General features: G+C 36.0%; 2 protein-coding genes across 4 annotated transcripts; one reads left to right on the top strand and one right to left on the bottom strand.

The window, feature by feature from the left end:
- Positions 1 to 23,531: 23,531 nt before the first annotated feature.
- Positions 23,532 to 35,140, top strand: LOC130716589 (TNF receptor-associated factor homolog 1a-like). 3 transcript variants are annotated; one of them, XM_057566564.1, is made up of 13 exons: positions 23,532 to 23,688; positions 24,372 to 24,586; positions 24,741 to 24,852; positions 26,050 to 26,138; positions 26,250 to 26,318; positions 26,404 to 26,536; positions 27,321 to 27,479; positions 28,188 to 28,536; positions 29,709 to 29,821; positions 30,593 to 30,743; positions 31,899 to 32,377; positions 32,488 to 32,689; positions 33,559 to 35,140. In XM_057566564.1, the coding sequence occupies exons 2-13, from the start codon at positions 24,409 to 24,411 to the stop codon at positions 34,966 to 34,968; spliced, it is 3,444 nt and encodes a 1,147-aa protein (XP_057422547.1). In that variant the 5' UTR covers positions 23,532 to 23,688; positions 24,372 to 24,408; the 3' UTR covers positions 34,969 to 35,140. The 3 variants fall into 3 exon arrangements, with proteins under 3 accessions (XP_057422547.1, XP_057422545.1, XP_057422546.1); XM_057566562.1 differs by having other exon boundaries at positions 30,593 to 30,749; XM_057566563.1 differs by having other exon boundaries at positions 23,555 to 23,688; positions 24,406 to 24,586; positions 30,593 to 30,749.
- A 22,108-nt stretch (positions 35,141 to 57,248) lies between these two features.
- Positions 57,249 to 59,528, bottom strand: LOC130721124 (protein LIGHT-DEPENDENT SHORT HYPOCOTYLS 4-like). The gene is made up of 2 exons (XM_057571858.1): positions 59,000 to 59,528; positions 57,249 to 58,352 (listed from the first exon to the last, which is right to left on the bottom strand). The coding sequence occupies exons 1-2, from the start codon at positions 59,248 to 59,250 to the stop codon at positions 57,968 to 57,970; spliced, it is 636 nt and encodes a 211-aa protein (XP_057427841.1). The 5' UTR covers positions 59,251 to 59,528; the 3' UTR covers positions 57,249 to 57,967.
- Positions 59,529 to 72,089: the final 12,561 nt, after the last annotated feature.

Genomic DNA, 72,089 nt, shown 5'->3' with positions numbered 1-72,089 from the left:
CAACAACATTTTCCATCACAAATTTAGCAAAACTTAACTCAATGTCAGAACCATCAAAACTTAAAAACTTTACCACTAAGTTTACTAAAAAAATTTGTCAATAAGTTTACTAAACTTTCAAAATATAATTGTGTTATGACGATATGTGATTACCTTAGTTATTGGTTGTATGAGCACTTAAGCACATGACATTTTAAGTTCTAAAATATAAGTTGTTTAAGGTTATACACAGGTATTAAGAACTCATCATTTGATAAATATTTTGACTGAAATACTCCATATTTAAATTTGAGTTATATTAGAGAGAGAAATATTTTGACCATAATAAACATGAAGTTTAATTATTATTTTTTATTTGGAGGTATTTAAAATATTTTATAAATATTTAGAATATTTACAAAATTATAGTACAATTATTATTTGGTTAGAGGATAATGTAATTTATTTATCATTTATATTTTAATTAATTTGAGTTAAAGGAATATTCCGTTAGCATCTTTTGGATGGTGTTAAAGGGGTGGGGTGGAGTGAAGATTTCAGAGAAGAATTGAGCTAAGTGTAATTATGAGATTATTATTGGGGTGGAGTGTATATTTTGGATAAGAATGGAGTTAAGTGTTATTCTCACAAACCTTAAGAGGGTGAGTGTATTTTACTCTATATATTTTGTTTATCTCTCTTTTATTCTTATAACTTAAGTTTGAGTGGAATTGGATTCTGAAAATATCTTTTCCTTTGTCAAGGATTGAGTGGACCTTTGCTTCTAGGCAATAGCTAGCAACCAGTCGTTGCTCCATACATTGTATTTTGTTTTCAATTAACTGCATGTTTCCTGTTAAACCTTTTCTTTCATCTCACTCTTATAATTCAATGTTATATCATCTTTCTAAATCTCAATATTCTAATGTTTGACTTATTGGGGAACAGAACAAATTCTTTCTCAAATTTGAAATTGATGCCCTCCAATCCTCCATCATGAGTGTCAAATTTCATACCACCGGATCAATGGAGGTTTAATTTACTGGGCTCACAGTAGTCAATTCCATATTCATAATTTCATATTCTTTACCTAGTTACTTGATGCATATGTCTTCTTGATCAGAATCACTAGCTTGTTGTCGAAGTTAATTAATAGGCTTAAATGCACTTTTGGACCCCAAGTTTACATTTTTTGCGATTGTTGACTCTTATCTTATTTTTCTACGAACCAAGACCCTCTCAGGCAAAAAGACCAGTCATCTGATTGCATGCAAATTGCTTGGAGAGGGTCTCGTTTCGTAGAAAAATAATATGATCTCCAATCGCAATTTTGGATTTTTATTATATATGTTTAAAACACAGTTATAAGATTCAATTAGTCAAAAACTTTGAATAATATTACAGGGACTTATGTATGTGGGGTTTTTTATATGCTTTTCACATTATTTTATTGTATTGTAAGGTTTCGTATTGTTTATGAGTACAACTAGAACTTATAGTACTAGTATGTTTACCCGTGTCGATGCACGGGGGCATATTTCCAAATATATAATAAATTGTTTTTAATATATGGAATTTTTTTTGTATAAATGAAAAATAAAAATAAAAATTATTTTTTATTTGATTAATTTGATAATGATATAACAATATAATAAATTGTAGGATTTTTTAATTTTTTTTCGTTTTTTCTATCTTCAAATAATTGTACACAATTTATAATATATAAAAGATGTGATATTTTTTGGTACATCGAACTGATAAATTGCATCATCCAGGAATTGATCTATGGACCTCTCCCACTCAACGAATGAAATTATAATAAAATTTTATCTTCTCTTATTTTTAATTAAAAATATTTTAATGTAAACGTTCTTCCCTTTCGAATTTATATTCACAATCAAATTGTAATGCTTCAATATTTAAAAAGTCTAGAAAATGTTTAACAATTATATTAAAACATTTTCTATTAGTTTCAACTTGAAGGTATTTTCATGCTAAATGTTCCTCATCGTATCAGCTTTTTACTATATAACCTCTCTCTCTCTCTCTCTCTCTCTCTCTCTCTCTCTCTCTCTCTCTCTCTCTCTCTCTCTCTCTCTCTCTCTCTCTCTCTCTCTCTCTCTCTCTCTCTCTCTAAGCTAGATATGTTCATTTAATTCCCCGTGAGAGCTTCATATTCACAATCAAATTAAAGTGCTTCTGTATATCTACTCTCATTATTAGAAATTGGGAGACATATACCCAACCACAAAAGCTAGGTCAAGAGTCAAGGTTTGCACTACCCTTTTAAAGGATATTTATGCTCTATCTCTTGCCAATGTGGGACTTCTAGAAAAAGTACTGAAATTATAGCAAAACATTTTCTATCAGTTTCAACTTAAAAGTATTTCATGCAAATTGTTTCTCCCCGTATGAGCTTTTTAGCATATGTAATGTAAACATAAATGAATATAAGCTATATATGTTCATTTATTCCAATTCCTTCAACATTTCTTATATATATATAAATACTTTTAAACATATAAAAAATTAAAAGATTATATTGAAATTTATTGTTTGTTATTTTCAACTTGAAAATATTGTAATATAAATGTTTTTCCCCGTGTAATCTATATTTTCACAATCAAATTAAAATGGTTTTGTATATCTTCTCTTAAAATTGTTTAAAAGTATGTAAAAAGTACTAAAATAATATTAGTTTCAACTTAATTTTAACATCAAAATTCTATTAGTTTAACTAAAAACAATTTTAGTACTTTTTATGGAAGAGAATATTAAATTATATTAAAAATTTTCTTTAATTTTTTTTAACTGTAAAATATTTTAATATAAATATTCTTCTTCGTGAGATCCCTATTTTCACAATAAAATTGTAAAAAATGCACTTTACATTCATTTAAAAATAAATACGGTCCAAGGATGAAAAGTCAAAAATATAACCTGTTTACTAAAATTTATTTAAACTTTCTGGTAACTATAGTGGAAAATCAAAAAATTAAAATATTGACAAATATACCAAAGTATATAAATTCTATATTTTTTATATATCTTTATAAATATTTTTTTTTTCGCTGGTTCGTTTTTTGGTTGGTTTTCGGTGGGGTTTTGCGGGTTCCTTTGCTTTTGTCCCTCCTTGCAGGGTTGTATTTTGCTTTCTTTATTCAATAAAATCTTTTGCTCTCAAAAAAATAAATATTTTTTATTCTATATAGCTATAATGTTTAAATTTTAGTTTCAGAAAAACAATTGTACATCGGAAACATAAATTGCACATTTGGGAATTGATTCCAGAACCTCCCACACCCAACCCACATGTCCCCTAGCTCTTACCACTTTAGCTATCATTTGAGGACAAAAAAAACTTTTTAATATATCCAACCACAATATAGCTGACATAAATGGTAAAATTTATAATTCAAAAACTAAACAAAAATTATAATAATCTTCCGATGTACTAAAAAAATTATAAGAAAATTTATTTTTTAATTTTTGATTTTTGATTCTATAATATTTTAAAGTTATGAATAAAAATACTTTAGTCCCCCATGGAAGTTTTCTAGTTTTACCTTCTAATACTTTTAATTAATTTCTTCATAAATAATAGACTATATTTGTTAATTTATTTCAATGCCACGTGAAAAAAATTATAAGTTTTAAAGTTAAGAAAAAAAATCTTTTAGTCCCCCGTGGAAGCTTTATAGTTTTACCATCTTATGATATTCTTAATTAATTTATTTATAAATAAATAGATTATATTTGTTAATTTATTCCGATCCGGCGTGAAAAAAATCTAAGTTTTAAAGTTATGAAAAAAAAAATCATTTAATCCCCTGTGGAAGCTTTCTAGTTTTACCTTCTAATTTATGATACTATTAATTAATTTCCTTCTAAAACTATTTTAATATTTTTGAAAATAGTTATCAAATAATGATAAAAATTCTTTACGATATAAGTTTTAACTTGAAAAAAGAAATTCCAATAAATCTAGTACATCCACATTCATGCTCCACTGTCATAATACTTTTCTACCACAAAACATATTTTTGAATATCAATCACCATATCACATTAGTAACATACAATGACAGTCATAACTCCCTCTAAACTTCAACTACAACACTATCCCCGTTGATATCTTTACATAATTTTTTTAATTCATCATCGTAGAACCTGTATCATCTATTAGACAGAAAATTAGTGCTACTTTGAAGGTACGGAGAAACTTCAGAAAAATAAGATGACCATAGAATTGAGACAAAAAAAGCACATTAAATCAAAATTTAACAAAACTGAAAGAAAACAAAAATTTAGGAATAAAAACATCAAAGAAATTGTCCAAGTCCTGCAAAACAATGAGATATATTGTCCCAAAAAATAAAATCATTGATAAGATTAGCCATTAATGGAAGCCATGGCCAGCATCATCAGCTGTTTTATCCCCTTTCTTTGCATCCCCAATTACACACTGTGAAATAAGAGCAAACACAATTCTTTGAAAATTCACAACAGATTCCACTAAAATGTTGTATAGCTTATTGTACATGCCAAGGAAAGGGGTGAAGGAGAGAGCCTGTGAACTTTGACCAATATCCAACATGAGACAAATCGGGCAATGATCTCGAAATATTGTTCTTTCAAAACTGATTGTCTGCACGAACACCTCATAATCTTATTACTCTTAGCAGGTTATTAATTCCAATTATGATTATTATGTATAAAACATATTCAACTAATTCACAAAAACAATAGAAAGGAAAGTATACCGTAGACAATTGAATTTAATTTAGAAGGGAAAGTGAAGTACATATATAACTCCACTAAGAACATTATAACATCAAGATCAATTTGAACCCCACATGAAACACAATTGTTATGCCAATTGTTTTAGGTTTCCAAAGATTTTGCTTCCCAAGAATTCAAGGTATGCTATATCAGGTAGAGCTAGCTACTCCACTTGCCATTTCCTTTCCCTCCCTCTGCAATTAGCTTCTCAAAAACCAGAAACCCCAACCTTTGAGAGGCGCAGAGACTGAAAACCTAGATCAAATTACCAATCACAACCGAATTTGAAACAAAACAGATAAAAAAAGAAAACAATACATAGAGGAAAATATCTTTCCTAGTTTCGTAAATGAAGAGCCTTAAAAAATTAAAAAGTAAATGGGATAGAAGCTTGAGAAGTGAGAAAATAAAGGAATTTGAAATATAAATCAATAGCTTGAAAAGAGAGTGAAACAATAGAATTGAAAACAATGGAGTAGTGAAGTCATATATATTGACATTAATTCTCAAGATATGATTGATGGGTTAATCAACAAAGGGTAGTAGCTGGATGTTGATCACTTCACATTTGATCCGGGTGAATGATTGTTAGCTTCATCATACAATTCTTTGGATCTGCTACTAAAGTTGATTCCATGGCATTACGCGGAATGAATTTATCATGGGATCAAACCACACATAGTAAGTAAATATGTTTGAACACATACTGATGGCACCATATATATCATGAAAATAGGGAGATTTCGTGCATTAGAACTGGTGCGAGTCAATATATATCATGAAAATAGGGAGAATGCCAGTAAAAATTCAAACTCACGATATACTTCAACAAACATCCCGGTGTGCAGAGATTTCAGATTTTGCTCCTCATTAGGGGATTTCCGCATTCATGCATGGTAACCTTTGCTGAGTACAAAATCTGATGCAAGGAGAAGCAAATAATTCATAACAACAACAAAAATTGTGAGAAAGATGAGACAAAAATATATAAAAATACAAAACTGAAAACACAGACTATTGGAGAAAGAAGGATTAATGTTTTGAACCCTAAAGATCATGGGTTATTTATAGGTGAACCCTCATGAATTGTATTAAAGTGGGTTGACAAAATATACCAATCAAAGTAATAGGCGATAGAATCTAAAAAATTTAACACATATTTTCAAATCATGTCTAGGGAATATGGACAATTAATATCATTGGATTTATTTCCAAGACCATTATTAGGCATGTGATTGTATAAAATAGATGAGATGTGCCATTCGCTATTTACTACTGGTCAGATTGGGAGACTCTATTTTCTATTTATTATTATAAACAATATGAAATTAGGAGATGGTGAGTTAGATAAGAGAAAGACACGTTTAAAATAAAAAGAAATCATAAAGGAAATAAAGAGGGTTTCAAATGGGAATTAATGATTCTTAAATCTGATTGGCCTTGAATGAGGTGGTTTTTATTATAGTTAAAATCATGGTTGAATTTATTTATCAGAAAAAATATGATTGGTCAATAACTTGGTAGTGCTTTTTATTATTGTGATCAGATTTTTTAAATGGTTTAAGTTGTTAAATATTGATTGGCTTAGAAGTAGGTAGTGGATAATTAATGTGAATAAATAATGAATGTTAGTCAAATGTAAGGTTAAAAATATTTCAAAAATAAAATAAATTGTAGGTGCTATTACATGGCTACCCTTAGATAAAAAAACAATTAGCAAAGATGCCACTCTCAACTTTCCAAAAGTGGAATTAACATTTTCTTTTTAATTTATTTTATTCTTGAAAAAATGCTTGAAACCTATCCTAATGTCTGCCAAGTGTCAATACTTTCCATCTTTTAGGTTCTCTTTTACATTGTATTTAGATTGCCCACAACAACTAAGTCAAGTTTGGAAAGAGAAGGGAAATCAGATTCCATCACTAGATTAAAAAATTTGGATATCATCAAAGCCTTAATAATTAGTATCTTGAGTTTAAATTCAGCATAAAAATTTCCCACAACCGACAGCCGTGAGACTAATATCTCACCTCACGGTTAGCGTACTAAGCGGTAGGGGCTGGACTAGGAGTTTTTGGCCAGCACCTTACCGCTTAGTGCACTGACCGTGGGGCGAGGGATTAGTCTCACGGCTTTCGGTTGTGGGATACCTTGGGCAAGACAAAAAAAAAACTCTTACCACTTACGCTATTCTTTGAGGACAAACTTAAAGCTTATTTTATGGTTACATCTGGAACATAAAACTTAAAGCTTATTTAATTTAAAAAAAAACTTTTTTCGGTACATGGGAAAGATAAATGACACCCTCCAAGGTTTGAACCCTGTACCTCTCCCTCCCAACTCATGTCATCAGCTCTTACCACTTGAGCTATCATTCAGGAAAAAAAAAACTATTTGAATGAAATGATTTTTTATCATTAAAAATTGTAATTTGAATTATTTTGATGCAAAAAAAAATTGCAATTTGAAAAGTAAAAACAGAAATAAAAAACATATTTTCACTGTTACTTTAGTTTTTTAAATTGAAATTAAAAAGTGTTTTTTTTTTGAAAGAAAAAGTGTTTTTGAAAATAGGTCATATCATGCACCACAAAATAAAGAAAATAGGTTGTATCAAAACAAATTTTTAAATTATTCTAAATTTTAAAAATAAAAAACTGTTTTCAAAAATTGTAATCAAACATGCTCTTAATTTTCTTTTTTCTAATACAAGTATCTCTATTTGATATAGTCAAGTTTTAACCATATGAACATGAACATCTATATGTGTTGGGTTTCTTCTCAATTAGGGGTTATCCTTATAAGTTCCACATCTAGTGTATGAATATTTGTAATCCAACTTCATTATAAAAAAAGGTTGAACTCCTCCTCATATATATACTAATCCAACTTCCTTAACAATTTTTCTCTTAGTTTTTAAAAATAAAATACTGAAACAGGTCAGAAACATTTTCTGGTTTTGATTTTAGTTTCTAAAATTACAGTTTTTTTTTTAATATTTGAAAAGATCACATTCAACCAGTTTTTCTTTTCTTTTGAAAAATAATTTCAAAAACAGCTCATTCTTTTGTCAATGGAGATAGTTTTAAATATAGAAAATTGATTTTAAATATAGATAACTAAAACTGCAACTAAAAGAAGCCCAAAACTTTTATCTTCTTTTTTGAGGCCCGATTTAGTTTGAATTATATGATGAAAGAAAAGGAAATTACTAGCCGAGATGATTAAAAAAGCACATAAAGCTAAAAGTGTTGGGGTTGATTGCAATGTAAGTCTGACATTGCTTATGAAGGAAAAAAGAGGTCAAAGAAAACTATTGGAGAAGTCTCACATTGCTTAGATTAGTGAGGGGTTGGGGAGTCCAAGACTATATATATGGATCTCAAATTCCTTGTTTCAATACACCAAAAACACCAAAACACTAGCACCTGAAAACACTTTAAGTTTATATTTGTGTTTTATTGTTTTAGAGTATTGTGAGATGTAGTTCAAATATTCACTTTGGAGGGTGTGGGTGTACAAGGGCATGTGGTGGTTGAGAGTGAAGTCTATGTTTTTTTTATAGGCAAATGTTAGTTGTTAATTGTTAGTAAATTAGTTCCTTCGCCAGGATTCGAACCCTGACCCTTCACCCTGCAAATTCCTTCATTCCCTTAGCTCACCAAGTGAGCTACCCTCCCCCACCCCCACCCCCCAGAGTGAAGTCTATGTGTTGTAAAAATTTTCACATAGTGTTCATTCTCTGGTTATCAGTATTGACAACGGCCGTGGCTTTTTCTCCGGTTTTGGAGTTTCCACGTTATATTCTTGTGTTGTTGATCGCACACCTGCTTATTTTACTTCTCCAGCTGTGTTATTTCCTAACAAAAATTTCCTTATGAGTCCCAAGAGTTTGAATTTAATTGGAAATGAGAAATACAAAGGAAGATAAAAAATGCAGTCCCTAAGGTTTCCTTATCCACCTAGTTGTAGGCTAGAACACCCCGGTTTCTCAACTGAGGAGTCACATTAGTAATCTAACAAAGTCTAAGGACTATTTCATAATCCTAAGAAAACACGATATTCTTTTTTTTTTTCCTTTTCAAAACAACTAAACACAGTTTAATACATAACATAGTCTTAATTAAACAACCCGTTCCTGACATATAATAATAATGTCTTACAATATCATAAGCAAGTTTCCAAAATAAGTACGCACACTTAAACAGTGGCGAAAACAGGGTTTTAGTAACAGAGTTTTCAGATAAGGAAGAAGACTCAAAGCATAAACCACTAAGAGGAAACTATACAGCTTCTTCCATCCTTGCTCCGCCGGTTACTATCCCTCCTCCATCTCAGCATGGCTAAGCATCGCCAGAAGGCTCTTCATCGCCTAATAGCGTTAAGCGCCCAAACAACAAGTAGCAAATAGAAAGGGTTAACTCCATACAACTACCACATATAAAAGAGAAAGCATGCTAACCAGAATTAATTGCATGTCATGATAGATAAACTAATAACTTAATTCATACCACAAATAGATAAGCTAACAATATAATCCAAGATAAATATCAATAGAAATTAGTAACATGAAATTAAATCAGACATAAACATAATCAACAACATATAATCAAATTATATATAAACAATATCCCATCAAATCAGATATCAACAACCTCGACAATATAACATCAAATCAGATAACAATAAACCAATAACTAAAATCCAACAACATAGGGTCAGGTGTTAGTCCCCTATAATGCAACTATATGCTGCTACCAAAATGGATCGATCGATAGTGTCTCACAAGACTGGACAGAGCGGGAAACGGACTCCCCTGAACTATCACCAAATATCGCCCATGAAAGACGGGACAGACGGAGAACGGAACCCCCTGAATGCCACTTAATAACGCCCATGAAAGACGGGACAGTCCTGTGAAAATATCCACTCCACTGCCACTTAATAACGCCCATGAAAGACGGGACAGTCATGTGGAAAGAAAACCACTACACTGTCACTTAAGTTTCAGCCCTATATGCCAAAATCAATCCACAACTCCCAAATTCAATAACCAAGTCAAGTATCAACAACAACCATGTCATATCCACTAGAAAGCAGTAATGACAGAAATCAGTAAACGGCCAAAGCCTCTCAGAAAACGGAGACACACGTCTCAATAAGTTTACTCGGCCGAAGCCTTCAGAAAACATTTGGCACAAGCCTCAGAAACAGTCAACATAAGCAAGCATACAACATTGCAAGCATAATAATCATAATCCAATGCCAATCAATATAAACATCTTCATCTCAAACGCAGGCAGTGCGATAAAAGCAGACAAGACTCAAAGACGCGCTAAAACTGAGTTACCCTTACCTTCGTGTGTAGTACATAGAAGTTGCGAATCTCGTGACCTTTCAGATCTCTGAAAAATTAATCGCTTTAGAAAATGCTAAGCTTAAAGATCCTAGCTTCCGCTCCGTAAGACTCAAGAATTTTTTTTACCAAAAACTAACTCACTTAAATAGCTAATGCTATATAATGTGGATATGGTGTGAGAATATAGTATTATGTGTGTTGCAATCCAACTTCCATTCACGTTAGACCATATTTATAGCCTCCATCTCAAAGCTTAATTGTGAAGGAAGGCAGGCTGCATGTGACACGTGCACCATGCATCAAGGAGGAGCTGGAATGTGATGAGGGATTATAGCATGCAGTCAAGTAGGATGTGGAGATTTTAGAATAAAAGTTTTCCTTGTCATGCTTACCAAGTTGATGATGACTCATGAAGCAAGTAGGAGGTGTGAAACATTTACAAGCATGACGTGGTGGAAGCAGAAAGTAATGGAAGGAACGAAGTGATGAAGTGACGAATAGAATTCATTTAAACATTCACAAAGGGTAGTGTAGAATTTAACTCATAGAGCAATAAAAAAATATTAGGAAGATGAATCATTATCCTAAAATTTATTAGGAACTCTATGATATAATTTAAGATCACTTTGAGAAAATTTAAGTGATCAAGTGTAATAGTATTAACATAGTGATCTCACTTACATATATTCATATAACATGCCTAACTTTCTTTCACTTTCTTCATCTGAACAATAAGTAAGTCACTTACGTGACTTTTATTCTTCCTTTCAAACTAAAATTTTTAAATTGTTTTCTTCTTTTTTCCTTTTTTTTCTTTTTAATGAAGAGAATAATAATGATTCTTATAAAACCACACAATGCAAAATAATCATCAACTTAAGCTTAATAGCGCTTATCGTCTTTAGGCCGATAAATAACTAGTTAATTAATCGTACAAATTATCTGGGTCTTACATTACTACCCCCAAAAAGAAAGTTTCGCCCTCGAAACTTAAGCCTCAACGAAGAGTTCTGGATATTGCTCTCTAATCTTTTCTTCTAGCTCCCAAGTGGCATCGCCTGTCACTTGATTCCAAATTACTTTCACCAAAGGGACCTGCTTGTTCCTTAGCTGCTTGATCCTACGTTCTTCAATCCTTATTGGTGTCACTTCAAAAGACAAGTTGTCTCTAAGTTGAATATCGTCTTCCTTGATAATATGAGAGGGATCAGGGATGTACTTCCTCAATTGTGACACGTGTAGCACATCATGAATCTTGGAAAGAAAAGGTGGCAACGCAATCCGATAGGCTACTTTACCGACTCGCTCGATAATCTGATACGGTCCAATAAACTTCGGTGTCAGCTTCCTCGACTTTATCGCCCTTCCCACTCCGGTAGTTGGTGTCACGCGAAGAAACACATGATCTCCCGCCTCAAACTCTAACTCTCTCCGTCGTGTGTCAGCATAACTCTTCTGCCGAGTCTGTGATGTCCTCATCTTCTCTTGTATTTGTTTCACCTTCTCAGTAGTTTGTTGCACTAATTCAGGTCCAACGAGAAGATGTTCGCCATCTTGGAACCAACATAGAGGAGTTCTACATCTCCTCCCATACAAAGCCTCATAAGGTGCCATTCCAAGACTAGCATTAAAACTGTTGTTATAAGTAAATTCGATCAACGGTAACAGCTCATCCCAGCTTTCTTGACTATCCAGAACACAAGCTCGCAGCAAGTCTTCCAATGACTGTATTGTTCTCTCGGTCTGTCCATCTGTCTGAGGGTGATAGGCAGAGCTCAACCTCAACTTCGTCCCAAGCGCCTCGTGCAAGGCCTTCCAGAAATGCGAAGTAAACTTCGGATCTCTGTCAGAAACAATACTCGAGGGTACTCCATGAAGTCGTACAATCTCAGCGACATATACTTTTGCAAGTGCCTCCACATTGAACGTGGTCTTCACCGGTATGAAATGTGCTGATTTCGTCAAACGGTCCACAATGACCCAGATGGAATCAAATCTCTTCCTTGTAGCTGGTAAAGCTACCACGAAATCCATAGAGATACTGTCCCACTTCCACTCCGGCACATCAAGTGACTGCAACATACCTGCAGGCTTTTGATGCTCTATCTTCGCCTTCTGACATGTCAGACATGCCGCCACAAACTCTGCTACATTCTTCTTCATTCCTGGCCACCAAAAAATCAACTTTAGATCTTGATACATCTTTGTCGATCCCGGATGAATACTCAATCTACTCTTGTGACCTTCGTCAAGAATCATCCTTCTCAACTCCATGTCCAATGGAACGCAGACACGTCCTTTGCAACGCAGAATGTTGTCGGTTCCTACCTCGAAATCCGGCGCTTTTCCCAAAATGATCAAGTTCCGTTTCTCGATCAGCTCCTCATCTAACAGTTGCTTCACCTTGATCTCGTTCAGAAAATCACTAGTGATCGTCACCATCCCAAAGCTCAATTTTCCAGGTGTCACTTGCATACCCAAACTGAGGTCGCGAAAAGTCTCGATAAGTTCCAATTCCTTAATCATCAGTGATGAAACATGAATTGTCTGGCGACTCAGTGCGTCTGCTACAACATTTGCTTTTCCTGGGTGGTACAGCAAAGTGAAATCATAATCCTTGATAAATTCCATCCAACGCCTTTGTCTCATATTCAGATCCTTCTGATCGAACAGGTACTTCAGGCTCTTATGATCACTGAACACAGTGAAAGTACTCCCATAAAGATAGTGCCTCCAAATCTTGAGCGCAAATACCACAACCGCTAACTCCAAATCATGCGTAGGATAGTTCCGCTCATGTATCTTCAACTGCCTTGAAGAATAAGCCACGGTCTTTCGGTGTTGCATCAACACACAACCCAAACCTTGGTACGAAGCATCGCAGTAAACCTCATAGGGTTCCTCCTCTTGTGGTAAAGTCAGAACTGGCGCGGTCGTCAAGCGCTCCTTCATATCCTGGAAACTCTGTTCACAATCCTCTGTCCAAGCGAAAGGTTGGTTCTTCCGAGTAAGCTTCGTTAATGGTCCTGCAATCTTAGCAAACCCTTCAATGAATCGTCGGTAATATCCAGCTAAACCGATGAAACTCTTTATATCTGTCACAGTCTTAGGACGCTCCCATGCAGTTACAGCTTCCACTTTACTGGGATCCACAGCAATGCCCTCCTTTGAGATGACATGTCCTAGAAACTTTACTTCTTCCAACCAAAATTCACACTTTGCCGCGTTAGCATACAATACCTTCTCCCGAAGAACTTGCAATACTTGACGTAGATGTTCCTCGTGTTCTTCACGATTCCTCGAGTAGATCAAGATGTCGTCGATGAACACCACTACGAAGCGATCCAAGAATGGACGAAAGATCCTATTCATGTAGTCCATGAATACAGCTGGTGCATTCGTAACTCCAAACAACATCACCAAGTACTCGTAGTGCCCATAGCGTGTCCTAAACGCAGTCTTTTGGATATCCTCGTCTTTGACTCTAATCTGGTGATATCCCGATCTCAGGTCAATCTTCGAGAAAATAGTAGCACCCTTCAATTGATCCATCAAATCGTCAATCCTCGGCAACGGATAACGGTTCTTTATCGTGATTTTGTTCAACTGTCGATAGTCCACGCTAAGTCGCGATCTTCCGTCTTTCTTCTTCACAAGCAGCACTGGCGCTCCCCACGGAGAAACGCTAGGTCGGATAAACCCCTTTTTGGTTAAATCCTCAAGTTGACTCTTCAGCTCCGTCAGTTCTGCCGGTGCCATACGATAAGGCGCGATCGATATAGGTCCAGTGCATGGGACTACATCAATGGTGAACTCCATATCTCTGACTGGAGGTATTCCAGGTACGTCTTCGGGGAACACATCCTCGAACTCTTGCACAACAGCTATTCCTTGTATTCCATTCTCCTTAGCTTCCATTACGGTTGTAGACATGAGAGAACTCAAAGCTCCTTTCCTTAAAGAGAGCTTCGAAAAGTACGAGTTCAGAAATTCGGCGAGTCCAGCATTGGGAAAGATAACTACCTTATTAGCGCAATCAAGAAGAACATGATGGTGGGACAACCAATCCATGCCTATGATCACATCCAATCCCTTGAGAGGTAAACAGATCAAGTTTGCTACAAACTTCTTGTCTGGGTACATCCAGGGACATTCCAAACATGCAGTGTTAGTTACTAGACTCTTAGATGCAGGGGTAGACACTGTCAAGTCAAACGGTAACTTTGACACTTCTAGCTTTAACCTTGTCGCACAAGCTATGTCTATAAATGAATGCGTAGCACCAGAATCAAATAGCGCGATAAGGGAATTACCCGCAATCTCGCAGGTACTGCGGATTAAACCATCGTCTTCATCAGCTTCAGTTCCAGTAATCGAGTAGACTCTTCCACCAGCAGTAGGCCTCCTCGCCCCAGCAACATTCACAGCAGCCTCAACTTTAGGAGCCTGGCAATCCCTAGAATGATGGCCTAACTTGTTGCAGTTCCAACACACCATCTCATTACAGTTGTTAGCATAATGCCCCTTCTTGTTGCACTTGAAGCAAGTCACACCCTCTAAACTCACTGCTAGAGGTCTTGGTGCAACAGCATTCCCACCCGTAGGATAAAAGGAACCAGAAGCTGTCCCTCTACCCTGGGGACGAACATACGGCTTCTTCTGAAAGTGCTTACCCTTGTCACCTCTTCCTTGGCTAGTCCTAGCCGGACCTCCACTTCCTTGGTAAGGCTTGTTCAGACCTTGGAACCTGCCCCTTGCATTATCAATGGCCTCAATCCCCTTTGTCTTCTCCACCAGCACTTGATAGCGATTCAGTCCTAGCGGTTGCACCGCCCTCTGCAGCTCATAACTCAGCCCATCAATGAAGCGCTCACACATATAGCCTTCATCTATCTGTCCTCTAAAGTAGCGAAAATGTTTCGCCAACGACTCCAATTTTGCAGCATACTCAGCAACGGTCATGCCCCCCTGACGGAGCCTCAGAAACTGTGCCTCCTTAGCAGCTCTGGCACTAGCAGGAAAGTACTTGTCCAGAAAAGCTCTACGAAAACACTCCCAAGTGATGGCTTGTTGGTCAGCCTCCAACATAGCTCTAGCCCCACGCCACCAATACTCAGCTTCACCCGTTAGCAGGTAGGTTGCATAATCAACTTTCATCTCTGCACTTGTACGCAAGAAGGTAAAGATCTTCTCCAACTCTTGGAGCCATAAGTCTGCCTCTTCCTGGTCGAAGCCCCCAGCGTACTTCGGTGGATCCTGACGCTTGAAATCATTCAGACCCCTGGTCTGAGCAGCAGCTAGTTCACGTTCCTCACGCTGAACACGGCGAGCATTCTCTTCAGCTTGGTTCTGGGCAGCCACCAAAACCGCAGTAGCAGCACGTTGAGCTTCAGCTTCCTCCCGTGCAGCAGTGTTAGTAACTTGTTGTGCCATAAGGGCAGTCAGATTAGCAATAGCTTGCTCCATCGGATTCATGCTGTCTGAACCTTGAGTCTCGTTCGGTTGTGGAAACTTCCTGTTCCTGTTTTCATGAACAGTCAAAGACCACAACAGAAACTCAGGTCAGAACAACACAAAGTTCTATAATAACTAACTATGTATATACTTATATCAAATGTATAATTAACAATAACTAGCATAAGGTTATCCATTTACGAACAACCTTCAAAAATAATCTACATAAGCAGTAATCAAGCACACTCTTCCTCCGATTGACACCCCATCAAATCGGTCTCAGAGTTCAAACATCTTAAGCAGACACTCTACCCAAAAGCTCTGGTTTTCTAGACCAAAGCTCTGTAAGATCAAAGTTTTGATCTAGTAGTACAACTCTATGTTTTGATGATTACAAGTTAACCTTTTGATATGAACAATTGTGGTACTCTAACGTGTTTTTCTGAGTGTGCTATTTACAGGCTCTGACCTCAACTCAATCTCACACAAATCAGAAGCACTGTGTATAAAGAGCTACCCAAGCAACGCTTTCGCATTCACCATGTTCAGTATGAACAGTGGAAAAGCTTCAGAAGTTCTGAAGTTATACAAACTCTGATGTGGACTCAGTCACTAGAAGCTCTGAAGATCCAGAAGTTCTGATAACCAAGAAACACTGAAGGTTCAGATGTTCTGATGGTGTAGAAGACTCTGAAGTTGCAGAAGCTGAATAGTGGAAACTCTGATGTCCAGAAGCAAGAAACTCTGAAGGCCATGTTCTTCCCTCTGAGTTCAGAATCAGAAGATACAATGGTCAGAGGATCTGTGCTTTCCCTCTGACTCTGATCAACCGGCTTCACAAGTTCCAATATGAAGCATTCCCCTGATCAGAAGTCTCCTAGGTTTAAAGGTCGCGTCGCTATCCAAGTACAAAAGCTACTGTACCTTCCTGACGACCTACCTAACGTTCTCAGCCACAGCAGAAGTTGGATTTTCCAGAACTGCCCTCCAACGGTAGCATTTCCCATGCATTGCTCAACCCTAATCCTTGGAGTATATAAAGAGGCTGAAGACTGAAAGAAACGGCTAGAAGAAGCATTCACACACGCGCAAGACATATTCAAAATCTTCTAAGTTTTCTTTCATCTGAAATTCATTGAGTTTACTATTAGCTTTTTAGAAGCAAATCTCTTGTAAACAATTCTTGATAAACAGTTTGTTTAGTTCCTTTAGGAGATCAAGGTTGATCGGATCCTAGAGAAGACTAAGAGAGTGAATCTTAGTGTGAGCTAAGTCAGTGTAATTGTTAGTCACTTGTAGGTTTCAAGTGCAGTTGTAACTCTTACCTGATTAGTGGATTGCCTTCATTCTAAGAAGGAAGAAATCACCTTAACGGGTGGACTGGAGTAGCTTGAGTGATTTATCAAGTGAACCAGGATAAAATCCTTGTGTGCTTTTCTATCTCTTATCTTTAGCATTTAAGTTCTCGAAAGATTTGTCAAAATCTTTAAGGTGGAAGTTTTATACTGAAAACGTTATTCAAACCCCCCCTTTCTACCGTTTTTCATACCTTCAAGCTCTGATACCACAATTAGAACAACCCGGTTTCTCAACTGAGGAGTCACATTAGTAACCTAACAAAGTCTAAGGACTATTTCATAATCCTAAGAAAACACGATATTCTTTTTTTTTTCCTTTTCAAAACAACTAAACACAGTTTAATACATAACATAGTCTTAATTAAACAACCCGTTCTCGACATATAATAATAATGTCTTACAATATCATAAGCAAGTTTCCAAAATAAGTACGCACACTTAAACAGTGGCGAAAACAGGGTTTTAGTAACAGAGATTTCAGATAAGGAAGAAGACTCAAAGCATAAACCACTAAGAGGAAACTATACAGCTTCTTCTATCCTTGCTCCGCCGGTTACTATCCCTCCTCCATCTCAGCATGGCTAAGCATCGCCAGAAGGCTCTTCATCGCCTAATAGCGTTAAGCGCCCAAACAACAAGTAACAAATAGAAAGGGTTAACTCCATACAACTACCACATATAAAAGAGAAAGCATGCTAATCAGAATTAATTGCATGTCATGATAGATAAACTAATAACTTAATTCATACCACAAATAGATAAGCTAACAATATAATCCAAGATAAATATCAATAGAAATTAGTAACATGAAATTAAATCAGACATAAACATAATCAACAACATATAATCAAATTATATATAAACAATATCCCATCAAATCAGATATCAACAACCTCGACAATATAACATCAAATCAGATAACAATAAACCAATAACTAAAATCCAACAACATAGGGTCAGGTGTTAGTCCCCTATAATGCAACTATATGCTGCTACCAAAATGGATCGATCGATAGTGTCTCACAAGACTGGACAGAGCGGGAAACGGACTCCCCTGAACTATCACCAAATATCGCCCATGAAAGACGGGACAGACGGAGAACGGACCCCCCTGAATGCCACTTAATAACGCCCATGAAAGACGGGACAGTCCTGTGAAAATATCCACTCCACTGCCACTTAATAACGCCTATGAAAAACGGGACAGTCATGTGGAAAGAAAACCAGTACACTGTCACTTAAGTTTCAGCCCTATATGCCAAAATCAATCCACAACTCCCAAATTCAATAACCAAGTCAAGTATCAACAACAACCATGTCATATCCACTAGAAAGCAGTAATGACAGAAATCAGTAAACGGCCAAAGCCTCTCAGAAAACGGAGACACACGTCTCAATAAGTTTACTCGGCCGAAGCCTTCAGAAAACATTTGGCACAAGCCTCAGAAACAGTCAACATAAGCAAGCATACAACATTGCAAGCATAATAATCATAATCCAATGCCAATCAATATAAACATCTTCATCTCAAACGCAGGCAGTGCGATAAAAGCAGACAAGACTCAAAGACGCGCTAAAACTGAGTTACCCTTACCTTCGTGTGTAGTGCATAGAAGTTGCGAATCTCGTGACCTTTCAGATCTCTGAAAAATTAATCGCTTTAGAAAATGCTAAGCTTAAAGATCCTAGCTTCCGCTCCACAAGACTCAAGAATTTTTTTTACCAAAAACTAACTCACTTAAATAGCTAATGCTATATAATGTGGATATGGTGTGAGAATATAGTATTATGTGTGTTGCAATCCAACTTCCATTCACGTTAGACCATATTTATAGCCTCCATCTCAAAGCTTAATTGTGAAGGAAGGCAGGCTGCATGTGACACGTGCACCATGCATCAAGGAGGAGCTGGAATGTGATGAGGGATTATAGCATGCAGTCAAGTAGGATGTGGAGATTTTAGAATAAAAGTTTTCCTTGTCATGCTTACCAAGTTGATGATGACTCATGAAGCAAGTAGGAGGTGTGAAACATTTACAAGCATGACGTGGTGGAAGCAGAAAGTAAAGGAAGGAACGAAGTGATGAAGTGACGAATAGAATTCATTTAAACATTCACAAAGGGTAGTGTAGAATTTAACTCATAGAGCAATAAAAAAATATTAGGAAGATAAATCATTATCCTAAAATTTATTAGGAACTCTATGATATAATTTAAGATCACTTTGAGAAAATTTAAGTGATCAAGTGTAATAGTATTAACATAGTGATCTCACTTACATATATTCATATAACATGCCTAACTTTCTTTCACTTTCTTCATCTGAACAATAAGTAAGTCACTTACGTGACTTTTATTCTTCCTTTCAAACTAAAATTTTTAAATTGTTTTCTTCTTTTTTCTTTTTTTTCTTTTTAATGAAGAGAATAATAATGATTCTTATAAAACCACGCAATGCAAAATAATCATCAACTTAAGCTTAATAGCGCTTATCGCCTTTAGGCTGATAAATAATTAGTTAATTAATCGTATAAATTATCCGGGTCTTACATAGGCACTCAAGTTTGTCACGATTATAATAAGATTGTCAAGATTAGGATCCTATTTACGATTGAGAGGAGGGCTAAAAGATCCTAAATCAGAAGATCGGGATCAGTACATTAGATTTACTAGAAATACAAATATGTACTTAATAAAATAAGCACATACAAAGATTCACATGGGTGATGAAAATAATTTGATTCACATGAACTAAAACTAAAAATACATGATATACTTGGATGCTACATTTGTGGTGGTGTTAGACCACCAGAAATAAGGGGATAAAAATACCAAAAAAATCATCAAGTTTATTTAAAAACTTTTAGAAGATCAAATTTATTGAAAGTTCTCAAAATTAAAACATATATATGTGACTGTTGAAGAAAAATGACTCAAATAGTCATGTGTGATGGTCGACGTTAGAGGTCGTGATGGAGCTTAATGGAGAAGATGATGGGAAGCGGTTGCAGACGTTCTGCGGCTCAAGCAAGTCTCTCTCTTGGTCCAAAACAGAAGTAGGGATGGGTCCGGGGCTTGGATCATGCCCCCAAAGATCAGGATCTTGGAAAGATCCTCCTCCTCCTCCAATCAGACCTACGTGGGATCAAGATCGTAAAGCCCCAATAGATTCGAAAAATCATAAGATTCTAAAATCCGAAACGCGATCTTGACAACATTAACTATAAAATGTGTGAATTTGCGATAACCATGAAAAATTCACCTACAAAGTTCAAATTGGAGTCATTATTAGAAGGATCTTCCATTGTGGAAATATCATTATCCCTTTCCGAAAATTCTCAGAATCAAAATTCGAGAAGAAGTCAAATTAGAAGGAATACTTCCACAATGAACATAGGACAAAGGCTCGGTATAATTGCAAAAGTAGAATACAAATTTTCTACTAAATGATTGAAATTATCGTGGAGAGGAGGATTAGGGGAAAATGTTCGAAAAGTTATTAATGTTATCATCTTCTTTTTTTTGGTTCATAATGTTATCATCTTCTATTTCTCTTTTTCCCAATAAAAGAATTTGAAAATAGAGAAAATACTTGAAGACTTACAGAAAATGAAGAAGAAAAAAAGGAATTATAACTTACAAACACTTGAAGTAACGGAGCAACACCTTGGTAAGTGAAACATTATTAAGAATAATACGTCTAATTCTTATTTTTGTTTAATTAGATCAGTAAATAAATGCCCCTTATATTCAAAAAGTTATTAATGTTATCGTCTTATTTTTCTCCTTCTCCCAATAAAAGAATTTGAAAATAAAGAAAATACTTGAAAGACTTCCAAAAAAAATAAGAAGAAAAAAGAAATCATAAGTTATAACTCACTAACACTCAAAGCATCGGAGCAACAAACCATAAGGGGTGGCACAAGTGGTGAATGTGCATTTTCTTAAGGGATTTCACCTAGGCTTCTGGCCCGGATTCGATCCCCTCTGAGGTCAAAAATAAAAACCTTTGTGGCCAGGGACATCACTACCGTATCCCGAGCCAGATTAGTCACGTGGGCCCCCTTTCCCCGTGGAGACTGGTGGCCAAAGGAGAAAAAAAAAAAGTATCGCAGCAACACCTTGGTAAGTAAAATATTACTCCTTGGTAAGTATGGGAGCAACACCTTGGTAAGTAAGATATTAAGAATAATATCTCTAATTCTTATTTTTATTTAATTAGATCAGTTAATAAATGCCCCTTACATCTCCTATTTTCTAAGCACTAAGGAACTATCTAAAGTTTAAAATGTGAATTGCGAACTACTCCACAAACACTCTATAGCCAAGTTTAAAATTTTTGCACACCCATCTCTACATAACTGGCAAATTGCATATGCTCAAAAAGCTGGAGGGAGGAGGTGTCTTGCCATTGTTGTCACAACAATCCATGTTCTTTTACATCCATACCCACATGATGATGCATCACACCACGTGTAACAAAATATGGGCTTGGATTCCCTCCTCCTTATGTCACACTATACTTTTTTACTTCTTTGTTCTGAGAACTTTGTTGCTTTGTTCTCTAGCCATTCCAAGGTATGGTGACAAGAATGAGATCAAATTCTTATATGATAGTAAAACTTATTCTTCATTTTAATGCCCTTACTTACTAGATAAGTCAATCGTTTACATCAGTAATATAATTGTACATTTGTACATGCCACAAAGTGAATTAAGTTCGAGCATCAGAAGGAAATTTGGTGCCAATTGGAGCTTTTTATTCTATTCTTCAGTCCTTGCTGACATTGTTTTTTTGTCCTTCAAGATGGGCCCTTAACACATCTTTGGAGGATGGTCATGAATTAAGTCTGCCTGGCCTTTGTAGCTGATGACAATGTGATGTGAGGACGTCATAGATCACTTGGGCCGCTTCAAATTTAAACCAATAAGAATCAAACCAATCAGGTGGACTATGAGCCATTTATTCATGGGGTGGGCTAGACCAACCCATGAGAAGATACCTTGATCAGATAATAGACAAAGATCTCATTTGGACCTGAAAAAAATATTGAAAAAAAAATAGTTTATAACGTTGTTGACCAATAAATAACATAAAATATCATTTAAAATTTTCAAAAGTATTCTTTTCTAATATATATATGTTAATGTTAATTAATAGCATAACCTAATTAAATTATTTTAATACTTAATTAATACATTTCTTGTATAAAAAATTATTACTTATTTTTATTTTATTAATTTTTATTTTATTTTATTAGTCCTACATATGACACACTCTCAGTCTCTCTATATACAATTTTTTCGAGATTTAAACTTGTGTGGTCCTTTTTACGGGATCTAATTTTCCTTAACCATAATAAATCCTTGTTTATTTATCACATGCTTAGCAACAAACATATTTATAGTTTATTTTATGGTGAACATCAAATTCACTAATCATAAGTTAAAGAGGGTACATCAGACACCAAAGCCGGAAACAATTCCGAATGATATTTCTCTAGCCACACACGACTGAGAGAGCTAAACGATTTCCTAGCAAGTAGATCCGTGACAACATTACATTGTCTTTTAACATGAACTAGCTTACAAGAATTAAAATTGGGTTCCAAACTCAAACAATCCTGCACAATAGACGATAAATAAGATGGGCTATCCAACCGTGGCTTCCAAGCTTGATAAATATGCAAGCAATCTGTTTCCAGTAGCACACTTCTGAAGCCTAGCTCGAGAGATAGTCCAATGACCCATCTACAACATAGTGTCTCCACCAACATGGGAGACGTCTCAACCCCACTAACGTCCGTAGTTGCTGCCAGAACTTGACCCCTGTGATTCGTCACCGCAAAGCCAAAACCAGTCCGTGCAAGTGCCTAACGGGGGCATTTAAATTAATTTTAATCGTCCCCCTCGATGGCAAGCTCCATCCCATTGTCCTGGTTCCATCCTGATCACTAACACCTGTGGCCGCAGGTAGCACCACCGCATCTGTCCCATCCATTCCAGTATCCTCCGTGTTCAACATCAAGTTTTGATATGCTTCCTCAACCGCTAATTGTGCTGGAATCAAAACATCCCTGATCACTTTCTTATTCCTTCTATTCCAAAGCGACCAAGTATTATTATTATTATTTATAAAAAATGTGACGGTGTAAATAAATTTTATATAATCACTTAATTAAAGTTCATCATTTTATCAATTTAAAATTAAATTAAGGGTAAAAATTAGGAAAGAGAAAATAAAAGATATGTTTACAACTATTTATAATATTAAATATAATATTTTATACAATTAATGTATTAATTAAATTCATATAAAAACCTAAACGCCGTCATGATTAATCTTTTGTGAGCTCAACATAGAACCGCCAACAACAATAATTAGTTTCTTTCGCCACGAATGTTCGTAGTAAGAAAGTAAACTATGATGATTAACTTTTGGTGAGGTTAAAGTATCACCGCCGACAATAGTAATTAGTTTCTTCGCAGCAAGTGCTCGTAGTAAGAAAGTAAACCGTGACGTATTAGGGAATCCGTTTGATTTAAATAAAAAAAGGTAAAATAAAATAAAAAAGCAAGACATATTAATTGAAACAAAAATAAAATAAATTCTTGTTTTGTTTTTGGTTATGCCTTTGCTCTGTGTTGCTGCTCAACCCCCTCTCTTCATTTCTCTCTTTCTCACTTCGTCTTTCTCTCTCTAAAATCTCAGGTTTCAGATTCTACCCTTTTCACAAACCTCTGTTCTTTGATTCCAGGTTCGCCTTCTTCCCTAATCGATCAACCCCAATCACCTTTTCCATTTCACTACTATTCCCCTCCAATCAGTTTTTCATTTCTTCGATTTTGATCATTTTTTTGTTGTTGTCGTTGCTTCTGGGAATTTTTTCCCAGGATCTTCATTTTTTTCCTGGCGTTGATTGTTTTGAAGAACTTTCGATTTCATTTGAATTGTAATTCGGCTTTATCGAGCTTGTTCCGCAATCTCATTGTTTTTAATTTGGGTTTGTTTCAATTTGTTTGTTATTGTTTTTTCTTGAATCTCTGTTTTTTAGGGCTAATTTTTATGGTTGGTTTTGTTCTCAATAATTTTGGGGATGAATTGAATTGAATTCATACTGGGAAGGTATCAATCCCCTGAGGTTAATTAGTATTGGTTTCAGAGGAAGGTTGGGTTTGTTTTCTTAGTTTTCCAATTGGCAGATTATCAATTTTGATATTTTAATTTGTTCTGTTACCTTCAATTTTCATTGAGAATGTACTTTTTTTTTTATTATGGTTATATTATGTTGCTGGATTTTTTATGTGCAGTTAGAAATGGATACTCTGAATGTGAATGCTTTGTTTTATTTTACTTTTGGAATTTTCTTATAAAGCTATGTGGGGCTTAAGGGTGGGTTTTGGCGTTCTTCGTGTGATGTTTATCCTGTGGGTATTACAGGTGGAGTATCTAGTAAAATACTTACTTTGATCAGGGAATGGCTGGGACTGTGAGTGAGGAGTCTGCAGTGGGAAAGTCTGTGGAGGGAATTTCAAATGGGCAGCGTTGTCAATCCGGGGAAGCATTGGCGGAGTGGCGGTCTTCTGAACAGGTTGAGAATGGAATCACATCAACTTCTCCCCCTTACTGGGACACTGATGATGAAGATGATGGTGGTAAGTTCTTCTTCTTCTCTCCCTTTTCCTATGTATAATTCATTTGAAAATTTTATTATTTTGTTGCATGTCTGTGGTTGTTTTTCTGGTTGAAAGAATATATATTTTTTTCCCATAAAGAATAGTTCAGAATCTTCTCCTTCTCTCTTTGCAGGACCAAAACCTTCTGAGTTATATGGGAGATATACATGGAAGATAGAAAAGTTTTCTCAGATTACCAAAAGGGAGCTCCGCAGCAATGCATTTGAGGTTGGCGGCTACAAATGGTATGGCGGTTCAGATAATCGTATTGGACTTACATGGCTTTTATTGTGATTTGGAGCTTGACTTACCTCGCTGTTTTCCTTCATTTTGATTTACATCTTTAGACCTATGTGTATGCAAGAGCTTGTTGTTATGCATGTAATATAGTTAGTCTATCACGATAATGGTTTTATCTTGAGTTTTGACAAAATGTTGGTGTACTGAAACTGTGTAGTTTATCTCTGACTTTTTCTGATTAAATCGTGTGATCATATATACGATGAACAAATAAATTCATTAGTCAAAGAAAAGTATGAGGAGTGTGGAGGATAGATATCCAGCATAGTGGCTGACCCCCACCAAATAGGAAAAAGGTTTTGGTTGTTGTTGTAGAGATCCTTCATAAGAAACAATGGGAAATAAAATAGCAAAGGAAAAAGAAACAATCGGCGAAGCAAATCTGCCCAGTCCCTCAACATCTGTTAAGGGAACCCTCTTGAAAAGATCATGTGCTTTGCACCATGTAGAAGTAAATCACTTCTGAGACGTAAATCATCCTTCAGAATACTAACATTATGCTCCAAATTCACTAAATAGTGGCACAGATTGCCACACAGACTTAAAATTTGGCCTTACCTTCTACCGAAAACCACTATCACTGTTGACCGAAAATTGGTCTAAGGACTTGGCACCCGAAACAGATGAACAAGAAATAGACATGTCATTAGACACAAGTGGCAGGGTAAAGAGCATCACACTGCACATATCTTAGGAAAGAGATATATGTAACCTGTGAACCTGCAGTATTAGTTTTACTAAGCACTGAAATTCAAATAAAAACTTGACCTTGGGGATTTATACTTCATAAGAGTTATATTGCAAGAATCTCCATTCTACAAATGAGTCAGAAATCAGAAAATGACTTACTCAAAATACCCTAGAAGGAACAGAGGTTTTGGCCAATAATCAGCTGTTTTCAGACATGTACAGGGAATTCGTGTCCATATTGTATTCTACAATTTGTCATACAAGTGAAATTTATTCCACTCAAGAAAGGTGGGTTCTGTGTAAGGCCTGTAGTAAGGTGTTAGTAGAATTCACGCCCTTCATTTAGTGTTGGTATATGCAGTCTAATAAATGCATCTGGTTCTGAATTAGTTCGAACGCTTTCATGAATGTGTGTTTATTTTTCAATAAACTCATTCTTTGGACATTGGCAGGTATATTTTGATTTACCCACAAGGTTGTGATGTTTCCAATCATCTCTCACTGTTTCTGTGTGTAGCCAATCATGACAAACTTCTTCCAGGTTCAATTATTTATCTTTTTCATCTTAGCATCAATAATTGTTAGTTTTACTTGCTACAGTTGGTTCTGTAGTATCTTGCTTAGTTTTTCTTTTCTTGTTGGTGTGATACAGGATGGAGTCATTTTGCACAATTTACAATTGCTGTAGTCAATAAAGACCCTAAGAAATCAAAATATTCTGGTATGTGGGCTAACAATTGGCTAATATACTGGAGACTACAAATTTCTATCAGCATTACTTATATACTTTTACTTGAGTTTGGCAGATACATTACATCGATTCTGGAAGAAAGAGCATGACTGGGGATGGAAAAAGTTTATGGAGCTGTCAAAGGTGTATGATGGATTTGTTGACTCTTCTGACAATCTGATAATAAAAGCTCAAGTTCAAGTCATCAGGTATTTTATAGTTATATTATGTTGTTTTAAATCTTTCAAAGATTTTCACGCCATCCCATGTACTGGTGTGTCTGTAGTTAAGGTTATTTTCCACAGTATTTGCAACTCCATTTTTTAACTTAACTAGAAAGAACATATGAATGTGTTATAATTGTTTGATGTGGTTGGTCCTTCTCCATATCTTTTATAGTAGATTGAACCAACAAATAATATTCTTATGATGCCAAACTAACGTTTTGGTATGGTTGGGTCTAAATATGTTCAGACCATGATAGCATTTATCACTGAGGTCATGAAGCTTGGGTTCCATTCATGTCACCCTATATCTGCTATTTTCTTTTTGCACAAAATATTATCTTATATTCTCTAGGCGTGTTCAGTGTTATTTTTCTTTCACCCTATATTTTAACCATATTTGGTCAAGTTCTGAGGTGTCCATTTTGAGTTTGTTTGCAATTTTAACATATCTCAGATACTAATAATGCATGCTATTCATGTTTCTGGATAGTTTGGATAGAGTGGTATTTATCATGGGCTGTGGAATGTTATCTCACTTGGACTTTTTTTTGCCATTCTTACATGCTTGATTGTCTTGTAAGAGTAGAAAAGTATTTCTGTAAAATTTCAGAATTAAACTTGTGAGTAGTATAAAGAAAGCACTGAAACTAATATGATGTTCTTTTGAGAATTGTATGGCTGTCAGATGCTAATTTTTTGCATTTTTCTGTGGAGCTTTTGATTCAGTAGTTTGATCTTTTTTTTTTTGCTTGTTTGTGTTTCATAGGGAGAAATCAGACAGGCCTTTTCGTTGCCTTGATTGTCAGTATAGGAGAGAACTTGTTAGGGTATATTTGACAAATGTAGAACAAATTTGTCGGCGTTTTGTGGAGGAGAGAAGAAGCAAGCTTGGGAAGTTGATAGACGATAAAGCTAGGTGGTCGAGGTACTCTGTTCTCTCCTTCAAAAGCTTAATTCTTCTGACATACATGATACATGTATAATCCATTTTATCACATGATAGAGTAAACCACTGGTCTTATTAGCCCCTGGTGGAGAACTAATGACACTGATAAAAGGGTGTAAATCAAGGTGCTTTATTCATGTTTCTTAGTGTAGTGACTGATATGAAAGTCTTGCTAAGGTTGGAGATGAAAATGGGATTATATTCTCACATGATTTTTGTTTTAATTCATATCTTGCTTCAAAATTTTCACCTAATCAAAGTACAGATCTCTAAATTACTTCTATTTCACACTCCTTGATCAATAATATATTTTGATACATGCACCAAAAAAACATAATGAGTTGACCTAATCCTCTAAAATTTGGAAAAGTGAAAATGTTAGTAATTATGGGAAGTAAAGATACAAAACAGGGGTGACTGCTGAAGCATAATCTAATTGTTGACCTATTAAAGCCAACTTCATGTAGTCTATACTCTATACACCTGCTTTATGGATACATGTGCATTTTGAAATTTACATCCTTTTTGAAATTTAATCTGATTTGATAGTAATTTTATATGAATGAAATTCTTTCCCTATTTAATATACTGTATTCTGTATTAGCATTAATTGCCACACTTATGTCTGACACATAAGTTGTGGTGTCTTATACTGGTTCATTAAATGCTAGTTTGCAACATGTGCAGCTTCTTCGCTTTCTGGCGGGATATTGACCAAGCATCTAGGCGCCGCATGTCTAGGGAGAAAACTGATGTAATTTTGAAAGTGGTTGTGAAACAGTTCTTTATTGAGAAAGAAGTCACTTCTACTTTGGTAATGGATTCCTTGTATAGTGGATTGAAGGCTCTTGAAGGCCAGGCTAAGTGCAAGAAAGGTTGTGTGAAGTTCTTGGATTCTGAAGAACAACCAGCACCAATTGTACGTGTTGAGAAAGATATGTTCGTACTGGTGGATGATGTTTTACTGCTACTTGAACGGGCTGCTATAGAACCACTACCTCCGAAAGATGAGAAGGGTCCTCAAAATCGTACAAAGGTAAGATGTAGAGCATAAGTAACTGGAGAATTATATGTTGACATCTGATAGCTGGTAATACGGTTGAGCACTGAGCGCATCGAAATGTGTTTGTATTAGTGCAAGAGTTTTTAGATGATGAAGTTTTCGGTAAAATAGAGTAAAACAAATCGTGTCTATTCAAATTCAGGGGAAAATAATATGGGAAACTCTGCTTCTGTATTCTGAATTTCAGTATGTTAATGTGTTTTACTCAATTTATGTTTAATCATCTGGCCACCTTCTTTAATAACCTGAAGAATTCTTCAGTTTATGATGGGGTTGTTTCTGCTTCTATTTCATATTTCTTGTGACTTTTATTTTTTTAATTTCTGAATAATAGTTTGAAGTTTCATAGTCTGAAGCATAACAGTTTTGAAATAACTGTTTTTGAAAGAAACTGTATCATATTCTGGGCATATTTTTTTCGTGAAACTGTTTTTGTTTAGTTATTGCTATGAAACATCACTTTTGTGTCAAATTACATGGACTGGTATAAAATTACTTTAATAAAAATTGTATCTAAAAATAAATGATAATATTTTTTCGTATTCTAAATTATTAGAGACATTTATGTTCATTACTCATAAAATCCATTTTGCCCAACTAAGGGAGTTATGCTGCCTATAGTTAAACCCATGAAATTTTGTGTTTCTGAAAATACAATTGCAGTCTGAAGATTATTCCCTATGTTTTTATGAAAAAATATTTTGGCAGCAGGAGCCTATTTTCTAGCCATGTAAATTTTAATGGAGGTCTAAATATGTTGTAGTTGGTTATTTAAAATTTTGCATATGCTGGATCATGTAGTTTCAAGTTCGTACAATTTGCTACACCATTGACTGCAATATTTCCTCTCCAATATGAATTTAGGTTGAGTTCCTAGTTTCATGCTGTTTTTTGTTCCATATTCCTGTAGATGTTATCTTACTGATATTAGTGATTGTATATACTTCAATATTTAAGATATAAACTTTAGAAAGAAACGGTCTAACTTACTGATAGTTGTGGATATATATTACACCTCTGGAATGATGTCTTCAGTAACCTGGGAGACTATAAGTGCAAAGAAGGGTATGGATATTGCACCTTTTGGCTTTATATTTTTGGAATCCTTTTGATTGCTAAAAAACCCATTTCACTTGTTTTTGCAGGATGGAAACTCTGGGGAGGATTTCAATAAAGATTCTGTAGAGCGTGATGAAAGGCGTCTCACAGAATTAGGTCGTAGGACTTTGGAAATATTTGTCCTTGCCCATATATTTAGGTAGCATACACAATTATTGTGCAATTAGTCTCATACTCTTCATGTTTCTCTGCTTAATTGCTTGTTTATGTACTTTTGATTTTTGTTTGTACTACCTCCTGGGTTATGTTTAGGAGTGCTCCTGAGTGTATGGAAGTTGTTTATTTGTAATAATGGTTTGGAAGGAAGTAGGCTTATTTTCATCAGTTGGTTTTGATGTTGTAGTTTTGGTGGTATCTAATATCTATAAGAGATTGTGAGTACTGAGTACATGACATTGCTCCTGAGTTATTTCAGGCATTATGCTACCATCCTTTTCAAATTGCAAGACTTTGTGTGTTGTCTCTTTCACAATCCCATGCATTTCTCCTTGTGAATCTTACTTGAAGTTTATCTTTTCTTATCATGTAAAGTACATTACCATCCATTGCTTTAAAGAAATAAGAGATTATGAGCTTTACCACAAAATCCTTGTTTCCAGTAGATGACATAACTTTCCAAAGCCTGAGTTTGTACCCATGCTTAAGTGCGGTACTGAATGTTGAATTTGTGACACACATAATGTTACACGGACATGGTATTTGATGTAATGTAATCACCATTTGAGACAAGAAGATGATATATGCCTCGCAGTAGCTTGATTGATGGCCAATTTTTTCAGATGATATATCACTATGTGTTTTGCTAGACTTCTACTACGCATTCTTTTTTATTTGTACTTTTTACATATATGTATTAAATATGCATGATTTAGATATCCTAATTCTTAATTATTTACTTTCATGGGTGCAGCAATAAAATTGAGGTTGCCTATCAAGAAGCTGTTGCTCTAAAGAGGCAAGAAGAACTCATCCGTGAAGAAGAGGCTGCTTGGCAAGCTGAAAGCCCTCAGAAAACAAAACGTGGGGTCAATGAGAGGGAAAAGAAGTCCAAGAAAAAACAGGTCCTGGTAAAAATTGAAACTTCACTTTCAAGGGATCTTTAGATGTCTAAATGTTTGATTAAACAGATGCTACTGCATTGTCTGCCTCTCTTGTTAACAAATGGATTTTTATTCCACTATTACGGATTGAAATTCAATTGTTTGACATCAGAAATTTTATGATTTTGCAAATCAATTAAGGGACAAGACAAAATCATTCTCCTAAATTTTAGTACAGAAAATAGTGAAAGAACAAATAAAGCTGTTTTAGATTAGATGACAATTATTTCGTGATAAGGAACAAATTATCAAGACTTGGTTTCTTAACAGGGTATAAATGAAGTCATATATATTTTGATGAATGATAGCTACCAGGGCTGTTGAGTTTGTATACATAGAACTCCAGGCTGCTTTGATGTGGGATTTTACATAGTTGGATTATTATTTTGTGATGAATACCATGATTGGATTTTGTTTATATCCTAGGAAAAAAGAACCACTGGAGATAAATAGTTGAGCAATTTAGGAGTTGAGGCGGAACATTGCAAATGTGGGTCTAGAACCCTAGAGACAGCTTTTGATCTTGAGTCTTGTTATTTAAAACGGATTAAAATATCTCCCAATGATGTTTTTAGAATTCTCTTTATGACCCTGGCATTCAAACCATCCGTTTCATAAACATTGTTCAAGCAAAACCATCCAAGTTCATTAATGCAAACAGTAGTGGTAGAACTTCAAATATTACTGAAGTCATAAACTAAGTACATATAATGAAATTGAAATGAGAAAAAACAAACTTCTGATTGCTTGACTTTATCCATTTGAGCTGAGAAGCCTTTTAATTCTGTAATATCTTTTTAATTGTTGATGAATATGATTTGAAATTTCTGACAATTTTCTAGCTAAAGTGCAATTGACCAAATTACAGGTTAATTTGTCCAGTTCTGGGTAGCCCATTCAGTATTTTTTGAATGTTGTTAATCGATAACCACTCTTCAAGCCTATTTTAGCTAGTAATTTGTGAATTGTAATTCTCCAAATATGTTTCTGATTCCCATTTTCTCATGAGAAGCCTGCTATTTTTGGTTTAAATGATTTCGTGTGCATGGGGGAATGGAAGGTTTTGGGTGATTTTCCTTTTAATTGCTGACAGTTTTTCCTTTCTTTTCACTACAGGCCAAACAAAAACGGAACAACAGGAAGGGAAAGGATAAAGGGAAGGAGGAGATGGCTACTACTATGGCTGTGCATGACAAGAGCCAAGAAGACACTGCTGTTGATGAGGAAATGGGTTCTAACATGGAGGAAGCTCAAACTCACTCTGATAAACTTGATGCAGCAGAAGATGTTTCTGATGTGTCTGACTCTGTGGATGGAGTTTCCGAAATCCTTCAGCCAGATTCAGAAGACAGAGATGCTAGTCCTGTTAATTGGGACACTGATACATCAGAAGTTCATCCTCCAACTGAGGCTAGTAACATTGGCATAGGTGTTGTTTCATCCAGACTAAATGGAATGCCTGATAAAAGGAGTAGTTCGGTGATAGATGATAGTTCTTCAACATGTTCTACTGATTCTTTGCCGTCAGTAGTCATGAATGACCTGTATAAGGGAAACACCTTTTCAAATTATAAAGTCCAAAAGTCACCTAGCAGGTAATATATAGCTTAGTGTATTTCTTTTTCTTTTCATGTTTTAGTGTGTGTGGATGGCTATTAATCATGGGTCACGTGTGTTAATTTCATACGGCACTTTATATGTGTAGAGGTAAGAACCGACGCAAACCATCATCTGATATGAGTAGTTGGACGAGTGAAATGGATAGTCAGCCTTCTGGTTCTGCGGCAGATGCTGGGGATCCTAACAATGAGTCTAGAAGTGGGAAGGTTGGAGAAACTGAGTCTGAGGGTGCTGGTATCTCCTTGCAGGATCGGTTAAAGTGGGCTGAGCCAAATGTTGTCAGAAAGGTTGCTTCCTTTGCACTCTTCTTGGAATACTTGCCAAATTATTATAACATGTTATTCTCCAATGCTTATCCATTAATGTCATGACTTCCTGTGATTATTAAATGTCTTTTTGTCTATTTTATTCCTCCTTAAATATTTAAGCGTTGCCTTTTTTAGATTTCTCCAATAAATTTTTCCTGTTTCTTTTTTCTCACCCTTTTGGAGGAGCAGGAGTAGTTCATTCATTAAGAAATTTTGAAGATATATAAATGATGGTATAAAAATGGAGAGATGACTAAACAGCCTGTTTTCCCTTTAATCATTTTCCATCTAGAAAAAAACCTGCTTCATCTTGTTTCCATATCACCTAGTGTGGAAGGATCAAGAATGGTTTTGTTCTTAAATTCTTCCACTCTTCTGTCAATTCAAGAATGGCTCGTTAATCATATTTCCCTCTCTACAATGCTTTTTATTTCTGACACTATCTACCCATGATTTTGGGCACAGCCTTAGTCAGGATTTATCCCCTTGATGTATGTGTTATGCTGTTTGTAACAGCTTAAAGCTTAGTAAGCTTAAGCTTGAGGGGAGGTTAGAATATTAGGGTTATTAGTCTTATGGTTTGGTGAAAGCTCATAATTGGTTTTATATCTAACAATCTTATTTATGAAGCAAAATGATTTTGATTTTATTTTTCATGAAGGTGATAGGAGATCAGATTTTGAATGCCAGTAAACTTCATTTTTTATTTGATGCTTGCTTTTAATGATTTCTTTTAGCTTATTTTTTCAAACTTGCTGTGTTCCTGTAATAATTGTTTTACATAATAAATTTTATGTTGAAGCCTTTGTGAGCTCAATGTCATAGGCATTTGCTTTTCTAATTGATAGGAAGAGGTTCTCTCACTTCAAAAGAAACCGAGCATCCAAGCCAAAGTTGAAATAGAAAGACTTGTTGACAATGAAAGCCTACAAAAAGAGAAGGTATCAGCTGTGCCATCATCCTCACCTATAAGTCCTCCTAGAAACTTATCCTCACCAGTTCAAATGAAATTAGAAAGCAAGACCAGTGCCACTGTAGATCATGTTCAAGCTTGGAAAACATCTTCAAGTGGGTCCCAGCAGACTGATAATTATTCATCTCCACCTTTTACTCCTGTGTCAAAAGTTACAACTGTGTCCAAAACTGAGGTCCAGAAGACACCAACGGTAAGATTAACTGAAAGATCTGGTGCACGAGGGCCTATGGTGTCAAGACCTTCAAGTGCTCCCATAGTTCCTGGTCCCAGGCCAACTGCTCCTGTTGTCTCTGTGGTTCAAACAGCTCCCCTGCTTGCGCGCTCAGTGAGTGCAGCTGGCCGGTTGGGTCTCGATCCCTCACCGGCAACTCACAGTTATGTTCCTCAATCCTACAGAAATGCCATGATGGGGGGGAACCCTGTGACCTCAAATGCTGCCAGTCTGACGCATTCGAGCTCCTCAAGTTCAGGAGTAAACTCATCCCCAGTCTATGCTCAAACATCTTCCTTTGCGTCGTCACCAATACTGTTATCCCAGAGCTCTGACAGAGTGGACACTAATGCTGGCCAGTCTGGTTATCAATTTGGCAAGATTACACAGGATGTTTTACAGAATGGTCACCAGTGGATTGAGAATTCTCCAAGGGAATCAAGCAGAAGCTTGCAGTATGATCAACCTTCTGGGGTTCGTGATGTGCAAAACCATGACTTTTACAGGCCATTACACAGTAGATCTATGGGTAACATGCCAACCGAGTTCTCAGCTTGCACATCGGGGCGTCAGAACCAAGCACTGGTGGATGAGTTCCCACACCTTGATATCATAAATGATCTGCTTGATGATGAACACTGTATCGGGAGGACGGCCAGGGCAAGTTCGTTATTTGAATCTCATAGTAATGGACCGCAATCGCTTAGTCGACAGTTCACTTTTTCTGGAGACTTGGGTGCAAATGATGATTCGGGATCCTCAACAAGTTCTTGCAGGTTCCAGCGATCACAAAGCTACCACAATGACCATGGATTTCAAGGAGGGTATAACTCATCTCACCAGCAATTTGATCCACTTAGGGATTATTTTCCACAAGCGAGTAGCATGCCCTATGTTAACGGGCACGTAGATGGATCGATTCCAAACCAGTGGCAGGTGGCTGGTTCCGATCTGTTGTATGCAGGCTTGGGAAACATGGATAATGATGGTTATGGATACTACCCAGATTACTCAAATGTGCCGCATGGTGTCAACGGTTACACCATGTTCAGACCGTCAAATGGTCCATAGAGGGAAAGTGTGCCCACAAATTAGTGGTCGCCAACATATGTAATAATGCATGAGGAAATTGTTGGGTCTTTTTTTAGATTGGAGTGAGGTTGTAATCTCTTGATAAGCAAAACATTTTATGATGGTGTCTTGAGCTATTTGCTTTCAGCTATTTTGATGCATTTTTGGATTATGGATGAATCGTGGTGCGGTTTGAACACCGTTTTTCACATTAACTTATCATGCATCCCCTCATTTTAGATGCAATTTGTACCCTAGGCTGCCACTCTGACACCCTCGCCAGCCATGGATATTAATAGGACATTTGCAAATGCTCAATAGTAGTTCTACTAAATATTATATGATAAAGGTTTTGCGTATTTGGTGACTACAGAGGTGGCCTTGTGATAGAATCAAGCAAGAATGAACAGAGAATTCTTATTGATTGACCCCGTTTTCCTCAACTGAAGAAGAACAGAGCTTGAACTGAGTACAAGAATATGTCTCTGGATATTTGAGAGATCCAGTACTCTCCCCAAACCAATCCCTAACCCCTGATTTATAACTGATATCAGTTAGTCATTTACACTAGCCCCTAACACCCCTAGGGATTATTATCCCCTATACGTTTCCTATGGTAGACCTTAGTAATAGCTGACCTGACCCAATCACCTTACAGTTTTTTTTTCCGACAAGATCAAATATAATGATTAAAATTAGAATATAGGGAAAATGCATTAAACCCCCCTAAACTTTAAACATTTTGCAAATCAGCACCATGGATTTTTATTTTATCCTAATTAATCCTTAAGCTTCTATATCATTGTTATAACAAATCATTTTGTTTATTTTTACCATGTTGCGCTGCCAAATTAAGAATAATGAGTAGTGGAATCACTATGAAGTAACAGAGCTATGGCGATTACCAACAAAAAGCTCTTATGTATTTTGTGTGGATTTTCCTAACCTTGCAGAAATCTAACACAATATTCTCAGACCTCAAGGATCTTATAATTTCATGCTTGAATTTGGGTTCGTTCTTAATAAACTGTTGCTCCTTGAATCGGGCTGCAAGCTCCTCTGAACTCAACTTGGTTGGATTTGAACACTTCATTCTCAAAAGCCATCCAAGTTATTGATCGGTGAAAATTTTAATTTTTAAAATTACAGATGACTTTAGTTGTGAGTAAATCCATCGGTAATTGACAACCGAAATTTTTTAAGTCGGCCAAGTTTTGAAATTCCCGACGACCTGAGCCGTTGGAATATTTTTTACAGAAAAAAGGCGTTGGTAACAGTGAGATTTAGCGATGGCTTTCCGTAAAACGTTGTTTTCTTGTAGTTGAAGCTTCAACCCCAAGTTTCTTCTCCTTTCTCCCCTCTGAAGATGCGTACACATTTTAGTTTCTCCACCTATAATGATGTTTTGACGCGACTTTACGCCTCCCCCAATGTTACACTTCTTCTAGCACCTTCCCCATAGCGCTTCTTCGATCAATCTCTGCAAATGGATTGCAACATTAGGGTTCACAAAAACCTCATTTATTTTCACGATGGCGACACTTAGTGTGGGAAAGGGGAAGATTATGTGCAAGTCATAAATTAAAAGTTAATCTTAATTAAAACAGCCCATGGTTAATCTATTTTGACTAAAGTATTGTATCCATCATCAACTAATTCCTATAGATTAGTAAGAATTCCGAATAGTTAGTATTAACATTCATTTTTTATATATTTAATTTGAATCATTATTTTTCAATCTTATTCTTATGAATCCCGGGTCACTTTCATATTACAACCTATATCTAAAACTTTCATATTCAATTATATCAGATTAATTAATCAATCTTTAGTTAATTGTCGATAAAGAACTTAATTTCCTGTACTTTTTGAATCAATACTTAAATTTCTTGGTATAGTGAATTCTCTTTTTTTTAATTGAAGAAAAGATTTCTTCAATTAATTATTTAAATATAATAAAATTTAGAAATAATAATTAATTCTTGAATATTTTCATTACAATTTTTTAAATTTATATAAATGTTTTTACAAATTAACAAGGTATAGTCACGAGTCTAATTCTTTATCCAACAATTAAAACATTAAGTGGAGGAGACTTGCTAATATATTTTTTTCATTCACGAGAATTTTTTTACTTTTACTAGTTTAATATAAATAGCTTCTCTAATTATTTAGAGAATAATGTGAATATGACAAATAAAAAGGACAGGAGAACAGGGATTAAGAGAGATAATAAAAGAAAGATGAATTGAAATCTTGACGGGAACTGAAACAGTTACATGTGTCTGTACGGGCTTTCCACTTTTCCTTATGGGGGTAGGGTCTCGGTGAACATGCCTTAAACTAGAGTAAACAGCCATTTTGGTCCCTGAATGTGTTCACTTATGACGGACTGGTCCTTATATTTTGGAAATGGTTATTTTTCATCCCTGAATGTGTTGCCGTCGGTCAAGTTCATCCTTGGTTGAGTTTTCCGTTAGTCCCTGAGACGGAAAAGTCCAAGTATCACAATTTTTGCCACTTTGGCTTGACAACTCAGATCTTGTTATGTCACTTTAGTCAATTTAGTCCCCCTAAGAAAAAACAAAAACTCTGAGTTCATAAAAAATAAATATAAAAAAAGAAACTCAACATGTCCATCATGTTCATCAATCTTCATCTTCTTCATCATCTTACCCAGAAAAAAGAAAACATATTCATATCCCAAACATCATCTTTTTCATGTTAATCTCTTTTCCAAACAAAACCCCAAATCTTAAAAAAACCCAATTGGTCAAGATACATGTGCAACAAACAAAGGTTTTAATTGCAGTGCTGACAACATGAGATCGAACCAGTAAACCCGCCTGCCCCATTTGATCACTACCAATTTCTAAGCAAATTGAGAAATGTAATAATGACTGAAAGAAAACAACATACTGAGATAAAACAACATGCTGAATTCAATTACAGTAGTAACGACACTTGTTGATCAAAGAGGATCCATTAGACCATAAGAACAATAGAGTAGTCACTAGTCAGTGCAAGTATCACTAGGTGGCAGATCAAAGTGAGGAGGTGGTATTCAAGCAATTCAAACAAATTAATATGAAAAACACAGGAAGAATAAGCACACAAGGTGAACAACACAGGAATGCAGAAATTAATTGAAACCGAAAAAGGACTCAAAAACCAAAGACCCATTTTGAAGTTAAAATTATGGAAATGAAGAATAAGAAACGATAGAGCAAGAAATGGAACAGAAAATTAGGGGAACAGAAAACCAGTACCTATGCACTTCCCAATCGATTTCCTCAACAAGCGTGGAATCAACAACAACCACCACCAAACACTCCTCAAAACCCCAATTTTCAACAACACATTCCTCAAAACCCCAATTTTCCATCACCCATTTCTCAAAACCCCAACTTCCAACGACCCAGTTCTCAAAACCCAACTTTCAGCCACCCCCGAGTCCCAATCGATGGAACAATCAAAACCAGTGGAACCCTCGGACTCAGGGGTCCCTAATCCGCAAAATGGAAACCCTAACCAAGCTCCGGCTCAAGTGCAAGCTCCTATTTGATTTGTATGGCCAAACGAAAGAAGAAAGAAGCATGGTGATAGTGGTGGTACTTCATAGAGGAAGAAAAAAGCATGGTGATGGTGTGGTGAAGATGATGAAGAGGAGGAAGATAAAGAAGATGAAGAAGAGGAAGAAGAAGCATAAGTGAGGGACGAGTTTGACCGTGTTTTTAGGAGGAAAAAAGAAAATGTGCCAAGTAGGATGCTAGCATGGAAAAAAATGTGCCAGTTGGACTTTTCCGTCTCAGGGACTAACGGAAAACTCAACCAAGGATGAACTTGACCGACGGCAACACATTCAGGGATGAAAAACAACCATTTCCAAAATATAAGGACCAGTCCGTCATAAGTGAACACATTCAAGGACCAAAATGGCTGTTTACTCAAAAAACTCCTTAAACTATGCCAAACGATTCTGGTTCATCACATTGATATGAAAAGACATTCTATCTTTTTTAGTTTGTCTGTATTTTAAGTTGCTTGTACCAAATATGGATTCGTAAGGTTAAATATCTAGTGGTTTTCCTTTTCCATAAATGGGGGAAATGCTTCTTATGCTGTCAACTCCAGTAATTATCTCTGTTTTGCATAGTGTTTGGAGATTTGGTACACTTTTCTGTTTAAAGAAGAAATTGTTTTGAAAGAAACTATTATTGGTGTGTTTGTTTGGAGTGTTGGTAGGCAAGAGATAACCTTAAATTCTTAATCAATGCCACTTTGTAATTTCTCTACATAAATAATTATGGAGAAGCTAACATTGGTTAATGGAGAAGTGACTTTATTTAATTTGTAAGAGAATTAAACTTTGAATTTTATCTATGGACAAAGAAAAAACTTATTTGCTAAAAATCTCTTCAGCCCAAATGATCACATGACCGACGATTGGCCCAAAAGATTACACAGTCAAGTGATTATCAAGATTGCCAGTCAAGACGATCAGTGTGCAGGGACGAATTCAAAAATTTAATGATGTAAAGGCAATATATACATATAAATTCATAAAGAAAAAGAATTAACATATACTATTAGAAGTGAGAGCATTTTTTACCAAAGGGGACACAACAAGTGAGGGCTTTTTTACTAAATGGACCATAAAAAATCACATACTTATACTATTCAAATGAGGACATTTAGCAATGCGGAACACAAGTGAGAGCATTTTTTTTTACCAAAAGGGCCATAAAAACCACATACTTTTAATAGTCAAATGATGACATTTAGCAATGTGGAACAAGTGAGAGAATTTTTTTTACCAAAAGGGGCATAAAAAACCACATACTTTTACTACTTAAATGAGGATAATTAGCAATGTGGAACACAACTGAGAGCATTTGTTTTTACCAAAACGGCCATAAAAAACCACATACTTTTACTTAGGACTGTCCATCGGTCGGTTTCGGTCGGACTCGGGCTAAAATAGTTGGTTTTATCGGGTGAAAAATATCTATACACTAGACCCGCCACCGACCGATTAGTGGCTACAAGTTGTTCGGTTTGCACGGGTCACCGTTTTGTTGGGGGAGTTCATATGGGTTGTTAATCCAGAAAAATATTCACAAAAAAAGAAGATGCACTACAAAGTTGGCTCCTCCTTGACGGTGCATGACGGTGACATAAAATGAAACTCAACTTGGATAAATCTCGCTCATTAGAATGAATGAACTCTTAGACACAACCTCATTAGCCTTTAAGGACTCATTCAAATTTATGACTGTTAAAAGAGAAGATAAAAATTTGAGGGAGGAGACATGTCAGACAACAAAGTTAGTAGTGAGGGTAATGTGAAGTTGTGAACCATTTAAATGGGTTTGAGGGAAGAGATATCAATCGGTCAGTTTTTGTCGGACTCGGGTTAAAATAGTCGGTTTTGTCGGGTGAAAAACATCAAAACACCAAGACCCGCCACCGACCGATTAGTGGCTACGAGTTGTTCGGGATCAGTTTCTCGGGCGACGATTTTGCCGGATGAACCGGGTTTCGTCTGGTAGTGATTTTTAGGACAACCCTACTTTTACAACTCAAAAAATTTTCTAATGATTTTTTTTTTCAAAATCAAGGGAGGGTTCTTATCAGCATCATTATCACCTGCCTTCACTCAACAACTTAAGCTTTGGGGATAGGTGGTTCTTGACATGGTATCGGAGTCTCTATGACTAGGTGTTTAAAGTTTGATACTTGTCACCGCCACTCTGCTAATTGATTTTCAGCGCAAGGTATGTGGTCCTGTGCATTGACCATGTTCCAAGCTCAAAAGGCTTTCACACGAGGAGGCATATTAGTACTATAATATAAAGCCATTCAATTTTTTTCATCCAACAAGTTAAGCTTTTGGGATAGTTGGTTCTCAACACATTTATTCACGGAAAAACTCATACATTAGAAAATTCAACTGAGATTCTTAAAGGAAAAGATACCTTGTCTTGATGGCTCTATCTTCTTCTCTCATTCATTTCTTCCTCACTCAACACTTTTAAATGTGGAAGAAGTTCTTTCAGCAGATATAGTGAGTGTTCAAGCTCAACCTTCTCATCTTCATTGGTTTTCTTTTATTCTTAAGGCGTTCATACACTTTCATAGTTATCTCCTCGTCAATACACCACTCATGTTAATGACATAATAGGCATGGAATTCATTATTTTAAATAATAATTTAAAAAAGGGTTGGTTAAATATTATGATGATAGAAAAAGCTTAAGCTTTTGTGATAGTTGGTTCTCGACACATTTATTCACAGAACAACATGTTCGAAAAATAGGCTTGATCGTGATGGAAATCACTTTCCTTAAAGTATTTCAAGCACTCTTTGAATTTCGTCTTAGAGTTTGGATGCAGGAATACCCAGGATAATCAGCCTTGGTTCGAGTTTGCACAAGACTAATGAAAACTCGATAAGCAGCGAAGTATTTTCTGGAAAACAGAGAATAAGATTGTGTGTCCTGAATTCTGAACATGCACTCTATTTATAGGCAAAAACAGAACAAAACAAATATGTGAATAATTGCGACCCTTCATGAACAGGTGCAAAATTCGAATTCCAAAACAAACAGACGTTACGGCAACCGAGTCGCCGTCGCCTCAAGTGCCATGCCGTCTACAAGCTGCCACTAGCGCCTCTACGCCCACGCCGGTGGCGACACCGGCGAAGGGTGGTGTGAATGGAACATGTGACATAAAAGCTTGGGACCACCAAACCATGCACATGTAGCACTACATCCTCACTTTGTCTCTTTATTGAATGGTTGGCATTTAATGATATATAAATGCTTTGGAAAGTTGCTCCACTTTCTATGTGGGACTTCATTCCAATCCATTCAATGCAAAATCAACACACTTGTCATTTTGGAACAGTATGTAATTATTACTTCTTGAGTAATTATTACAACACAACATAGATCCATACATCCGAAAATTCAACTGAGATTCTTCTAGAAAAAGATACCTTGTATTGCAGCCTCTATCTTCTTCTCATTAATTTCTTCCTCACTCAACGCTTTTAAACGTGGAAGAAATTCTTTCGGCAGATATAGGGAGTGTTCAAGCTCAACCTTCTCATCTTCATTGGTTTTCCTTTTTTTCTTAAGGCGTTCATACACTTTCGTAGTAGCAGAAGAGGAACACTTTCCCGTCTTTGTTTCTTCCTTCATCCTTATCTTCATTGTTATCTCCTCATCAATACAACCACTCATGTTAATGACATAATAAGCATGAAATGCATTGTTTTAAAGAATAATTTAAAAAAAAGGTGGTTAAAAATTATGATCATAAAAAAGGATTGGCGAGGTAAAAGAAAGAATTATACACATGAAGTAATGTTGTTTGCCTTATGCAAACTCCAAATCCAGTAGCTAGGACAATGAACCTTTTAGCATCCAAGCAATGTACTATCTTTTGAACTTTTAGGGTGAATAGACAAAGGGTTTATAGTTGAGGTTTATGTCTTGCTAATAATTATTTTTGTGATAATTCTATTTCATATTTTGACAAACATAATAGTTTATGCATTATGTACATTTAAAGCCAAAATGGCTTTTACGTAAGGAGGCGTATTATAACTATAATATAAAGTCATTCATTTTTCTTCACCTGATAACATAAGTTTTTGGGATAATTGGTTGTCGACACATTTATACATCAGAAAACATACCTTGTCTCATAGCTTCCTGAGCACCTTCATTTTCTTTAGAACTCAACGAGATGATTTTTATTTTCCTACCATATTTTTTCTCTTAGTTTTCCACCACTGATGTTCTTCCTTTTCTTGTCAGCATTACTCCCTCTACGATGTTTATACAATTTTTTGTGCTGAGATTCTTTAGGTATAGAATGATGTGCATTCTCATATGCAAAGGCTTCATCACTAGGTTGAGAAGTTGCCTCATTTGCACCATTCTAACGAGGACTGTGAACGATTTACATGTTTGTATCCAAAGACATATTTCAGGACTCGAAATGACTTGAATTCTCATATTCTTAAGGCTTCTCCATCCCTACGAGGTCGGTTTTCTGCCAGGTGAACTTGCTCAAATTTGGATGCTTCAGTTCCTCAAACTGCTTGACTGCATACAACATATTGGTGACATGAGTAACTTGTACTTTTCTTGTTCCTTCAGTATGCCAAGAAGTGATACTGTTTGTACGACACCCAATTTATTTCTTAATTAGCTCGCTTAAATAAGTTTTTGGTCCCTAACCTTTACCATATGTTTGGTTTTCGTCCATCGTCGGAGCAAAGGTGGGCTTTAGTCCCTAACCTTTGCCAAAAGTTTTGATTTTCATCACTCCGGAGCTCTAGGTCAATGCCGGAGCTTCGATGGCCCATGTGGCATGACCACATCAGTTTAATGAGCTGACGTGGAATTTGTTTTTCTTTTAAATTAAATAAACTAATTAATTAAAAACAAAGAAATTGTTTAAAATTCTAAAAAGTAAAGTCCTAGTTTATTTTACTGGCCCATTTACTGTCATTGTGTACAATTGCACAAGTCCTAATTTTACATGTTATAATAGGTTGCTTGCAGGTAATATATTTTTAATTAAAAATATTTTTAATTTAAAAATGTTTTAATTTTATGTTTTTAATTCCTCCTCTCTCCACCATCTGTCAACCTCCATGTCGCCGCCACCGCTAGATCTCCTCCTCCCCTCCCCAACAATCACCACCCTTTCCTTCCCCTGGAACCCACCAACAACACCACCAAAAACCTCCACCCAACAATTTGAGCATCAATCACATTATCAACAGAGAGACCACCACCGATCATCACCATTATCAACAGGGAGAAATTAAAGGAGACGAAGGAGAAAAGCATCAAACCCAAATCCCTCGAACCAACCATCACCATCACCGACCCAATAACGACTGAACCTCCACCGTCGAGACCCTGGAAATTTCCTCGAGCCACCACCTCACTGAAATTGAAAAAATCTCCACCCTAGACGCAGTCGCACAACACCGCATGCATCTGCACTATTGTAGTCTTCGCGGAACCATCAAGGCCATGGTCGACGTCGTTCGCCCACCACGATCGGGATTTCTTCCAAACCCTCTCTCATCGTCTTCTCTTATCTCACTTTTGGTATTGAGCTTAGATTGGATTGAGGTTGGGTTCGGTGGGTTTAGATCTGGTGAGAGGGAAGAAGAATAGGGTGAGCAGAGTAGAGGAGGAGCGGTTGGGGGTTTTCGGTGGTGGTGTTATTGGGGCAGGGAGAAGAAGGTCTGGTGGTGGTGGTGGCGGCGGCCGTGACGGAGGATGGCATGGAGAGTGTAAGGGAGAACGGGTGAGTCAAAACCAAAAGAGAAAATAACATTATTACTTATTTCCAAAAGTGAAAATAACATTATTATTTAAAATGAGCCAGTAAAATAAACTAGGACTTTATTTTTTAGAATTTTAAACAATTTCTTTTTTTTATTTTAAAAGAAAAACAAATTCCACGTCAGCTCATTAAACTGACGTGGCCATGCCACATGGGTCATCGGAGCTCCGGCGTTGACCTAGAGCTCCGGAGGGATGAAAACCAAACCTTTTGGCAAAGGTTAGGGACTAAAGCCCACATTTGCTTCTGCAAGGGACGAAAACCAAACATATGGTAAAGGTTAGGGACCAAAAACTTATTTAAGCCTAATTAGATCAATTAAAAGTATAAACAATTAAGTTATGTTTAAGAACTTTGAAATTCTATTGGTGAAAAAAACAATAATTTTGATTTACCATCTCAGAAAGAGTGTCCGGTATTTCCTTTACTCTATCTAGGTATCTAACCTTGTGGTCATGTGAAATAGTCTTTAGTACCTTCACAACTGAGTGCAGCAAATGTACTTTTTCATTTTCCAAGTCTAATTTGATATGAATGACTTCTTTTAAATTTGGAATACAAATGAGAAAAATCGACTGCAAAAAGGGCTCTCAAAGAAACTTGCGTTCAGAGTTGTAATAGAAAATAAGTTAATGTTTAATAGTAAAAACAGTTTGAATGGAATCTCAAATCTTTAGTTTATCTTTATCAAGTAATGTGAGATCTACTTGTGGTGGAACCAACCCTAATTCTTTAAGTAAGTATTTAGGATCACAAAATCAGAAGGTTAACAAACAAACAGTTGCAACCAAGTTCCTAGGTTTGTCTTATCTGCTTCTATCTTATTTTAGTTTTCTAACTAATCAGTGCTCTGTTTTGATCCGGGACTTGCTGAAAGTGGTTCTTGGGGATTCGATATTTGCACGAGTCTATAGAGAAGGCTGTTGCTGTGTGGTTGGCCGGGGGAATAGAATCCGATTTTGGCATGATCCATGGCTGGATGTGATGGCATTGCACTTCAGGTTCCCAAGAATTTTCGCCCTAGCAAGGAATAAAAATGCAATGGTTGGGGATCTGGGATCTTTCCAAAATGGCAAATGTGAGTGGAACTTGGGCCTTCGTCGCCCTCTTTTTGATTGGGAAATCCCTAAACTGAATGAGCTCTTGGCTGGCCTCAATGTGATTGTGCCGGGTGAAGAAGAGGATACCATAATATGGACAGGGGCTACGGATGGGGTATTCACTGTTAAAAATGGCTACACAGTCGCTGAACTCAGAATCTATGGGGCTGCCCCTTGGCTACTTTCCAAACAATGTAGAAAAATTCTCCCTCCCAAAGTTAGTCTCTTTGTTTGGCAACTTATGGAGAATAAAGTGGCGGTCAAGCAAAATTTGATGAAAAGAGGTGTGGTAGTTGAGAATGATGGTATTTGTGAAACTTGTGGGCTTTTGATTGAATCTGTGTTTCACCTAGTGTTGGGGTGTAATATGGCCTGGAAATTCTGGTGTGGAACTATGGATAGGGAAGGAGTCCATTGGTGTATTCCGGGATCTTTTTCAGCTCTAATAGAGGAACGGCCAGCACTTCGTCACAAGTCTGATAGAATACTATGGGATCTAATCCCAGGGGCAATAGTATGGTCCATTTGGTTGGCTAGAAATGAACAGGTGTTCCAACAAAAAAAAATCAACTTTGAGGCAATTTGGGACCTTCATCTCACTAGAATTTTGTGGTGGACAAAAGCGTGGTGGAAGGAATGCCCCTATTCGGCTTTCGATTTCATCCATCATTTTGAGAAATTAAAATGCATGTCTAAGGAGGCGTTTGTTTCAAGATTTAAAAAGAGATTCCCGGGAATTTGAAGGTTGGGAATGAACATTCCTGCGTTTGTTGCAAGATTGAGAACTATGATTCCTGGGTATCAATCATTCCCGGGAATAAAATAACTTCCACAATTCCCATGATTTCCTTCATATTAATTCCCATGAAAAAGGTTGGGAATCTTACATTCCCATGGGAAAGATGAATGTAACTTCCCACTTCTCCCACAATTTATCATTTTTACCTCTATTTTTAAGTTTTTTTAATTTTTAAATTAAGAAAATTTTAAAATGTTCCCGGGAATACAAAATACTTACCAAACACATTTATAAAATTTACCCAGGAATAACATACCTGGTAATCATATTCCTGGGATTAACATTCCCGGAATGTGATATCAAACCTTGAAACAAACGCCCCCTAAGGTGAAACCAGGTAGAAACAGTGTGTGGTGCCCCCCTGAGAATACTCTTAAATTCAACGTCGACGGATCGGCTCGGGGTTCCCCAGGTATTAGCGGCATTGGGGGAGTCCTTACAAGGCATGATGGTGAGATCATTGGCATGTTTTCCTTATCCACGGGTGTTCTGTGGGCTTTTCAGGCAGAGGTAAAAGCCATACACCAAGCTTTTCTGTTTTGCAAAGAATTTGCGATCTCTAATGTGGCAATTGAAAGTGATTCCTCGCTCGCTGTGGGATGGGTAAACAAGAAAGAAAACAGACCTTGGGCTCTTCGAAACGAGTTAAACACAATTGATTCGCTTATGAAAGAAGTCAGATGTTTAGGTGTCAAACACATTTACAGAGAGGCAAACTATATGGCGGACTACCTTGCAAAGATGGGCTGTGATAGGGTGGAGCCTCTGTGGGAAAATTTCGTTTAATTCATCTGCTAAATGGTGGCGACCCAAGGCTTTTGTCTTCTCTGGCTTTTGCTACATCATATATCTGATGTTGTGAAAGAGCTCCGTGGGGTTTCTTGCGTTAATTTCCTTCTGAACGTGTTGCCAAGCTCCTGTTGAGGTTATGTGAGTTAGTTATCTCTAGTTTTCTGGTTTGGCCCTTTTTTGTTTTGGGTTGTTTCAGAAGTTATGCTCCCTGTTTTGTTGCTGTTGTTCCCTTTTTTCTTGCTTTTTGTGTTTTGCTTTCTTTCTGTTTTTCTGTATCGTTTCTCTTTGCTCACTTGGAAGAGGCTGTTTCCAAGTTGTTCTTTTTATCAATATATTTCTCCTTTCAAAAAAAAACTTGTTAGATAATTCTAAATGGTTTAAATAACTTTCTTTAATTAATTTAATTATGAAAAAACTAATCAACTTACCAGTACCACCTAAAGGTTTCCGTTAAATGCAGGAAAGTGAGAAGAGCTGCACCCTACGCATATTTGTCGACTTCATCAAGTTTATCAACCTACTTGACGAAGTTTTGGTTTATCTCGTGCTTATCGCACGTAGGGATCACGAAACAGAAAATTAACACCAATAATGCTGCCTTCATCATTGTAATAAGATCTACTATAGTATCCTCCGCGCGATCTTTCAATTTGCTAATAGGGTAAAAACTTTTACAGATTTCTGTGTCAAAAATTAAGAATGACTTCTTATTGTTAGTATGCCCCGAATGGGCAAACCAGTTATGAGAATTTAGCTGGGAAGTTACTTCTCAAATACCTAGTTTTGATTCTAGAATCTACTTCGTTGCTATTTCTAGCTCCTTTTCTGGGCAGATTTTAGTTTTGATTCTAGAATTTGCTTCCTTTCTCTTTCTAGCCAACAATACATGAAAATGAGCTAGATCATGTGAAGACTAGTTATCTAAACTTTCACGGGAACCACTTGTTATTAATTGGGAACCACTTGTTGTTTATTGAAATTGGAAATTTTGTATTAGCATAAACTCCAGTAGATATCTGCCCTCTTCCCAAATCTTAAGCTCCCTTTTGAAAATCTTGCGATATTTATGGGGATATTGGTCCCCGATTATCCTTATTTTTTAATTTGAAATTCACGAACTTAAACGCATTATCCTCAAATCTGACAACATCATACCCAAATTGTTTTGCAACAAAATGTGGTTTATGATGGGCAAAAAATTGGGCTGACCCTACACACAAAAGTGATATTCGACTCGAGCTGAGGTGGTAGTGTCCACTTTTTATAGGGTAACCATTCGATGTCCTGTCATATTGAAAATTAGAAGAGGATGAGAACATTGTTTTATTCTATGCCTACTGAAATAAAAACCTTATGACAGAAAAGTAAAAGTTACTACAAATTACTTCACTACTCAATAGTCTAGTGTTCTAATGAGCGGAGAACACATCAACATAAAAATCAGCAGCAACCACAAATGTTATGAAGTATCAAATATAGGTAACAATTAAGGGTAGTATATGTTGAGTTTTGCAAATAATTGAAGAGCTCGGTGGATCGGTCTTAACAAAAAGATATTGCTAAATATTATGTTTTAACATCCTTTGATTTCCGTGATGATTTAAATAAACCATTCAACTTTGTATTAGTTTTCCTATTCTCTTTATAATATCATTTTGAAGATCTTACCTCACCAGCAAGATTCTTTAGAAGTTTGTCCACCTTCTCATAATTCGCTTTATAATTTTGGGATATTTTGCTGAGTTTTTTGATAACCCAAAGAAGGCAGGGTGAGTCTGTGTCTGGCTCTGTTAGGTTCTTGACTCCAATAGGTTCCCACAATTTTAGAATCTGAACAAAGAAGAAATCTTGAAAAACAATATAAATATGTATATAACAGTTTTAAAAAAACAGACCAAACGAATAGTTCAAAACAATAAAGTTACTTACCAAGATTAACCATAAGTTTCCGTCCAAGAATTTTTTCTTACAAAGAAGAAACTTCTCTATCCCATAAAGTGTAACTCCTCAAGCATAATTTGACACACCATCTAAATTCTCAACAAGCTCAACAATGGAGGTGGAAATCCGAATTCCTTCCAGCGATGGCATGATTACACTTCGGATTATTACCAAGAGAGTTGCGATCTTCCGCTGCTCCAGAGAGCAGTCAATGTCGCCTGCAATCCATGTTAGAAAATTCGAATTGACATGTCCCTTTTCCTTTTGGGGGATCTCGCCGAACGCCTTTCGGAAGACAATGTCGCTTGGACAAAGATCAACTATCACTGGCTTGCCGTTGATAGGCAAGTGACATAGGAAGAGCACATCTTGCAATGTGATTCCCATTTTGTGGCCATTTATCTCGAAAGTGTTGTATTCTAGATCAAAATATTCCAACAACTTTCGGACGAGAGGGCTCAAAATATCAGCATCGTGCACAAAAAGAAACTCAAAGAGACCTTTGCTAGGCTGTAACTCTGCTATAAATTGGGCACCTAAAGAACTCCTTAGTTTACATAACGTAGTAAGGAGGCCAATCTTTCAACTTCAACATCTGAGGCTGTTTATCTGAATGGTTGCAATCTTTAGTGTACCCAGTAAAGAACTCGTCGCTACTAACATCTACCTGCACTCAATCAACAACTCAAATTAAAAATGCAGAAATTACTTGTTACAGAGAATAGAACAAACCAGATAGAATTGAAAAGGAAAAAAATAATGGAATTTTTTGAAATGTCAAATGTGTCGAATTTTTTGATTGTGAATAACATAACATTGAATGTCAACCAAAATCCCTCAATGTTCGGGTTGAGAAATCGCACAAACCTCGTGCCAGTTTGAGCAATCAATGGGGTTCACATTCTTGTTGTTGGTATTACAGAGTGCATCGCTCATGGATGATGGTTCCCAGGTTAAACCATGTGTACCTTCATTCTGACAATTACATGCTCCCCTTTTCTCCAGTGCCATTGAAAATATTGTAAATCCTTAGGATGTACAAATTTAGCCTAAGGGAAATACATATAATTGTAGATGGGTTATTTGATAGCAAAATTAGGCACATAGTAAGCCAATTGGTGAAAAAAAAAATGAAAGGATTGTTTGTGCGATAGATTAGTTAGCATAGCATTACACATATAAAATTCGATTACAAGATTAGCTTGGCCTGCTAGGACACTAGGAAACCTGCTAGGACACTCAGGCCCCGTGCAAGCAGCTGACACCAAACATTTAGCAACAACAAAAAAAACTCATATATCGTATACGGTGTTATGAGTTTTTTTTATTGTTCTTGAATGTACATCAAACATTTAAGAGCAATAAAAAGTAGTGTGAAGTGAGAGGGTTGTGTCTTTAATTATATATAAGTGGGGGAGCTTTAGAAATATATAGTGATTTTTCTCTCAAGAAACATATAGTGGTTTATCATGATATAGTTGCTCCCTTTCGTCGTGGCTTCGTGCTTTGAAGATGCTTGTCTCATCGACGCTCCTCTTTGTCTTGGGTTGATTTGTGTTTCATGTCGCTTGGCAGGCATTTAAGCATTTGTTTTTGCTTGTAGGAGTTGAGTTTATGTTGCCAATGAGTTTACTTTTGAGGTTGTGGTTGGGTTTTTGTCAACTTTTGTTGCCTTGGTTACTGTAGCCATTGGACTGGGCGAGACCCCCACCCTGTTAGGAGGCTCACCCATGAACGGTCGGGAGTATGTGAGCATACACGCCAGAGGCGAGCACAGAATGTTTTAGGCCAGTCTTTATAAGGTGGTAATGTTATGTTGGGAGTTGGGCCGAGCGTGACAAGGCCCAACTAGCTCAATTAGTTTATGATCCAATGTATTACCCCTATAAAAGGGAACTTTGACATCATTGTAAGGGACTTTGATATCTATCATAAAAGGGATAAGCTATTACTAGACCCTAGCTCTGCTAGGGTTTGGTGCATATACCCTTTCTTGAATGTTCAAACTGGAACATTTTGGCGCTGTCTGTAGGGATCGAACCCACGACCACGTGGTGACTCAATTACAAGGTGAAAGCACTATGAATTGGCCCCGGGAAAGCTCACATAACAACATGACTCGTTGGAGATGTGTGGGGTACAAACCACCCGCCACCCAGAATAAGGGTGAGCATTTTCAATGAGCACAACCTTGGTAATCCATAAATACGCTACGAGGAGCAAAGGGGAGGAGAGATTTTCGAGAGATACACTTCTTGACGAGTGACCATGTCATTAGGCGAGCGAGTCTCTATTCAGCGAGTCACCATACATGTGGCGGGCCATCAAGATTCCTTCATCTTATAGGCGTATGTACATCATTTTTCTAGTTCCCGCGCTAGTTGGCGATTCATGTATTTATGTGTTTCCTACGCCAGTTGGTGGTTCATGTTTCATTTACGCTATGTTGGCGATCTATGCGCATTATATAGGCTTTGTTAATCCCGTCAAATGGCGTGGTTAAGTGATCTTTTGGGCGGGGAAGCTATTGCAACTAGAAGCTTGGGAATAGTTCATGCACGTTGGTCGAAACTGCTAGCTGAGGAATGATGTACCAAGTGGACAGTGGCAACAGGCGACCTGCTAAATTGATCACAAGGGAACGAAAATTGGTGATCACGTTTTAAAGACACATTGCGCTATATCCTGAGGGAATGAAAATTGACGATCACGTTTTATTACACATTGCGCTCTAATGCCTCAAGCTTGGTGTCTTGTGGACTGGGCGAGACCCCCACCCTATTAGGAGGTTCGCCCAGGGATGGTCAGGGGTATGGGAGCACACACGCCAAAGGCGAGCACATTATATATGTTTTAGGTCAATCACCATAAGGTGGTTACGTTATGTAAGAGAGTTGGGTCGAGCGTGGTAACTAACCCAGTTAGTTTAATTAGGATTCAATATATTACCCCTATAAAAGGGAACTTTGACATCTATCATAAAAGGGATAGACTATTACTAGATCTTGGCTCTGCTAGGGTTTGGGGCATATATCCTTCTTGAATGTTCAATTCGGAACATCCATGTTAACAAATGATTTTTTTTAATCAACAAAAGAGATGATATTCCTCAACAATCTTAACAATATATTTAGTTTTCTAATATAATTTAAAGTAAATTACTCTCTCCGTTCTAAAACTATTGCAGTTTTAGCTTTTTTATTTTGTTCCAAAACTATTATTGTTTTATATATCCACAACAATTTATCTCATTCTCTTCCATTCATGGCCTCATTTAATATTATATCTCCCAAGCACTATTTCTTATTTCCACCAATCACAATTCTCACAAATTCGTTGGTCAATAATTTTCATTCTCTCTTTTATATAACTCATGAAATAAGGGTATTTCAGTCAAATTATTATATCAGTTTATTGAACTCTTAAACTTTATACATAACTTTAAATTACAATAATTTTACAACGTAATTTTTAAGATTATTTACCGTAGAATTATCTTTAATAATCTTTAACAAGAATTAATGTAGTTTCTTTCTTGAATTCAGAGATGAAGAGAGTTGAATTTTGTGCTGCAATTATTGTGTAACGTAGCAGGTGGTGGTTTTGTGCACTTGTTGGATCCGGAAAAATAAAAAACTGTTGATAACGTGGAAGGAGTTCAGAGGGTGCAGTGGGTAGTCCCTCGGATTGGAGATTAATCAGGAAAATCAGTCACTAGTTTAAATCACACCAGTTATGGGGAAGGTAAATTTTGCGCAGCTTTACTGTCTCTTTTGGCTCCTCTTGCCCGATCTGTTCTCTCGTACAGTATACTGCTATACTAACTGATAACACTCAATAAGTGTTTGTGCGTGCATGTCTTTTGACCCTACACTGCTTTCACCGGTGAAAACTGAAGCTACAAATTTCCAATCATAAAAGCAACAAAGCTGGCTTCAACTTCAAGTGATATAATTTACGATTGGTTTGGTTTGAAAAGGAAAGTGATAAGAAAGAAAATGAAAAGAAAGAATATGTAAAATAAGATAATTTTTAAGTAATTTTTTTTCTTCTTAGCCTATAGAAAGGGGAGCAAATATATGTGTTGATCATTCATTCAAACACTTTAAGTCATTTCCTCAACTTCGAGTGCTCGATCTCAATTAATTAGCCAGAAATTGACCACTGTATTTTTCTTGCTAAAGTAAATTTAGCCACGTATTGAAAAATTATTTCAGGTCCACTTTTCAAAAAACTAACACTTTGGATGTGCTTGGAAGAGCAAAAACCTATGCAGATGATGTTTCGTGCGAATTGATATCTATGGAGTAAGAAACAACATTGCCGAAAAACTCATTGTGATAAATTTCTGGTTGTCGGAGTTCTACGGTTGAAGGTGTTTACGTCACCAGCGCATCAAAGCCAAATCTTCGACAAGACTGTAGTTGACTAGAGTTGACTTGCCTAGTAACTTTTAAAATTTCATTTTGACCATTCATAATTTTACTATTCTCATTGTTTTATACCCCAAATTTCATTTTGATCCCTAATCTTTCCCAAAAAATTTCCCCATTCTTTATAAAAATTACACTTTTACCGTTATTTATATCATTGCATTACTCATGCACACGCTCACACACACTTAACAAATATGAATTTTAAACAGACACGCATGTGATTGCTAAGATTATTTGTGCTTCTTAGTGCTTTCTACTTTTACATACAATGCATCCTAACATGATAATATTCTTATAATTTTTGTATAATGCTTCCCCCTTTTGCAAATCGGTAAAAAACAGTAAATGAGCAACACATCGCTAACCAATTTCATGATTTTTTACGAGCTTTGAGACGGTCTGTTGTCATATATTGTGTGTCGTCCATTTCCATGTCGTGCGGGAATGTCTCTTTCCATATATTAGGAGTACACTTGTCTTTTGGAGGGGGCATAACAAGTAAAATCGCTAGAGGGAGGGTGAGGGTTACCGGAGGGAGAGTGATAGTGCTGGAGGGGACGAGGGCGGTTCATAGAGGTGGAGAGGGTGCAGCGGTAAGGGTGGAAGTGATGGCGAGGGGCAGTGGAGGAGGGTCATCGATGGGTGACAGCGAAGGGTGATGGGAAAGGGGTAAGAAGGTGGTGACGAGAAGGAGGGTGATGAGGATGAACGACAGAGAAGGCGGAGGGCAGAAGAGCATAGGGTTTGGGGAAAATTTTGGCAAAATGAGGTTTATAAGAAAATCAGAATCGAGAAATTGGTAGCTTTTAGCATCGGTTAGGTCAACGCTAACATTTCCGCCCATGAAGTGAGTGGTACACTTATTGTCGATGCACACCATGCCAATGCTAAATTGGTTGGTGGATGTAGCATCGAAATCAACCGACGTTATTTGTCTCATATTTGATGATCTATGTTGGCCCGTGATTTTAGCGTATATTTTTACTGAAACTAAGTTGTTAAACTCCGACACTAATTACTGTCGATTTGACTGACACAAAATTTAAGTGATTCTTTTCCTTTTCTTCGAGGACAGTTTCGCTGACGTAAAAAATCAAATTTAGCGCTGGAGTCTGATCAACACTAAATTTATACGCTGAATTATCACATTCTTGTATTCTTGTAGTAGTGATATCTATCTTTCACTCTCACCAGACATGACTTGCTAAAGTCTAAGCTTACAAAATAATACACCTAAATGATTCGCGGAAGGAATAGATTCTCCATGTCTCTAAGTGGTAGTCTCATGCATCCCCCACTAGAATCACTTAAATTGGAAAATAATTAAGAAGGTTCATTAATCTCTTGAACATCTATCCTTTGTCCTATTGGGCATTGTCACCTTGGCCAAATGGAGGTACAATAGGCACCTCTTCATGAACGTAGAGAGGGATTGAGGAATAAAAAAAATCCTCTTTATGAGTCAACATAATCACAAAATCGAAATGGATGGAAACACATAGATGACCAAAACTATATTTTTAGACAGGTTTGTCCGCTCGATGAATTGATTAAGAAAAAATCATACATCAATGAGGATCTGTCAATGTACTTTCTCTCACTTTTTCCTCTACGTTACTGACTTTTTTGTATTCTCTCTTATCTGACAAGTTTGCTTAATAAGCTTTGATGAAGCAAATAACATGTTTGAATTAGATTTTTTTTTGTATGATCAATTCTCACCTATAAAAGTTGCTTAATTCTTTCATATTTAGTTACAATTGATTCTAAAAATATAATTAATTTTTGGGATAAATTATGTGAATGAATAATTATATATTCTTCTAGAATTTTGATTATATAACTAAAAGTAGCTATCGTTTGTTCTTTTTGTATTATTTCTTTTGTACTTGGTTGGAGTACCCATAGTACTCTTTATTTATATCAATTTGGCTTAACAAAAAAAAAAGTACTTTAGGAATAAATTTCTATGAATAACTTATTAGTGTCAGAATTAACTTAATTAACTTTAAGAAAGTTGATCCAAACATAGTAAAAAGCTTGAGTTTTAAAATTGATTTTTGATGAAATAAAAGGTAATCTGAACTTTTCTCAAGCACTGAAATTTTTCTTAAATCAATTGTAACTTTTAAGCACTCATATAGTATGAACATCACCTTACATCACACTTTGTTCTTTATCTCTCGCTTATTAATTTGGATGTGTCTCTCCCTGCTGAATAAATATTCATACACTCCTATCACACTAATACTAAGTTAGAGATAAAAAAAAAAATGAAAGATATGATAGATGATTTGATAAGGAAAAAAAAAAGATAAAAAAAAGACTAGAAATGATAAAGAAGAAAAAAACGGAGTGTGAATCAAAACTCCTTTCCTATTCACCTTGAAAAAGCTAAGTCTTTGACTATTGGACGTAATAAGTTTCTGCCCTTTGCTACATCTAACTAATTAAAGTGGAAAATTAAGCAAACCTAGCTAATTGCTACATCATTTATTCCATGATAGTTAGTGTGATTGAAGGGCTTCCATTCTGGATGGCATAACCTAACTGAAAAGGAAATGAGAACTGATAACTTATTATGATGGAAAAAAATCATTCACCCCCTTAATTCATCTCCGCACGTGTTAAAAAGAAAGAGTAAAGATAAAACTATGGGAAAACAAATATAAATGTGTTAAATTATTATTTTTGGTTGCACGTAATTTTAATATCTCACACAGGACAATTATAAAATTAATTTTTTTAAAGCTTTAAAATCATATTAATTATATTCGTTTTTCGTAACAAATTATTTTTCATGCATGACGCCCAAGAATTGAACTATCAACTAACCAAGTGCATAAAAAGTTAAACTATCTAGCTACAATTTCAAATATTAAATTTGTATTAAGATCTTCTAGTACTAGAAGGAATTTGTGATTAATTGGGATTCTTGGTAGACCCCGGATCGAGATGAATTTTGGGATCACGTACACAGGCTGCAGCTGAGAGCAGATACGTAAAAAAACTAAAAATAGAAGTTCGGTCATGTTAGAATTAATTACTTTGTCTGCCATTAATTTTCCTTTTTTCGACATTTCCCTTCAACTGAAATGACAGCACTACTGCACACATTGATAAACCACACTAGTATTATCATCAATCAAATTGACCAAGGTAACGGTCAGCAGTTACTCTTCAATTCATGGCAGTAACCAAAAAAAAAAATTACTTGTCAGTCTGAATTCTGAAACACACAACTGATTATGATTAAGCTTCAGGTCATGGAAATTTTTTGCACACAACTATTGGATGCAGATATACAGGCTGAGAAAGAAAGATAAAAAATAAATATATAATATATTGATATGATTTTTAAATCAGAGATAGTCATGGAGAGAAAAACAAAATGTATGAAATATGTCTCCATTATTTAATGTCTATTTATTCACAACTGATCCATCATTATTTGTCCACACAACACCATTGAAGGAGACAGTAAAGTAATAAAAGGTTGCAACTTGGAAGAGAAAAGGAATCGAGCAAATAGTACTAATAATTCAATCTATGTAGTATATGAACAATTAATCACCGTCATTAGGAGACATTTTATATAGAAGAGATGCAAATATAATTAATGTATGGAAGTGACTTACTACCCAAAGCTTCAAAGTTCAAACAAATACTTGGGGGCATTGAAGCGCTAGCAATCTCATTCAGTTAAATTGACAAATTATTAAATTAATACTTAATTAGCATGTTTAGATCAGCATATTTTTTCTTAAAATCTATTCTAGCACACAACAAATTAAATTTCTCTCAGAATTATATAAGGATTTCAAAACAGATAAAAATCAAAAGGTGAGAATGATCTGAGGCAGAATATATAATCAGCATTGAGCAAGTCTAAGCTTGAAGAACATACATGTAGAGTTGAACTAGGAAATATAGCTGCAAGTACATTCATATAGAATAGAAGTATAGAACTAATAATAATGATGCATTGCTTTTGGTTCCTCACAAGGATAATGGCCTCCATGTACATTCACTTTTCAGGTGCTCCCACCAGAAGTTCACTACCAGTAAGGCAGTAACCACACTGTTGTTATTAATTAAAAGCAGATTCATAACATAACATATCCCAGATCTTTAACCATTTGTTTCTGCCATACCAACCTGGATATAGCAAAACAACAAAAGCCAGTCTACATGGACCAGAAATCTTTCAGAAGTCATATCCAGGAGAAAGTGAGGGAGAAAATAGAAAACCCTAAATATACTACTAAAATTAGAGAAAGACCCTCAATCCATGAACTAGACAAAGCTTCACTGACAACTCATTTCCACTCACACCTGATGATATATATAGGAATAGAAGATAGGGAAATAAATGATATGATAGATGATCTGGTAGGAAAAGTAGTGATAAATAGATGGAAAATGTGAATGGAAAAGATAGTGAAGTGTGAATGTGTCAGAACCGTGCACCAGACTCACTTGAAGGGCCAAGTCATGGTTTTGGAAGAGAGTAGAGCTTTTTCTTCCATGGAATGAGAGTAATAGGTTAACTTACTGATGACGAATACTTGCACCTGGAGGTGGAAGCTGAAGCTGGTGATGATGATGTGGAAGTACTTGAAGTGGTTGCTGTTGTTGCTGCTGCTGCTGTGGGTGTGGACGCTTCCTCTTCTTCTTCTCATAACTGATCCCTCTTGCTTTGGACTGCAGATCACGAACCTCACGAAGGTAGAGCCTCACCGCTCGCGCTCCGAATGGATTTGTCTCAGGCTTCCCTCCATTTTCCTCAAAAGCTGCCCTCAGGCGACCTATGAGAGCATCGAGGCTCCCCCAAGCTTGGCGAAGGGGACATGGACATGGAGCTGGAGGGTTTGGATGCCCATAGAAAGGACACATCGGAGTGTGGACTTTGGTCTTTCCAAATTGGTCCAGATACCTACATCAAGATCATAACAACTCAACAACAAAAATGAAAAGGAAAAACAAAATCATAAGATCATATCCAGTGAGACGATGGTGAAACCAGAATCACAGTACTTGACAATTCCAAAAGTTCAGGGAAGTAACTTTTGTCCACCGTGACAGTATCCAAATATGTATGTTTGGAAACTTTCCATGTTCGACAGAAGATAATAGCTTTTGTCTATGGAGATCGTAGTGATTCTGGAACCAGGAACCGAGTATTTGGAAATTTTCATGAAGCTATTAATACCATATAACCATGTTTCGATCTGTTTCTCTTTTTTCATAATCAATTTTAATATATATTCATAAGGTACTTAAAGAACCTTCAGTCCAAAAAGAGTTTTAGTTTAAAATTAATTAATATAGAATGATTTCCAAATAAACTGAAAGATCAGTTGAGAACAAGTGATTATGGGGAAGATTAATAGCATGTTTTGCTCTGTAGCTTGTTTTTTCACAGAATCAATTTTGAAACACAGAAAGTATTCAGAAAAGCTTCTTCTGCCTCTTCTTAAAATTGATTTTAGCTTTACTATCAATTTTCAAAAGATTTCTAAACATGCAGGATCTAAATATGGTGAGAGAAGTGCAAGGCAACAAGGTAGAGTGTGTGTATACCGGAGAAATTCAAGAACATGTGCACCACTGCATCTAGACAGGGAGAGAGGAGGGCGGTGATTCTTGAGGTATTGGCCAAAAGTGTTCCAGTCACGGCGTTTCTGATTCTCATAGCGGCTGCTAGTGGTGGTGACAGAAGCAGAAGGGGAGGAGCCACCAACAATTAAGCTGTTGCTGGTGGTGTTGCTGAGGCTGCAGTTGGTGTTGTCATGAGAGTTACATGACTCCATAAATTCTTGAATTGAATCCATGGAGATGAGGAAGCTAGCTAGAACAACTTGAGTGTGCTTGACCCTTTGGCTTTGCAGATCCAAAGTTATTGTTTTCAGCTTTGTTTTTTCATGTTCTAGGGTTCATAAGATAGTGACCAGAGTGAGTGAGTGAGAGTAAGGGGTGGAGATTTGCTGAAAGAAATAAAAGACCAGTATACTTATAATTTGGGCAAAAGTACTGTACTTGGAGGAGGAGCAATTGATATTATTGTTTTCTCAGAAAATTTTGCATTTTTTTATTAGTGTCTATGAGTTTTGGAGGTTACTGTTGATGAAGACAACAGCCTTGAAAGAAAATTGAAAAGGAAAGAGAGAAGGAAACAAGCTCTGATTCTTGATTGATATTACATACTTCTTTATCTTATTTTATTGGAGAGAGAGAAATTGAAGAGAGAGGTGAGATATGAATCAAATGATTTCAATTTATTCTATGAGTTTATATTATTAGTGTAACATCCCGATTTGACGATTGGTCTCACGGTAACAACACGCGTGAGTCTTTTCAGCGCGCTTTGTCCTCATTTGGGCACTTCCTGAGAAAACTTCTCAGAAGGTCACCCATCTCAATATTACTCCAAAGCTAGCACACTTAACCATGAAGTTCTTATGAGTTGGGCTCCCGAAAAGAAGTTGCAACTTGTTGTCATGAGTAGTATCAATCAAATCATTTATGTCCTCCTCAACAGTATAGTCTCATACCTATACAGTCTCGGAATACCTTTTGTTCGGGTGCGAGATCGGTTCATTCATGTGCCCTTCCGCCTAGAAGTCTGCCAGGAGCCGCTCCTTGTCCGTGCCTCACTGCACCGGCGATCACTCCCGCCCTCGTCGGCCCCGGACGTCACAGGCCCACCAACTTACGCTTGGTTTGTCCCCGAACCACACCGTACTGGGAGAGGTCGGCTCTGATAAAGAAAATATAATTTGTTAGACTAATAATTAAAAATTTGGTTCTCAAGCATTCGAGAGTGTTGATGTAGAATCAGTTCTTGGTCAAATGACTTTCTTTTACTCCTTCCGTTCTTATTTATCTGTTCACTTTAAAAAAATAATTTGTTCCTATTTAACTATCTATTTAGTATTTTAAGAGAACATTAGATAATATTTTTACAACTAATACCTTTATCATAACAATAAATTAGGAGAGATAAAACACAATTTAAAGGGTATAATAGTAAAAGCATGCTCAACTTTTCTAACATTCAGCAAAATTAATTACACTCTTGATCTATGTGCCACCACCTAAAGTGGGCAGATGAAAAGGAACGGAAGGAGTATGAGTTCTTAGCAAAAAAAAAAAAAAATATTATCCCCGTTTTAAAATAATTGTCCACTTTGAAAGATTTGTTTTGTTTCATCATAACTATCAACTTTGACTTCCAATAAAGCATTAAATGATATTTTTCCATATAATACCCCTATAAAACGAATAAATGAAGAGATATAACACTACATTTAAAATAAGAAACCAACTAAAATATTTTAAAAAATTAACAACACTTATTACATTTCTTAACATGCGTGTTTTGAAACGAAGATGGTATTATTTTCTCTCTTATCTTACTTTATGAATTTTGCTTTATGGAAATAAAAAATATAAATAATGTTGTGTTGCGGGATCAGAAAAATGGTGCTTAATTAAAAATCTAAGTAAAACTTCATGGTTGGAGCGAAATCTTCATCAGTGATTTATAGAGCTTATGTATAGCACTTCAGGCCCACATGAATAATGCTAGGAGCCAAAAGTTAAAATGATAGGAATGGAGATGGTGATGGGATATGACCGAAAAAAATTGATAAAGAAAAAAATGCAATATTTAGTTGTACATGTATCATACTGGAATCATTTTTATATGATTACATGTATTTTCTTTTACATCTCACGTTATTTAATGTTTTCTTTTAAGAAAAAATTTCTCGACAACTTTTTTCTCCAAACACAACTCTTTTTTTTTTTTAAGTGGACCGAAACACAACTTTAATTCATGAAAATAAAAGTTATGAGATCAACCCTCTCATATAAGTAAATTATACAATATAGAAAAATAATCCAAAATGCAAGTTAAAATCTTATCTACTAATAAATTATGTTTTTACTATTGACACATACATAGTATTTACAGGGTCGGCCCAACACTAAATGAGGTCTGAAATTCTGGTTCTCGCACAAGACAGATGTTCTACGCGATGCTAGGACAACCGGTTCGACAACTTACTAGCAGTAACAACAGAAACTTTAAAAGCATAAGTAAACAAGACACATGAATTGTTAACCCAATTCGGTGCAACGTCACCTACATCTGGAGGGTTTCAGCCCGAGAAAGATAATCCACTACTATAGAGAATCAAGTACAAAAGGTCTTAATTGAACAACCCTTGTTCACAGTCTTTCTACTTATTCCTACCCGTTGTTTATTACTTGGGTCTCCCCCTAAGTATGAGAACCCCCTCTCACTTTCTCACACACAATCACTGCCACAATGATTGAAACAACGAACAACAAGATAAAGATGAAGAGATTACGACTCAACTAAACAAACCAACTCTATGTCATATGATCATCAATGGAGGCAGTAGAGTGGTGTACAAATAACACAATAAGGACTCACAACCACAAACTCTAAAAACACCACCAAATGGTGCCAAACGCACACTTAGCAACTAGGGTTAACACTCCTTAAATAGTCGTTCTTCAGCAGGCCTTGATCTTCAATGGGCTTGCACGAAAATAGAGTCCACAAACAGATCTGGAACAAATCTTTTTAAACCAGTAACAAATCTTATCAAATAAGATTTGAACAAAAGATAACAACTTTCACAATTTAAACCAAATCAAATCTTCTTTAGCAGATTTGATTAACCTGATATATTTCCAGATAAAACACGAAAGCTTCTTCAACAACCCTAACTTGTTGATCACGTAAAACAATCCAAAGCTTCTAGGAAATTCGTGCAACACACAGAAGCTACGCAGGGTCAAATGTTGCACCAGATGCTCCGACATTTGGTCGAACATCTTGACAGACAAAACATCTTAGATAAAATGCAGACAATCATGAACAAACGAACAACAAGGTCTAAAACAAACTTTAAAGTGAGACCTTTTTACATAAAAGAATATTTTTTTATAAAAACTTTTTACGTAAAAATAAATTTTTAATTGAACTTTTTGAGATGCAAATTTACGGCTAACTCCGGTGCGGATCCTCTAAGTCGATATTTCCCCCAAGGTTTACATAACCGATGATCTAACTCGTGCACTCGAGGTAGAACACCTTGGAATCCACATAGATCAATTGCCCAGAAATATCAGGTAGGAAAAGAATGAGAGGTTGTAGCAAACCAGTACAAAATGTATGAGAGGATGTTTTGTGTTCGGTGCCTAGAAGGCTAAAACCTTTGCCAGCACCCAGAGAATGGAAGTTGGAAATCTAATACGTTTTTTTTTTTTGAAACTTATAATCTAATCATAAGTTATCAAATACACCATCAATGCATAAACGTTTTTTTTAAACTAATGCATAATGTTAATATCTTTGATGACCATGAAAATTGGAAATCAGTATAATTAAGGGATCAACAAATTGTGTTTATCGAGTAGGTGAAAAAGGAAAGAAGCATAATTCTCATTAATAGTATTAATATATTATACTATTAATGTTTGGTTTTTTATTGCCTTTTTGACTTAGTAAAAAAAATTTGAGAATCTTTTTTACTTAATAAAAAAAATCTTTTTAAGGTATAAAGTCCTTGTTTTGGTGGCTTTGACTTTGGCTTTGGGTTAGCCCCGAATATGTGTTCGAATTAATTTAAAAAAATTTCAACTTGTAAACTAGATTTTTCTTTAACGTAAATATTATAACAAGTAAAATCTTCTTTTTCAATTATATATTTTTTTATTTGCCTGACCGCGTGTGGATAGAATTGAAATGATGATAGATATTTACTGTGATGAATGAAATGGTGAGACAAAAGAAGATATTTTATGTTTGAAGATTTGATGAGATAGATGAGAGGGTGACTGGACTTTTCCTCTTTACCGATTGCAGTTGCAGTTGTAGTTTTTATTGAGTAATACTAGAAAGCTTCTGAGGTAACCCAGGCAATGTTGGTTTTATTTTTTCCTTAAAAGGGTGGTGCAAAACTCAGACTTAATGATTATATTAATATTCCTTCTTATGTTGGTGAGTGGACAAGAGTAAAGTGGTGGTTTCTATAGGGCTTTAAGAAAATTATAGGAAGGAAGGGTTGTACAGTCGTTGAGATGGAGACAGGAAAAAGTTTGAACGGTAAAAATCGAGATAATGACATGATTCTGCTTCTTGACACTATATAGTTTGGACTTTGAATGACAGTTCATATCTCATTGACTTGAATGCCCCTGTTTATTTACCCTGTTTAACTTTCATTTTCCTTAAGTAAATAAATGCATAATTTGTTTTATATGAGTTGTTTACTTTAGTTTTTTATAGGCAATGATATATATATATATATATATATATATATATATATATATATATATATTTAATCAACTAGAACCCTCCTCCTTGGAGGATAGACAAAAGAAAAAATTGCCTCATTAAATTGCCTCCTACTTAAGATTTACTTTAGTAAAATTATTATAGCTTTCAAAAATCATAATTTCATTTTGTTTTTTTTTTGTTGGGTTGTCTTCCGTTCTTATTCTTTAAGTGGGCTTGTCTGATTTTCATGGATATTACTTTAAAAAATCATCGAACTTATGTGATTCAATTATATTTTGACAAGTGTGTTAGAAAATTCTATTTCATTACACATATCAATATATTATTGGGTCGTCTAAAACTAAAGTGCTTTAACCTAATATTTATCATGAATGATTTATCCAACATCTTCTTATATGTGTTGTTTTATCTGTATTTTGATACGAATGAAGTTTGGTTTAGACGGACTCCATCCACCTCTAATATTCATATTAGTAGAATAAGGGTTAAATACGTTTTTGGTTCATATATAAATCATAAAATTTAGTTTTCGTCTTTCATCGGAATAAAATTGTAAATGTAAGTGCCCTACATTTTGTCTCTACTTAAGATAGAGCTCTGATGACCTAGCCCATGTGTCTGGTGAATGTGGTGTGGCACACACACGTGTTTAATGAGGACAAAAATAAAACTTTTTTTCCTCCGAGTTAGATTATTAAGAAATAAAAAATTATTAATTCCAAATTTCAGAATTTATAATTCCAATTAAAGTGTTCTTCGTCAATCTTGTTCAAGTGTTCTTCATGTTCATGATTTTTATCTTCTTCAAACACTTATTGGCTAGAATCCAACACACTTAATTTCACTTCATTTCTAATTTCTCATTTTCCTAATTTCTTTTTATTTATCGATCATACCCGAAAACATAATCATAAAATAAAACCCCAAAATAAAAATAGTCCAAAAAAATGAAGGGTTTAATGTTCCCATAAATTCCTTAGATCCTATAAACCTAGACAAAAGCCTTCGATAGTAGAAACATTAACCTAATAAGATAAAAGATTTGATGTTCTTGCAGCAACAACCACTGGTGTTTTTTTTTTTAAGAACTTAACCAAAAAAATGAATAAATAGATGATAGCATTAAGGGATGCTAAAAACCCATTTACGCAGCAGACATCAGTACACGGAAAAATTAAACAAAACAAAGCCGAAAAAAGAGAAGAATCGCCTAGAGGAAACATAGCAGAACAACAAAAACATAGCAGGGCAATCTCTGGAAGCTCTAGCAAGGAAAAAACAACACGGGAGAAACAAACACCCCTTCAGGGACCCAAAAGAGTGAACTCCAGGTCTTGTATAAACAGGAGAGACGTCACCTTCAACACAGATTGAAGCAGCTGGCCCACAAAACAGATCAAACTCCCTCGAATTCGAGAGCATTGCGAGTCTGGCTTCAATGCTTCAAGGCTTCCAACAGCAAGCACTGGTGAAGGAAGACATGTCAAATGTTTGATGCATACACCTAACACTGTGTGAATATATCCGCTAATTGTGCATGTGTGTCTACTACATATTATGGAACAACATCATTTTAAGTACATGATCTCTAAGGAACCTAATGGTATGCTTGGTTCTAGAATGCATAACTGGATTCTTAGTTATATTGATGGAACTATTTTTATCGCACTTACGTGCTATGCAAACTAGTTCTAAGCCATAATCCATATGTTGCTGCTTAAGCTAAAAAAAATTGTGTACAACAACTCCCGATTTCTATACATTCAGTCTCTCGGTGCTTAATTGATGACCAGAGTGTTTGAGTTATTTTTCTAATTTATTTTTATGAATTTTAATATATCATTTAGTATATTTTTATCATTCTAGGTCACTTTAGGATTATTCTATGCATTTTACTATTTCTATGTGATTTTTATGATTTTTTCTATATTTTTTATGATGTTTATTTGTATTTATTTAGTAATTTCGAAATACTTCCTCCGTTCCTAATTATAAGACCTAGTTTTACAATAATCTAGCAAAAAGTGTTGTACTCTTCCATATATTCCCCTTACATTAATTGTGTGTTTTTAATTCCAAAGTTTTAAATACCACATACCATTAATGTATTGATTACTAGTGAGAGAAAATGACAAAGGGTAAATATGGAAGATGAGATGCAAGTAAATAACACAAGAAGGGGGGGGGGGGGGTTTGAATTGTGTACTTGAAAATTGCTTCTTAAAACTTAGGTTTTTGAAAAGAATATTAGTTCTTGAAAACTTTTAGTGAAACTTTTCGTAAACCGTTTAGTGCAGCGGAAATAAAAGCAAATAAGGCAGACGATCAGCACACAGAGATTTATACTGGTTCGCCCTAAACGATTGGGCTACGTCCAGTACTTGACCACCACCAAGATTTTCACTAGCAAGTTTCAAGGACTTCTCCTGATACAAGTATTCTCAAGGACTTCTCCAACAAGTTTTATCACAGACTTCTCCAAGTATTGTACAAGACTCCTCCTACAAGTATTGTTCAGGATTTCTCCCACAATATATTCAAGATTAAACCCCTCTACAAGGTTTCTCTTTGTACAAGAGTATAGGTAGAGAATTTATAGCACTGGAACTCTAAGTGGTTGGGTTCAGATTTAACTTTGGTTCACTTGAGAGTTCTGGATCTAAGAGAGAAAGAAATAAAGAGATTTGGCTCTTTTATGGTACAGGGTTCTGTCTTTTACTTTACAGAATTAGTGGCTTGGATTTGACACTTAGGAAATTTCCTGCTTTGAGCTTTGAATGCTTTGAAGAATGTAGAAATGAATGCTTTGAGTTCTTGTGCTTGCAAAGTTAATTCTCTCGGTCTTCATTCTTCATGAGTGCCTTTTATACTCGCTTGCTAGTGTTGTAGCCGTTGTGAGTCATGATCTGACCGTTGTTCTAGCCGTTGAGAGATGAGATCCATTCGTTGATTAAAATGGCTTCTGTTGGTAGCTTCATTGACTGCATGCTCAGAATCAAGTCTATCCTTTAGCCTAAAATGTGATATTTGTCAACTAGTAGGTGACAATACACTTGGACTACTTTTCAAACATGAGACAATTGGGAAATTTGATATTGACAACTTGTCATTTTCTCTTGTTGGTCAGCGTGCCTTTAGAAAAAGCAACATAGTCTTCACGTGATTTGATTTGAATGCAAGTCCATTGGTTGCAATCTGACTTTGTCTTTGGCGCTCAAAATTTGTCTTAGATTTTTCTGACTGATGAGTTGGCATTGGACAGTCAGAACAGATTGTAAGACCAAGATTTGGTCACGTAGTACAACTCTATGTTTTGATGATTACATGATAACTATTGTGTATGAACAATTGTGGTACTCTAACATTGTTTTCTGAGTGTTTAAATGATAGGCTCTGACTCTGGTCAATACTCACAATTATCGGAAGCATTTAGCGAAAGAGTAACCAATGCAACACTTTCACACTCACTATGTTCTGATTGAACAGTAGTATATGCTTCAGAAGTTCTGAAGATGATAAGCTCTGATGTGGATTCAGATCACTTCAAGTTCTGAAGACCAGAAGCTCTGAAGGTCCAGAAGCTAAGTAGTGAAGATTCTGAAGTCCAAGAGTAAGCTGACTCTGAAGACCAAGTACTTCCAACTCTAATAACCAGAAGCATAAGATACGAAGGTTAGAGGATCCAAGCTTCCCTCTGACTCTGATCACCAAGCTTCACAAGTTCCAACATGAAGCGTCGTCTGATCAAAAGTCAACTAGGATAAGGCTCACATCGCTGTCCAAGTACAAAATCAATTGTACTATCCTGACGACCTTACCTAAGATATTCAGCCACAACAAAATCTGGAAGTTCCGGATTTGCCCTCCAACGGTAGCATTTCAAACTGCGAATACAACCCTAATCCTTGGAGTATAAATAGAGGCTGAAGATCGAAGAAGCGGCTAAGAAACTTTGTACAAGCTTAAGCAACCATTCAATATTCTCTTAGCAATCTTTCTTCAATAGTTTTCATTGTGTTTACCTTAGCTTTCTCGGAAGCACTCATTGTAAACCCAAAACCCTCAAACAGTTAGTTTGATTTCCTTAAGGGACCAAGGTTGGTCAGCTCCTTGAGAAGACTAAGAGAGTGAATCTTAGTGTTTGCTAGTTCATTGTATTGTTAGTCATTGAGCAGGTTGCTAGTGCAGTTGTAACAAACAATGAATAATGGATTGCCTTCATTCTAAGAAGGAAGAAATCACCTTAATGGGTGGACTGGATTAGCTTGAGGGATTTATCAAGTGAACCAGGATAAAATACTTGTGTGCTTCTCTTCATCTCTTATCTTTGCACCTTGTGTTGTTTGTTCGAGAGATTTGTCTAAATCTCAAGAAAGAAAAGTCTTTTGTTGAAAACGCTATTCAAACCCCCCCTTTCTATCGTTTTTCATACCTTCACAGATGTGTCTCGACTTGAGTTACTTTTCTTGCCAAACAGTCTTGTGAATTCTGCAGCTTTTTCTTTTTGTGATGCTTGAACGTTGTGTTGAGAATTCAAGTGCGGAGTTGGAGTCCCACATTGGTTAAGTGTGGGTGATGAGAAGAGTTTATAAGAGATGTGACCCATAAACCTAATGTCTTAAGGTTTTTGGTTAAGATGTGGCGTCGATATCTCTTGGTGTCTTGATCCTCGGCTCATGGGCTCCCCTGTCTCTCCCAACAAGTGGTATCAGAGCCGATGGTTGGTGTAGCCATGGTTACGGCTCCTTATGTCGAAAGTCTTCCAAGCGGTGTGGCTAGGCGGTGGGTTCCGTTGACGCGGTGAAGCGAATGGCGGTGCAAGAGTGGATAAGCTTCCGCGGAGGGGTGCCATGATAATGTGGAGGTGACTCACACTTGATGGGGAGATTGTTGAGAATTCAAGTGCGGAGCTGGAGTCCCACATTGGTTAAGTGTGGGTGAGGAGAAGAGTTTATAAGAGATGTGACCCATAAACCTAATGCCTTAAGGTTTTGGGTTAAGATGTTGCGTCGATATCTCTTGGTGTCTTGCTCCTCGGCCAATGGGCTCCCCATGTGTATCAAGTGTGAGTAAGTCCCACATTGGAAGATAAGGATAAGTTTGAGTGGTTTATAAGTGTGAGGACTCATACACCCATTGCCTTAAGGTTTTGGGTGAAAGATGTGGTGTCTGGTCCACTTATGGTTTGCTCTTTAGTCCAATGCGGAGTTTTATCCCCTGAGTTTTAACCATCTCCTTTGTTTGGGTCTTTCTTTGGCCTAACAGTGGTATCAGAGCTGATGGTTGTTTGACATGGGCCTGGGCCTCTGAGACTCAGGAGCACAAGCCCAGAATGATGGCCTCTAAGGTTCTGGATGAGTACAAGCCCAACTTTCGTTTGAGATGGACTCACACTTGATGGGGAGATTGTTGGGAATTTTCAAGTGTGAGTAAGTCCCACATTGGAAGCTAAGGATAAGTTTGACTGATTTATAAGTGTGAGGACCCATACACTCATTGCCTTAAGGTTTTGGGTGAAAGATGTGGTGTCTGGTCCACTTATAGTTTGCTCTTCAAAGTCCAACGTGGAGTTTTATCCCTCATGTTTTAAACCATCTCCTTTGTTTGGGTCTTTCTTTGGCCCAACACGTTGAAGCATATTGAGCGAATTGAATTTCTTCTGAAATTCAAATGGTTTAAGAAGCTTAGATGACAATAGAGGTGCTTCTATAAAAAAATTTAAGATTTTAAAAACGTTATGATGTGTTTGAACTTAACAGAAGAATGTATTCATTTTTTTAAAACCAATACACTAATTAGACACATTTAATGCTTTCTTAATAAGCGCAATTTTTTGTATTAGGTTTTATTATTAGGAACAAATGGAGTAATAAAGGAAGCTGATTCAGTGATGAAGGTTCATGCAAATTACCATGCACACGCAGGAGATGGATTGCTTCTGTTTCCATCAATTCCATGTGGCACAATCAGGCCAGAGTTCCAGCACAAGACTGTGAGTCGCGAAGCACCAGATTATAAACTCAAAGCATGATCCAGTGGAGCGGCGACATGTGGCAATAGGTGTTGAATCAAGTTTTATTAGCCTGAGGGACAAAGTAATGTGATTGGGAGATGAAAAAAGTAATTATATATTGGAAAATGACTCACACACAACTCTCCACCTCCCCCTATACGAAGAGAAGAGAGAAAATTAAGATGTTTTATGTTTTTTTATAGGCAATTAAGATGTGTTATGTGATACGAAAAGAAAAGAGTGATAGAAAGAAAAACAAAGTGAAAATGAGATGGAAGAGAAAGTGAGGTGTGAATATATCATTAATGATTTTTTTATTGATTACTACCTCTGTCCCTATTTAACTGTTTAGAAGGAGAAGAAACACAGATATTAAGGAGTGCAATTAATTTTGTTATTTTTTAGAAAAAAATATTTGTGTTTCCTATTTCACTCTTTAGAATGTATTTTATCTTTCTTCATTTATTGTTCCTACAAGAGTATTTCTCAGAAAAACATGATTTAATGCTCTCTTGAAACTCTAAGCAGACAAATAAATATGAACGATTTTTTTCTTTTTAAAGTTGACAATTAATAAGGAACGGAGGTAATATATATAAGGCTTTTGGGGCTTATTTGAAAAAAGGGATTGGAGGAAAGATAGGAACAAAGCCATTTCGAAGAAGTTCGACAAGTTACGAAGAAAACTTCGAAAACTTCGAGCTCATATTGGTCATGAGTTAAGACGAGAATTGAACTCTATGAGATAGAATTTCCCATTGTTCCTCAGTAGCTCAGTGGTAACGCGGTCAGTTGTTAACCGATTGGTTGTAGGTTCGAATCCTACTTGGGAGATTTGATTCATTCCAAATAAAATAATTCGGAATGAAAAGGTTCACTTTGACCGTTAAGAGTAGGTAACCTGTTCCCCCAGTCCATTTTTTCTATTGTATTCTATCTCTTCGTATCCTATTCTATTCTGTGATATTTGATATTCGTTATCAATATCTCAGTGTAAGTTCGTTCGGGATACTTCTTTTTTCCACTGTCTGGGGCTATGGAAACTAATGAGTTCAGAATTGTCAGATATACTAGTACTAGCAATAGCAAGTGAATCTTTCAGCTTCCAAATTTACTTTTCCCCATTTGGATTAGATTACTCGAAACTTCATTTAGGCTCTTAAACCTTTGTCTAAGAGTTGGCACACTCTGAATTGGAATGCTTTTGCAGCTCGTAAATAGATCAAGGATTAGGTTTTAGACACTGTACTAGGAACAGTACATCTTTGTTGGGGAATCTAGTGTGAAAAGTATTACATCATCCTAACAAATTATTGTTCGTCATGGAATTTATGGATTACATGGCGTTATATGTTGGATATTTGACGCAGAGCAGTAACCTCGAAACAGCAACAGAGTCACGAACAAAACCTGCAAGAAAATAAGCTTAGTCGCGAAAATCAATTCGCTGTTCTTGAAGGTTTTATCCCGGAATATCCAGAACACCTCCCCAGGATTAAACAGCTTTCTCCGGCATGAACGGGTAACAGAACTGGTGAGAAATAATAATAATATTGTGATTGCTCAAGAACTGGACAAAGGTAGGGAAAGAAGAAAGGAGATGAAAGTCATCAACAATGTAAAATTTGTCCTCTATATATAGACAAAAATCCGTTAATTCCAAGGTAAGTTGCACATTAATTTCGGGTGATAAAAATTAAAGCTTTGTAGTTTCAAGGTCTGAATTAGGGGTGGCAAAATGGGCTTGGCCTGCTGGGCCAGCCCGTTTGGCCCACCTTTTTTGACGGGTTGGGTTGGGATTTTGAACCCAAATTTAAAAGTGGGTCAACCCAACCCAACCCGTATTTTGGCGGGTTAATGACGGGTTGGGTTGGGCTAGCCCGCCAACCCATTTTTCACTTTTTTTTTTGAAATTTTTTAAAATTTCTTTCTATTTTTATTCTTCCAGTAGATTATTTTAAGGTGCCCATATAATACGACAGACCTAAACTAAAAAAAAAAATTATTTTGAAAACTCCCTTCAATGGATTCACCTATATAAGTTGCTGCTCTTATTCGTAGGTTATTTTTTGTCTAAAACTTTCATAACTACTCGACATTATATTTTATAATTGTTGATTGACTATTATTGGCTAAAGTAAACTCTTGTTACTAGTGAGGTTACAGTTTTACAACTTTTAATAACCACACATGATAAATATTTTTTTGTTATTGCTATTGGTGAGACTTTCTAGTTGAACTCATAACATTTAAAGATAAAGAACAAGTATAATTCTACTTTTTTCATGTGTCAACATATAAAAATTGAAAGATTGCTTAAA

The sequence above is a fragment of the Lotus japonicus genome, chromosome 5 (genome assembly GCF_012489685.1).
Source record: "Lotus japonicus ecotype B-129 chromosome 5, LjGifu_v1.2".
Lineage (NCBI taxonomy): Eukaryota > Viridiplantae > Streptophyta > Magnoliopsida > Fabales > Fabaceae > Lotus > Lotus japonicus.
This window is presented reverse-complemented; position numbering and strand designations above follow the sequence as displayed.

Excerpts from the sequence above, each read along its gene's own strand:
- LOC130716589 (XM_057566562.1), top strand. The coding sequence starts at position 24,409 with ATGGCTGGGACTGTGAGTGAGGAGTCTGCAGTGGGAAAGTCTGTGGAG. Across the intron at positions 26,319-26,403 it reads TAAGAAATCAAAATATTCTG|ATACATTACATCGATTCTGG; the intron begins GTATGTGGGCTA and ends TGAGTTTGGCAG. Across the intron at positions 30,750-31,898 it reads CCAAGAAAAAACAGGTCCTG|GCCAAACAAAAACGGAACAA; the intron begins GTAAAAATTGAA and ends TTTTCACTACAG.
- LOC130721124 (XM_057571858.1), bottom strand. The coding sequence starts at position 59,250 with ATGGATTCAATTCAAGAATTTATGGAGTCATGTAACTCTCATGACAAC. Across the intron at positions 58,353-58,999 it reads CATGTTCTTGAATTTCTCCG|GTATCTGGACCAATTTGGAA; the intron begins GTATACACACAC and ends ATCTTGATGTAG.